Genomic DNA, 72,089 nt, shown 5'->3' on the forward strand with positions numbered 1-72,089 from the left:
AAAAGCACTGATGTTTCCCCTAAAAAGCTCAAGGTAAACTAAAAAAAAAAAATCCACACCTAAGTACTTCATGGTCAAAGTGTTAAGATCCAAAGTGTTAAGATTTTTCTTTTCTTCCAAAAAGAAAAATCTTGAAAGCAGCAGGAGTCTCATTATATACAAAGGAACAATTAATAGCTGACTTTGCATATGAAAAATGAGAGGCTAGAAAGAAGTAGGATGGCATAATCAAAGTCTCAGATGGAAAAACTGTCAACCAAGAAATCTATATCCAGCAAAACTATCCTTCAAACATGAGGATGAAATAAAGACATTCCTAGATAAACAAAGACTGAGAGAATTCATTGTCAACTGAGCTTTCTTGCAAGAAATACTAGAAGAAATCTTCCAGACGCAAAGGAAATGACATCAGATGAAGACTTAAATCCACATGAAGAAACAAAGTGCACTGGAAAAGGTGAATACCTAAGTAAAAATAGATTTATATAAATGTCCACACAATGACTTGTATGTGAATGTTCATAGCAGCAATATCTATAATAGCCCAATGGTGAAAACAACCCAGATGTCCATCAACTGGTGAAAAAATAAACAAAATTGGCATATCCATACAATGGAGTACTATTTAGCAATAAAAAGAATGAACTACTGAGAAGACACGGAGCTGATTTATAAGAGCCTGAAATAGCTCCAGCTGCGAAAAGAAAGCTGATGACTCAAAATTGGAGTCAGGACATCTGGAAAAGAGACTAACAAATGATAGAACCACCAGGTTGCTATAAATCCTATTGAGTGAAAACTGCTTCCTTTGGGGCCAATCTGCAGAAGAAAGAAGTTGTAGCAACATCTAGGCTACACCCTGACCAAGCCACAGAGGTGATGGGAAAGACAGGCTTTATTAGCACCAAACTACTGCATCTTAAATTCAGGGAGAAGTGTAAAGCTATGAGTTGGCAGGCTTGAGATTCATTTGAAGCTCACCAATAGATTTTTAAAAATTTTTATATATCTTAAATTTGGGTAGTAAAATTATATAGTTTTCAAATGCACAATTCTATGAAACATCATCTGTATATTGTATTGTGAACACCACCCATAGTCAAAACTTCTTCCATCACTGTTTATCTGCACACCCCTTAACCCTCTCCTACTTGCCCCCACTCTCCTTTTCCTCTGCTAATCACCATACTGCCCCAGCATTCCCATGTGGCATGTGTCCCATCCCCCAGTGCCTTCTCAGGGACTTGACTCCTACAATAGGCTCCTTCTTGTTCTGCCTCATCCTTTCCCCTCCCTATTGGACCACTGTGGCCAGCATATGCAAATGCCTAAGCACACTTACTTTGAAAAAATACCTTTCGTGACCATATAGCTCCTTTCATCTATCCCCCCACACAGCACCAATTTCTCTGATTCTCTCCTCCTTTTCCTGAAAAGGCAAGCATGTGTCCAGCCTATCACACTGTCTTCACATCTCAGATGTTTTTGTGCAACCTCAAGAGGTCCATAGGGCCTGTGCCCTGCCTGACGGGATGCAATCTAGTTTTCAGTTGGGCAGAAACGCTGGCCTGGATATCCTACTGTGACAGGATAGTAAAATGCCAGGCAAGTGGGATGAGGAAACAGATGAGAAAATGAAACAAGGCCAAACCGTTCATCACAAGACCTCATCTCCTCTAACCAAGGACACTCAAAAGCAAATGGTTTATACCTCTCCTCCCTAACCAACAAATACATAGCTTAAATCCCCCTGGTCTGGGAAATAGAGAACAGAGAGCCAAATAATGCCATATGTGCTGGCTAAACCCAAGGACAGATAAAGTTGGGGGAAGAAATAACAAAACCCCATTAAAAGCCAGACAGACCCAAGATAAAAATAAAACAGTATCACAGACCAAAGTATATTCTGAAAACCCCTTATGAGCTCATTTTAACACATCGGGATATTAAAAATACCTGGAAAGCTCACGAATATTCTGCTGAAATGCTTCCCTAAGATTTTCACACAGAGAAAAAATATGAAAAGCCCTCAGAGCAAAGACTCAGGGTGGGCTTTCTCTAGAGCATGTCCATGTCCCTTCCCAGGTATGAACCTTTTATTTTCTCCTAAACTCTCCATGTCCCCAAGAGACTTGTAGTCAAGGGAGCAGTGGGCAGTGGCAGCTTCACCAGTGCTTACCCCCTGACCCTGTCTCCAAGGCCCCCTTCACTCTGACTTTCGGTGAGCTAACAGCAACCCGCCTCATCTCACTCCTCTCCTATAACTTTTCTAGGGAGCCAAAGCCACGCACTGCCTAAGCTCTCTCCTGTTACTTCTACTCTAAGTCCTTCCTGTGTTCCACTGTCCCCAGCCTTAATAAACATACTTTTAAAATCACCTGGACTATTGTGAAATCTTTCCTACACCAAGTCAGTCCGGCCTGAGGCAGACTCGCTCCAGGCTGTCCCTGTCCCATAACACAACAATGTCCTAATTTCTAATAGAACTCCTGGTCACTTCCTCAAGAACTTGGAATCAAGAAAAAGCATGATTCTTTGTGAACTCCATGTACATTTCTTAAGGTAAGAACAAAGGACCATTTCACTATATGGCTCTGAATGATTACTCTCACTCCTCATCTATTGAGTTGGTGTAATAACATGTGTTCTATTAAATTATGATTTATGTTATTATCTGTAGGAACTATGTAAACAGAAAACTTGGTGATAAATGTAAAAAGATCCTGAAAAGGTAAGCACTCTGTAAAAACAAGACACTACTTGAAAGACATGGGTTTAAGAAATTGGAATGGGTTCTTATTTAAATTGGGGTGATTATTCCCATGTTTTTATTTATGGTTTCCTCTCGTGCTCTAACAGAAGCATCACAATTTTAAATTTAATAGTAGTTCTTACTCTGAATCTAGCTTCCTGGCTACAAAAGCGATTAACTGACATTTCGAACTCAAGTTGGGCAACTCCTGACTGGTCAATGCCTAAGAATCAGAAGGAAATGAGAGAGAAGCGGCAGCATAGAGAGAAGGTTCATTGGTAATCCTTTGCTTCTGTGAGCCTTCCACCTGGAAAAATTACCTGGAAACGATCACATTATTCAGGGCACATTGTCTATAAGTGCCAGAATCAGAGTTGTGGAGAGGGAAGAACAAGTTGTAACGTGGTCTGGTGAGGCTGGCTGCTTCTTGGGGTGGGGGAGGAAAAGCAGAGGGGAGCCTCTTCAGGAGAGACGTCACCAACTCTGGTGACAGGGATTAAGACTTACTCTAGGCCATGAAACCTCATTAGCTCAGGCTTCATTAATCTGGAATTCATGCAATTAGATGAAGTCTGGTTTGATGCTTATCTTTGATTTGCCAATCCTTTCTTTCAGGGCCATGCAAACTCACAGTAAAAACAAAATTTTGAGGGGAGTATTGAAACAGTCAACCCTTCACACTCAATCAGGATATTATGTCTGGAGGCATTTGTGGATGGTGATGGGACTTTAAATTCCCTCTGTACAGTGCAGAGAGGTGGAAATGAAAATGTTGAGAGAACTTCATGCTCTTAATGATTCTCCGTAGGACTGCTTCTCTTTGTTTTTACTGACATCACCAGCAGTTGCTGTTTTTTTTGTTGGGGCTATTTTCTACAAACTACTTTTTTTAAATCAGTTCCCACAGAGACTCTGCAGTCAAGTAGGAAACACTCATGCTACCTCGATATGAGAGCATGGGCAGTGGGCTGGGCTTGCTAGCTGATGGATTCACCCCCGTGTTCTGGCCTCACCGCCCATGGGATTCAAATCTGTGCCTCAGCAAAGTCACCGTGTGGGACGGACCCTCAGCCACTGAGTCCATGACTGCCCAATCTACAAACATCAAGGCTCTCTTGTCATTCAAAGCAGTGATTCTTGACCCCAGTTATATCTTAATTCATTGTGAGATTGAAACTACTGTGTGCCTAAAAATAAAGTACCAACTAGTGCAAATAATGTCACTTAAAAATAAGCAAGAGTGACTGTGGTTGATTTAAGGTTATCTCTGTGACAACATAACTTCTTTTCCCCGAGTTGTGATGAGCTTTTCTGAGTGAGAGAAAAAAGAGTACCATCCAATACAATTGCCATCCCTGGCTGAATAGCTCAGTTGGTTACATCGTTGTCCTATATGCAAAAGTTGCAAGTTCAATCCCCAGTTAGGGCATAAGAATCTACCAATGAATGCAAGACTAAGTGGAACAGCAAATCAATGTTTCTCTCTCTTTCTCTAAAATCATAAATTAAAAAAAATTTAAACAACAAAAAACAAATATAATTGCCAAAGACCCACAGCCTGTTTTACTTAAGACCAAACATTCAATGACAAGTGGCCATTACTGACATATCGGGAGTTGAATATCTCAGTACTATCATCTTCAATGTGCTGGAAAGTTTGCGGGGGTTCATGGGAATGTGAAACTTGTACATGTTATCTACTGTATGTGCCAGAGCAGGAGACAGCTTCAGGAATGCTGCTGAAGAAAGAGTACAGGCTCATTCCCAGGGCTCCAAGAAGTACCATTTATTTGTCCGTGGGCACATAAAATATTAAATTAAAAGCCAGTTTCATCTAGGCCCTAAAATGTTATAACACGTTCCTAAGCATACATACATACATATATATACACACACACACACTCTCCCACCCCACCTGGGTTATTGCCACCCCCAAGCACATCATATCCATTCATTCAACAGATAGTCATTGAGCACATACGAGATGCCAGCACTGTTTGTACCTTGCCCTGGGGACTCAGAGGGAACAGGGACAGATGACCATGCCCTTCCCTGTTCACAGGGAACAGGACAGATGACCGTGCCCTTCCATGCCTCAGGGACTTGCTCAGGATCTTTTCATCTCACTTCCTCAGTATTGCCTTTCCCTGGTCAACCCCTAAGCATCTTTCCTGGCCCAACTCACGTAGCACCTCCTCTGTGGAGCCTTTCCTAACCCTAATCTCCCCATGTTCCCTACAAGAAGGAGACATTTCCTATTCTTTATTCCCATAGCACTTTATCCATATCTCTCTTATACCATCATCACCCTGTGTTGGATGGGGTGTTTAAAGTGTGTCTCCTGGAATAGAAAATGAACACCTCTGAATCAGGGAATGCATTTATTTTTATAACAGGCTTATTTTCTAACAACTTCTCATAGGTACTTAATATTTAGAAATAAAATAGATACTGAATAAATTCTGGCTTGACTGATCTGAATGTATTAGACTTGATTATACTTTATTTTACTGTGCTCTGCATGTAAGACATGAGAATTCTTCAAAAACACATTTCAGAATGTCTTCTCATGACTATATAAGAGGAAGAATTTAGTTTATTTAATTGTCACATTACCTTAGAGAATGTGTGCTCATTGTGAAACCGTGGTACATTCTCAAATGTTATAAAATTAGAAACCAAATAGTTTGGGAGGAAGAAAGTAATTGAACAAAGACTTCATTCACATCCTGAAGCTACAGTCTTTTTCAATTTTGTTTTAATGCTGCTATTACACTGCATGGCTCTAAATTTTGCCAGAATTTAACTGCTGTCTTCACTATCTATGATAAAACACCTATATTTTCAAACAACCTGGACCGTCTCCTTCATAAAAAATGCCTTTGACCTGCTTCTAATCCCTAGCGACCTCAGTTGGGGTGCTGGCTTTGTGGATTCATGTCTCTTTGTGAAGCAACGTCAGTCTGCCAAGGCCCCGACCCTCTCCAGGATGGTTCAAGGCCGAGATACAAATGATGCGTGTGGAAGTTCTCTGTTAACCCTAAAGTTCTCGAGAAGCAGGAGAAGGTTTCTATTATTATTAACTAATGCCTTGAGGAGTTGATGGTGTGGACCAACACTTTTCTGTAAAGGACGAGTTGGTAAATACTTCAGGCTTTGCAGGCTGTGTGGCCTCTGTCACAATTACTCAACTCTGCCACTGTGGCAGGAAAGCAGTCAGAGACAACAAGTGCGTGTGTTTGTGTTCCAACATAACTTTGCTTATAGATACTAAAACTTGCATTTCATAAAATGTTCATGTGTCATGAAACAGTCCTCTTTTTATTTTGCCAGCCATTCAAAAGTGTAGGAAATCTTCATAGCTCCCAAGCTGTACAAAAGCAGGTGGAGGGGCATATTTGGCCCGTGGCCCGTGGACCTCTGGGGTAAACCATAGAAGATTCCTCTATTGAGATGGCTGGTGGCCAGTGGAGCTGACTGAGGCCGTCTGAACAGTATTAGAATGAATATCCAGGAAATATTTAACTGTATCGGTGGTACTAGAAAACCACACTAGTTCTTGGATTTTTTTCCTTTAAATATAATTGTGCTTCTCACATGCCTTGTTTCTTTGATCTGAGTTTATTCTCCAATGGGAGTATTGGTTTCTTCAACTCTGGATGAAGGCCAGGTCAATATGAGTCTGCCCGTACCGGCTCAGGGGAAGAGGTGAATGAACCTGGGGCAGAGAAGTAAAATCAGAACTCCAAGGCCCTGGGAACCACAGCCTCGAATCTTCTTGTTTGGAGTTGACCATCCCACCAGATTATTATTTGATACATATTCTCTCCTTTAGTTATTAAGTGTTGCAGGTTCTCTGCTTCAGAACTGAGGTAATGGACAGCTTTCTGTCTCAGACCCAACTCTTCCAACAAGTCTTCCTGATTTCCTAACTTGAATTGGAAAGTATGAATGTCTCCTTCCTTTGAATTTCTCCAGCACTTTATATCTACCTCAAGACTCTTGATCCATATCTTCCTATTATATTTATCTTCAGATCCACTTGCTGAAAGAGGCAGGGTCTCTGAATCACCCCCCCCAGCTCATATTTCTTATCATGGTGCCTATTCAACGTAGATAGCAAAGACGTAGTCACCAATTGACTAAGACAAAAATCCAATACGCTGACGAATTGATTCATCTACAGCAGGACTGTCCAGTCCAGTAGAATTTTCTGCTGTGACGGAAATAGTTTATATCTGTGATGTCTTCAGCAGTAGCCACTGGAATGTTACTGGTATGACTAAAGAACTGCACTTTTAATTTTATTTAACCTTACTTACTTTAAATTTAAATAGCCACATATGACTAATGACTACCTTATTGGATAGCACAGGTCTATAGGGCAATACTTCATTTCTTTTGTGAGTGGATTATTTATTTGGGCAATGAATTCAAACCATGTGAATTGAAAATATAATGCAAACCAGTTGTTGGGTATTGTGTAGAAAGCCCAGCAGGATGATTAGATATTCCACTTTTCAATCAACAGATATATACCCGCCCCTATGGCATTTACATTCTGGAGAGCTGGGTCTGGTAGAGACAGACAATAAACCATAAACAAGATTAAAAGCTTAAATCTATGTGGGATTAACAGGAAATACGTGCTATGAAAAAGAAGGGAAAAAAGAAAAACAGAAAAAGTAAAGCCAGACAAGCTGAGCTGAGAGTGCCTGGCAGGCCCGGGTAGACTGAATATTAAACAGAGTAGACAAGACAGGCTTCATTACCAAGGTGGGATTGGCGCTCAGACTCGAGGGAGGTGGGAAAGGAGGGGCAAGGAAAGGGAGAAGGTGCTGAACTTGCAGAAGAAGAAAGTGGCAGGTCTGTATCACGAACCAAACTCACTGACATGTTGTCACAAAGAAAATGGGCCTGGTGGGGTACTGAGGAAAGAGGACACTTTTGTTGATTTTGTTAACAAAGCCAGGACAGATGTTTCCAGAACCATCTCTTAAAGTTAGAAATTAAAACTAAGTACTAGGCAGGCTCACTCTACTTTTTACTGCAGTAGGTTTCTGGAAACCACATTGGAAAAACACAACAGTAAAAAAAACAACCTTATTCCTCCCTCTCTTTGTCCAGCCTGTGTTCCCCACTCCTTTCCTCAAGGTCAGTGCCAGACTCTAGGAAAGCAGAGTGCCAACTGGATTTGCTTGGGGGCTGTGGAAACTCCAGAAGCAGAGTCTTAAATTAAAATGGTGATTGCTGGGAAGGGCAAGAAGAGAACCGAGATGCTCTCTGGCCTGAAGCAGGGTGGCAATGAAATGTGAGCTGGGGGAATGAAGACCAGAGTAGGTGTCAGGTGGGCCAGTACAGAGCCCGCCAGACTGAGGGCAGCAGCAGCCACTTTCTCTAAGTGCAGGGGTGGAATTGCGTGGCCTTCTCTAAGCTGGGAGTGACATGAGTGCTGGTGTTCCAAGGCCTAGATGACAGCAAGAGCTGTCAATAATGTGGTGAAATGGTGAAACAAGGCACAACAAGGAAAGCATTTCTGCATGGGCGGGACAGCACCGGGGATGTCAGGCCCTGGAAACAGTAACTCAAGGCTGCTCAGTAAGCCCACTGAGACTAAGGTGAAATCCTTTTCTTCTTTTCTTTTTTTTTAAAGGTGCTACTATTATGATTTATTTCCTTTATGTCTTTTTTAACTCTTTTAAAATTGTTATTTTAATTGTTGTTCAAGTACAGTTTTCTGCCTTTTACTCCCATCCCAGCCCACCCCCAGCCCTCCCCACCTCCCTCCATTTCCACCCCCCTTGTTTCCATCCACATGTCCTCCATACTTGTTCCTGCAAGCCCTTCCCCTTTTCCCCTGAAATTCCCTCCCTCTCCCCTCCAATCACTGTCAGCCCGCTCTCTATTTCAGTGTCTTTGGTTATATATTGCTTGTCCATTTGTTCTGTTGATTAGGTTCCTGTTAAAGGTGAGATCAAATGCAATCAGACATAATGAAAGGATCGTTCAAAGGCCAGGGGCAGAGTCTATGAAATATTCCAGGAGAAGATCCATTATGTGTTTCAAGAATCAACTTGAAATCCTTTGGTGCGCCTAAAATTAAGAATCAATAGGCCCTTTTAACTCGTATCTTTCAAAACATCATTGTCGAGTATACTAGCTCCAGTGTACTTCCAGACAGAGAGAGCCTGCCCTCTCCTAATTCTTCAGGAATGGTTCTGGTGCTCCCAGGGGAACATGATTCAGAATAAACTTGAGAGTCTAAGGCAGGAAATGGTCTGGACCATACCAATGCCATTTGGCAAAACCAAAAGCTCAGCCTGATTAAGGGCCTGCCTAGAATATTCGTCATTGGGCGTGCTGAGATTATTATATTTCAGACTCTGGGCTGTGACTCACTAGTGACCAGCTTGTCCTTAATCCCACCCCTTTGTATTACCTTCTTCAGAAAGTCTTCCCTGACCACTTACTCTGAGGAGTTCCCCCAATACACACACACACACTCTTCACTCTGTTGTATTGTCTTTACTGGACACTTACAATTAACTAAAATCTTATTTCTTTATTTTCTCTCCCTTTCCACCCACCCCACTAAAATATCAGCTCTATGAGTTCAGGGCCTGACTGTCTTATTCATTGTTATATCCTCAGTGTCCAGAACAGTGCTTGCCACTACCTAGGTGCTCAATAAATACTATGGCATTGAATTATAACTGCCCTGAGTAGCAGGGGCCAGCCCATGGCTATAGTTACTGTTGTTCATCCCCAAAGCTGGCGTTCCGTCCTGAGGACCTGGTACCACTCAGCCTGCACCAACTCAGCACAGGCTATGGCCCTGGTTCATAGATCTGGCTTGACCTCCTTAGTTCAGTGTCTCTGTATCTGTCAGCACCTGCTTTGCTGTCTGCCAACCTCAGTCTGGCTTCAGGTAAGCTCATTTGCACCAACTCTCCTTTAGGAAGAATTTTTTCAATCTACTTTAAGATACAGTTTTATGGATTTTAACACACTTCTAGATCCATGTAACCACCACCACAATCAGAAACCACCCCTACCCCGCAAAAAACTCCATCATGCTTTGGAGTTGCACCTTCCCTGCACTCGTCACCCTTGGCAATCAGCGATCTGCTCCGCATCACTTCAGTTCTGTTCATTAGAGACTGCCATCCATATAACTGGGCCCCTGGGTTTGAGGCTGGCTTCTTTTACTCAACATTATTCCATTGAGATTTGTCCCAGTTGTTGTATGGGTCAATAGTTTATTTCTTTATTTTTATTGCCGAGTATCATTTCCTTGTACAATACCATGGTGGTTTAGCCAATCACCTGTTGAAGGACACTTAGGGTGTTTCCACTTTGGAGTGATGATGAATAACAGGTACAAGGAAGCTTCTGGCAGCATGAGTTGGGGATGCATAATGCTGGAGGCCATCTGGGTGCCCATTCCCGACAGAGCATTTGGGGAAAATATGATCAATGAATGCCATGGGCCACAAGGCAGCAGAGATATGTACAGCATTTGCACATGATAAAACACATGTATACAAAACAGTAGTATAAATAACACATATAAAAACAAAAAGTACACATTAAGTATTATTGAGAAGGACAGAAACAATTGAGAGGGAGGACAGAAACAAAATAAAATTTGTTTTAATTTTTTTAGAATCAAAAAAACACAATTAAACACTATGTAAAAAGAGGCTGGAAGATTTTTCTGGGTTGTGGAGAAACTCTTAGCCAACCCGAAGGGGTCTCAGTGGCTGTTAGGTTTGTGCTGGAATACTGGATAATTTGTGCAATACTGTGTTATTTAGTGTAATATTTAGTTAGTTTATTTGGCCTCTTACCACCGAAAGGGGTCGCCAGTGGTCCAAAACCAGGGCCAGGTGCTCCCCGTTATGCTGTTTTCCGAGGCAGGCTTCTCATCAACATCCTTGTCTCATTCATGCCCTGGTTCTGTCTGTCTCTAGCTGGTGCTTCCTGCTTTCATCCTACTCGAGGTCTCTGAGAGCAGGAGAGGCTCTGATTGGTCACACGAACCTGTATCCAGTGTGATGCAGCCCTCTCAGAGAGAGTTCTCCAATCGGGCCACTGCACAAGCCACTAAACCTACAGAAGGCCTTTGGATCCCTGGCCCAGATGAATTATAGGATAAAAGTTAGGGGATTGGAAGATAAAGCATGACCTTTTTTTTGCATAGGAAACAAATTGATGATGTTTTCCTCAGGAGAGTGGAGTGTTGTGAATCTTTCTGGCACTTACTCTCTGACTGTGGTATGGAATGCACCCTGAACGAAGGAGGTATATTGTGAAAATCCAAGGATCATAGGAACTAAAATATAGACCTATAGACTAGTCACCCAAACATAGGCAGGTTGGGGACTGACCAGCTACGTAGCAGGAAGACAAGCACTGGGGTCAGTTCATCTCTAAGGAAAGCCCAGTCACTGCCCCTTCTAAATGCATACTTTAGGCGTGTTACACTACTAGCCCTCTCACAGGACGGTTGTGTCATAATGCATTCGAGTGATTATCATGGCGATGCATACAAAATAAGTGCTCAGTGTATTTTGGTTCCATTTCTTCCCCTCCTACCTGACACATATTCAAGTGTTCACGAAGCTCGCACAGCCTGTATGTGAGTGAGTGGAGGAGCTACAGGCATAGGCTGCTGTTTGCCTATAGCTTTTCCTCCAATATTTTGCATTAAAACAATTGCTTCTGAATGTATTAATTTCCTTCCCCTTTCTAAGAATTGTAGCTCACAGGTCAAAACTGGAGAGCAGAGTATGTGAGTCATTGAGTCAGAATAAGGGAGCATTAGCAGCAGAACTTCTATAATCCTTGTGCAGAAAAATGGACTGGCTCCCAAGTTATCGAAATGACCTTGATGAGTTTGCAGCAACACACCTGTGTCCCAAGCTGCATGCGTTTCCTACCCCGTGCTCCAGGCTGCTGTTCTAGTGCATCTGTTGCATGGAATCCAACCCTGCTTGACAATTTCTTTTCTTGTTTTCACAGTAATGGGAGCTAAAGTCTGGAAGGAATAAGACAGAGACCTTGGCCCTGCACAAGGCTGCCATGTGTGAGGGGGCTGGCGAAGGCCTGGGAAGTCACAGCAGGGGCCCTGTGAAGCCAAAGCTTTCACCAGGTAAAAGTCAGCAGAAAAATATTTCCATATAGTGTATTATAGAATACTCTCATCCACTCTATTTTATTGGACATTAATTGTATGTAAGATACATATACCTTAAAAAATGAATGAATGAATGTATGGACCAAATTAAAAGCAAAGGCTTTCATGTTAAAAGAAAAAGGGAATAAATGAACTACTCAAGAAAAAGATTGATGTGCCGTGTGCTGTTGAGGGGGGAAATAATAAGTCCTGCATTATTTAGACAAAGCGGAAATATAAGGCCAGAGTCTTAAAGTCTCAATCTATTCAAGCTTTCCAAGTTAAAAATTAATTCCCATTAATTTTGACATTGGTTGTTGTTTTCTGCTATTCAAATTTAACATCTGTGTTGGTTTTATACAGGGTCAGGAATTTGGTACAAAAATGAATACCGAAAGCCTATTTTAAAAGAAAAAAAGCAAAAAAAAAAAAGCCTAAAATGTAAAATGGCCAAATAAAATGCTTAAAATGCAACATTTTTATTCAAGCACTTAAAAATAGTAGTTGAAATGAATGGGTGCATTAGGCTATATTTGCTACAGCATAAAGTAAAACTTCACAACGAGAACGTAAAAGTGGTTTTTATTATTTTGGTAATGGTGTCTTCTTATAGGTAATTACTGATACAGAATTTTTAATTTGGTATATCAAATAGGAAAAGCTACATATTAATGCCATGTCCCCAAAATCCATTTCAGGTACAATTATGCATTATAGTCACTATGTACACATTAAAAGCATACATGATAAAATACAAAAATAAGGAAAGGTTAAATAAGAAGTTATCCTTGAATTATGAACATCTAATAAAGTATGCCTTTTTATCACACGTTAGTGTCCTAGATAAAACACACACGAATTAATATACAGGGTTTGGCACAAATAACGCCCCTAGTTATTCCTTCAAAGTCTTTTATTATGAAATCATCAGCATGTGATTCTGTAATATAACAATATCACACTCGAGCACATCATACAACATTTTAGGTGAAATATTCAAATTGCTGTCCATCTCATCTGAGACATTTACGTGCCCTACCAACCACATTCAATGGCATTACTTCTGCTGGACCCTGTATAATGCTATGCAACTATCTGATCTAATATAGATCTAATATGAAAATATTAAGGCTGTAATAACATTTCACAGGTAAAGGCTAAGTTCTGAGACATGAAGGCTTTTAGATAACATACAAAACAAACCTGAGACATCTTTTTGTTTTGGAAAAAAACAATCTTACACAGTCAAAGCTTTAATACATAAATGAAGAATTTAATAAATGATATACTTTATTGCAATCACCTGGCGTAGATGGTCTGACTAGAATGGTGACCAGCAAATGCATTCTTTCCCTGGCAGAAATAATAAAAGGTTTTCTGATTAAACCAGTAATGTGGTTACTATAGCCTCCAAATTTGGTTATTTTTATTTGTTTTTGGTTTTGCTTTTCTTCCTTTAACTAGGCTATAAACATATTAAAGAAGCCAGCTAACCTCCACATGCTCACCTATACACGCACATATTTTTTTCTATACACGCACAGCTTTCTCATTGCCAAAAGCACCAGATTAACTGAGCGCACATACACAAAAACTACATTAAAAACAGATTATAGCACATCTGGATCAGATGGAGTTAATGAGACATCCAGATTGGTAAATGGTTATGTATTTTGCAGTATATCATGCAGAGTTATTATCCAAATATTTTAGGGAAAAATAAGGATGTGAACTATACATGGATATAATAATGACATACCATGGGTACGATAATCCCATATATAATGGGCACAAAAACTTGGGTGCACATTATACACAGCAAAATACGGTACTCTGCTGCCCCACATCTCCCAGAATAAGTAAGCTAAGGCAGCCCTGCGGTGCTGTCTCAACCTTGCTGGAGGGGTGAGGGAAGTAGATAATAATACTTTGGAATTGCCAGTGCCAAAAACAATTTAAATGTATTGGTAAGCCTTATTTCTATAGCTGACTTTATAGTGCCTTTAAAAATACTGGCACAATTTTTCATATTCAAGAGGTACAGCTAGGAGATTTTATAATTATGTGAAATTTTTGCTAAGAAAATATTTCAAATTACAAAATAGATCTAAAATGTTGTGGATTTTTCCACAGTCCACTTGGGATTTAATATCAGCACACAAAACATCTTTTTTCTAAATATTCATATTTTAAATTAATTAACTTGGAATAAGTGGGGACATGTTTAACCATCTTTCTTCCTTTTTACTTTTTCACTCTCTTCTCTTAACAGCCCCTCTGCCTGCCCCCCGCCCCCGACATACACACAGCCACAATACACTCCTTCCTTGATAATTCTGGATAGGATTCAAAAGCTTAATTAAACAAGCTGTAAGCTTTTAGGCCACTGAACAACTTCCTTTGGACGTTTACATGCAATGAACGTTAAACCTTTAAACTTCGCTTGGTACTCTTGCAATCATCCATCATTTTCTTTAAGGTTTCCAGATTATTTCCATAAACTAAACGTATACATTTTTTCAAGCTTTATGTTTTCACAGTTACCAAAGCGACGGCTCGCTGGTCGCCATCTTAAACAGCTGGTTGGTCTGACCAGCTTCAGTGCCCGAACAGCCCCTGACCTTCTTCTGATTCTTACTTTCCAAAACACTGACAGCAATGCTGGGTTTTTAAAAAATCACTTAAAAGAAAAAGCTGGTTCTAATAGGAATTTCCTCTCTTCTTTCCTAATAAAGAGAACATCCAAGTAATTTGTTGCATTGTTCATGATTCACAGGAAACACAGGTGAAATTTCTCTGCCTTTCAATGGTTAATGGTCAGGTTTCCTGTAATCAGCTGGAGCTTGATACTCAGAATGTCTTTAAAATTAAATTAAAACTTAAGCATGCCAAGAGTTGGGAGTTATGACATAAGAGCTAAATCAACTATATATTTATAATTTTAATAAGTATATTGTAAAGTATAAGGAAGACATCCTATAGACCCAGTTTTTAGATTTTTCAGTTGCCATTTGAGTTTTGGATGAGAGACAGACTTTGCTTCAACTCGGTCTCCATGTCAAAAACTGGTAGTTGATTTAATCTAATTCATTTCATGTATTTGAGCCAAAATTAGTTCAACTGGCTGTACTTTTCAATTTGCTATGACATTATAAAAGATATAAATTATTCAACCTTTTCTTGATCAAAACAATACTATTTAATAATAAAATAACTAATACATATTGCTTATGAATAATTATATATGTACATATATTGAATTCTATTTGGTGATTTTTTTAAAAACCTATGCAAAGTATTGAAATTAGTGCATTGCAATTAGGTAATTTAAAGCTTAGCTGGGCTGGTAAATCTTATTTTTTGGGGGGGGCAGTGGTTCCCATAATTGAAATTCTGTATTTTGTCAACCAGTATAGCTTTGAATGTTTTACAATTTAACAGCTGACATTTTAAAATTCATGACAAATCACTGAAATGCGCTATAATCACTAAACCAACTACTACTGATTTCTTTTCCAGCAAATGACATTATGAGTCATCCAAACAGAAGTAAAAGAAAATATATAGGTAGGCAAAAAAAAAAAATAGACTCTTCCACAGAAACCACGGCCTAACTAAGCTGCTGTATTGACAAGGTGAGAAGGAAATTTCTGGTCCAAATCTTTCCCTTCTTGCTCTCAATCCCATGTCTTACCCTGCAATTATTTACCTTTGCATATTCAACAATATTCTGAAACTTTGCTTAATGTGGTTTTCTGTTGATGTTCAGAACATCAGTCTCAGATCCCACCCACAACAGCCTGGTAATGAAAGTACCTCTTCATCAGGTAGCTCTTCATGTGTGCTCATATGTGTTTTATCTCTAAAGAATGCTCCCTTGAGAAATTATTCCCAGCATTCGACGTCTGTATAAAAATTCTTTGGGCCTTTTAACTCTTTGACGTAAAACTCTTTGACTTTGAGCTTCCCCAAGCTCCTGCACAGCCCAGGGCTCATCTGAGACTACTCGGTGGATTAGTGCTCATTTTAGAGGCTGAGAAAGTGGCTCAGAGAAGCTGGAAAATTTCGGTCCCCACCCCACAAAACTTGAATACTTCTAAAATTACAGCTTGCTTCTGTCTTCTCACTGGCAGCCTTCCTCGGCCTGTAAGTCTCGGACAGCCCTGTCCAGGAGCTCCATGGACTCTCTGAGAGTGACATTGATTTTAAATGAGTTGGGTTTAATGGTCAGACCGTAACTAAAATCCATGTCTGCGGGCTCGTCTGGATTGGCCTTGAAAGTGCACTGGTGAGCCAGGATGGAAGCGAAGAGAAACAGCTGCACCTTGGAAAGCTCTTCCCCAATGCAGCGCCGTTTGCCCACGGAAAAAATCATCACACTGCTGGTCAGGTCCTTGTTGATGACGCCGTCCTCGTCCAAGAACCGGGCAGGATCGAAGTCCTCTGGGTTAGGCCATTTCACTGGGTCATGATTCACGGACCACTGGTTAATGAAAACCACTGTGTCCTTGGGAATGTGGTAGCCCAGAAGAGACGTGTTGGCAGTGGTGGCGTGAGGAATGGTGACCGGCACAAAGCTGGAGAAGCGCATGGCTTCGTAAAGAAAGGCCATAACGTAGGGCAGTCTGGGCTGGTCCTCCAGGCAGGGCAGACGGTCTCGGCCCACCACGCGATCCAATTCCGCCTGCACCCGAGCCAGCACGTCGGGGTACCTGTTTAGTTTTTAATGCAGAAGGAGAAAACGAGTGAGGAACATTTATTCTTCTTTCATTTAGAAAGCACATTACAATTTATTTTCATCCCACTTTCTTTATCTGCATCAGTGACTGAATTAACCTTTTCACACCACCCCCAAAATCTAAAACAATTCCTTAATTTCTCACTCAATCATAAGATTGGCCTAATAGTTACATTTCCTTTCATAAATAAGCCTGGCTAATGCTCTCTTTCCCGAGTCAAAAACTGTCAAAGTTTCATCAGCGGGAGAAGTACGATAACAGGCAAGGCCACCCTCTCCATTAGACAAAGCAGGCACCATGCTTAGGGCCTGCAACACTTTTCAGAGGCCTGTGAAAATGTCTTTTTTTTTTAAGTCAGAAGGAAAAAAATGAACTTTTAGATCAAAGAAAATGTTTTATATTATTTTAATGTATTTATCTTGATACCAATGCACTCATACAATATAATATATATTTTTTCTTTTTTATGGAGGCAGGCATCGATCGACCAAGACAAAAGCATCCAGGGCCCACAGAAGTTAAAATGCAAGTCTGAAAGCAGATCCTTTCCCCCCTCATCTCCCTCCTGTTCTCATTTATACAAGGATAATCTGTGTGCTGATAGGTAAAGCAACATATCTTCTAAATGAGAACGCAAATTCCCAGTGTTCATGAGATTATGAACCAATTTTAATACTTATTCACTGTTAGTGATATGAACTAGCACAATTCTTTTGGACAACAAAATCTTACTACCAAGCAAGACCCATGAGAGTAACCCCTCCCCAATCTTTTTAAACCTGGTAACCCATACCTAGCATGTATTTTCAGAAAATAACAGGTACAAAAATATATAACCACAACAGTGGCTGAAATTTTTAAAATGTGAGAGACATTAAAACTCAAGCAATGGCTATATATAATGGTATCTTATTATGGCAAAATATGACATAATCATCAAAAATTACTGAAGTGGACATGTTAGCAATCTATTAATAAAATGAAATAAAGTTTTAAAAAGATTACTAAGATAGAGTTTAAACATGGGGGGAAATGTCCATTACAATAAGTAGAAAGTCGGAAGTAAAAAAAAATGTAAATAATTATTGCAACCTTGAAAAAAGTTAAGCATGTATGTGAGGAAATCACGGGTGATTTAAAAAAACTACTTTGCTAGCACCGCACTTCAGGGATCTGCAAACTTTTGCATAAAGGGCCAAATAGTAAATATTTAGGTTGTGGAACAATGCTCTCCGCCTAGTTACTCACCTCTGCCTTGTGCTGTCGTGTGAAAGCAGCCATAGACAGCACGTAAAAGCATTTTATGTATTTTGATAAAACATACACACCCGTACAGAAATGGTTAGTGTGATGTGCCAACCGATCATCACGTCTTTTCACCAAAAAGAAGAAAAACGTACTCATCGGCTGTATTGAACTGCAAGTGACCCCAGAGTTGTTTTACTTCCTTTCTCTGCCCAATCTCTTTCTCAGGAAAAAGAAAGTCTGTTTCAAAAGATAGCATATTTCTCTGAGGATGCGAAGGACCTACGTGGGATGCCTTCTTTCTGACCTATTACTGACTTCTCTTTCTTGGCTTTCTATGCCCCCCCATAGGTGTTTCTATGGTAATAATACTGAGAAGCGATTTCAAATATACAAAAAATTCAGCGTGTGAAAGTAGCCATACAATAGTAGTACCTAAGGGTTGCAGTCTTGCCGTGGATTCTAATAAGAAGCTGTTTTTGTCTTTCAATATCAGAGGCGCCAGCAGATTCGGCATTTCCCACCGCTAACTTGTGCGCCAAGAAATGTCACAATCAGGATTTCTGGTCAAGATTTGCCACAAGCAACACATCTACCCCGAGGGTAGCTGCCAGACAAAATACAAGCCTCCAGTGAAATGTGAAGTTAAGCTAAACTTGGCCTAATCTTTTAGGCTTTGAGGACGAGTATCTCCTCTGTGAAATTTATTTGTTAAATCGGCAGCAAGCGATACTGGGAACTTGTTTGCGTCCTATACTCACAGAGCTTCATTTAGGTCCACGACCTTAATCGAGATGGGCACTGTGGACCAGCTAACCAAGCGCGCGGGTCCCAGGGGCCAGAGAGGTCCACAGAGGCCCTCGGTTTGTCTGTCTGGATGCTGTCCTGGGCTCCATAAAAGTGACTGCTTCTCCAGTTCTTTCCCCGTAAGACCCTTCTCTTACTCCTAGAGCGACGGCTTTACAATATCCAGCACAGCAGCCCCTCCTAAAACTTCCACGCACGACGTTAACCATGCCCGGGGCCCAGCCCGAGGGCCTCCGGACTGGCCTCTGCGCTCTTCCTTCACTCAGGATTAAGTTCGGAGGAGCCGCTGGCTTTTCGCGCCAGAACTAGGAGGCCTCCAATCGGCGCGGATGACCGGCAGAGCCGATTAGGCTGCTGGGTTTATTTAACGTATTTACTGCATTACCCGTTCTTTCGGAATCATTCCAATGATGCTTCTCCTGTGCCAGGGAAGAGGAGATCTGGACTGATCTGCGGGCACCTAAATCACCTCCCACCCAGGGGTTTCTCACAAACGTGTCCCCATTAGGAGGGACAACCGAAAGATCGGAGAAGCCGAGAGGGCCCGCTCCGGCTGGGTGGGCTGTGCGGGCGCACGTGTCTCCTCCCTAGTCTTGCCTTCCTAAATTGCGGTTTGCGGGCGCACTGCATCATTGAAAGGTGGGTTCCGGGAGCGAAACTGCCACACCTCCCCGCGCCTGCTGGCGACCTCAGCCTTTTGCGGTCCCACCCCACCCTTCACAGGAGGAAAAGAAGGATAACCCACGCCTCCCCGAGGGTTTACCTGATGAAAAGGATGAGCAGCCACTGCAGCGCGGTGGAGAGAGTGTCTTGGCTGGCGCCGAAGATGTCGGTGACAGTAGACGGTACGTAGTCCATTTCCAGCCGCGCGCTGCTGTCGCCCGACTTCTCAGCCGCTTCCTTTTCTACCGAGAGGATGCAGGCGTCCATCACGTCACGGGGGTCGGCTCCCGGACGAAAACTTTCTCGGTGCCTCAGGAACTTGTCCATGATAAAGTTGCTGAAGTTGCGGTTAAGCTGCTTGAATTCTCGGAAGGCGGTGCGTACAGGGTTAGGGAAGCGCTGCAGCCAGGGCAGCACGTCTACGAGGCTGCCCGCGCCCACTGTGCGCCCGAACTGCTCGTTGTGGCTGAGCAGCTCGCGGAACTCGGTGTCCTCGTGGCTGTAGCGACAGCCGAAGCACGCGGCGCATATGACATTGGCCACCGCCACCAGGGTCAGCGGCCGCGGGTCCAGAAAGGCGCCTCCTGCGCTGCCGCGCACCAGCAGCTCCACCAACTCGCGCGCCTCGCCCAGCACGTGGCCCTCAAGGACGCGGCGGCTGCGGAGCCGGTGCGAAAGGAAGGCGCGCATAGCGCTGTGCGCCAAGCGCCGCTGTGCCTTCCAGCGCTCCGAGTACTGGCCGAAAGCCAAGCTGCGCCCGCCGGACACCACGCGGAAAGAAGTGAAGGACGGGCGGTCGGCGAAGGTAGCGCCCTGCTGTACCAAGGCCTGGCGGATGGCGCGCTCGCCGTTCAGCACCACCACTGGGCAGCTGCCCAGGTGGATTTGGAAGACGTCACCATAGCGCTTCGCTAGGCGCGCGAATGAGAGGTGCGGTGCAGGGCCCATTGCTGCGGCGTTTCCGATCAGCGGCCACGCAAAGGGACCCGGGGGCGAGGACCCTGGCTGCTGCCGCCGTTGCCTCAGCAGCCACTGGCCCACGTGGACAGCGGCCAGCACCGAGAAGAGCAGCAGTAGCGTGGTCTGTTGGGTGGACAGCGTGATCGGCAGCAGAGGATCTTCGAGGCTGAGCCCTGTGGCCATGCTGAAAAGAGAAGGGCAAAAGCGTGACACTCAGGTGTGCGGAGAAAGGAGCGGACGCCCCATGCTTCCACCTTCGGCCTCGGGCTACCACCATTTGCTGTTGGGCAGGGAGGTCGTGGGTAGGTTAGGTCAGAGCTGCCTCAATGGAGAAGCATCTGGAGACGTCTTTTCCCATTCCAAACCCACTCTCCAAAGGCAAAGGGAGGGAGCTTGTTTCCGCTTCTCTGTGGCTCACCCTCCCCTTGCCCCAGCAGCCGGGTAACGGTTCCTGCAATTCGGGGACAACACGGCGGGCATCAAGGCGGTGGAGCTCAGTTCCCTCTAAGTGCTTATCACCCCTGCCCCTGCATCCCACCCCACCCCCGATCTGCAAGAACCCAACCGAAGAAGCCGCAGGAAGGTGACGCTGCCGGCAGACTGACCTGCTAAGAGGCACCGTTTCCAGCGGCGAGGGACAGCTGGCTCCGAGAAGAGACAGGGCTTTTGTGCAAGGCAAGAGGTCAACCTGAGTGCTTCAAAAAACGCCGGACGCCCGCCCCGCCTGCCAGTTCTTGGGAGCCTTAGCATGCACTCTGGAGTGAGGCGACGTTGTCTGAGCTAGGGGCGCTTGGCTTGGGGTGAGGATGGAGAAAGGTGACTTCTCTGCGCAGCACCGCTGCACGTGAAACCCCAGCAAAGTCGGGGTTGTTTAACAGCGTAGGGATTTAGGTGGGGGATGGATGAATGGAGTCAATACCTAGCTCTCACACCCCTCTCGCAGTACTGACAGCTGGAGTGGCAGAGGCGTGGTCCATTTGCACACAGCCACTCCAGAGTCAAAACGCGTTTTTAAAGTCTGTGCGGAGGGAGGAGGCAGCTGGACCTGGAGGGGCGGGGTGCACCAGGGGGCGGGGCGCGCGGAGACTGTCCACAAGGCTTGGGCAGCTGCACGCAAGTGGTCACGTGAGACAGCTCCGGTGCGCCTGGACGGCCTTGGCAAAGTAGCTAGTGATTTTACTAATAGAGGCTGTTTGAACTTTTTGTCTACCCGAAAAACGCTCTTAATTACAGTCAACTCCAATCTTGGATGCATGGTTTCCCTGGAAGCGTGCTCTAAACAGAAGTTGCCCATCCCGCTGCGCTCTCTGTGAGAGCGTGCCCCCAAAGTCCCGTCCATCCCTGTGACTTTAACTTAGGTCCACATGAGAACATCGCTCAGGATCCTTCGGTGCCCTCGCCCGGAAAGGAAACCTGTCAGTTTGGAAATGAGGAAAGGTCGGTTTGTGGTGGTGATTTGCCTGACAGCCTCCCTAGTTATTTTATCTTAACGTTCTCGTAAACAAATGGCCCTCACATGAGGTCCTTTTGCGTGCAAAGTTCTCCTAGCGCAGCGATAAAAGAGTCCCTGAAAGACGCCGCTCCCCTGCCCTGGGCCACAACTTGTCCTTGGCACACAAAGGCCAGCACTGGCGTCGCGCAGCTGGCCTTGAGATTCCCGCGAACAAACTCCTCCAGGTGGCGCCGCCCACTGGAAGGCGCAGGGCCCCGCTGGCCGTCATCAGAGGCCCCAAGGGGCTCTGGGCCCAGAGCCAAGCTGGGGCAAACACTGGGGACAGGAGGGTGGGTCGCTCCGATTCCCGGAGAGAGATGGGTAAAGAGGAGGGGGAGGCGACTCACTGCAACTGAGAACTCTATGGGGTTGAAAAGTTCTTTTACTGTCACCTCCCCTTTGCGTGCGGAGCTGTGCCTTGCGTGCATCGCTTCTGCAAAGTAGGCTTCAGTCATATCCCTCGGCGCTTCTCACGGCACCTGACACGCAGGGGCGGCGCCGGGGGTGGTGGCTAAGGGCTGGGTGCTGGCTGCCACCACCCTCCGTAGTGCACGCACAGCCGCGCCCTCCGGCCCAGCGAGGGCAGACCTTCAGGCCACCACCCGCAGGCCAGACCTGGAAGCGCGCGCGGGCTGGAGATCCGGATGTGTCTTTCAAAGGGGAAGCTGGAGGCGTCTGGGTCTGCGCTGGTCTCTGGCGGGCTGCACCCATTCCTACTGGCTGGTACAAAGTATTCGCAAGAGAAAAGGTCTTGACAACAAGGATGGAGAAAGGGGAAGCCCGTGGGAAGCGTGGGATGTGTCTTAGTTAATCAGGTAGGAATTGTACTCTGGCCCTCAGGGTTCATCATGCATAAATAAAAAAGTTGTGCACTTACCATGTGACAACCCTATGCTTTGAACTTTACTTTAGCTGCTAATTTCTGTTTCCCGTTTGCAGAGGAGGGAACTGGGGTTCAGAGAAATTATATGACTTACTCAAGACAGCACAGCTATCAACCAAGAGGTGGAGCCAGGATCTGAACCCACAAAGTCTCATTCCAGATCCATCATAACAAGTTTATGTGGAAGAAAATCCTCAGACAAAAGGCACAAATGCCATTCTGCTCTCCCTGTCTCCATGCCTTAAAAAAAATCAGCTGGGAGACTTTTTAGAATTTTTATTTTTTAAGTACAGCTGACATACAATATTATATTAGTTTCAAATGTACAATATAATGATTAGATATTTGTACCATAGGAAATAATCACCCTGGAAGAACAATTTTTTGATAGTTGTTTTTGCATGCAGAATTGAAGATTGTGATTATCAGACGAAAGAAATATTATGCTCACTGTGCTTCAATTGGTTTTTGCATGAGGGAGGCCTATGGGCTGTGCCTCCGCTGATATTGGGATCTGGTTAAATTTTGAAAAAAAATAAAGGGATGTCTGAAAAAGGGTCTGACTTCTTGAGAGTCTGAAATGAATGATAATGTATCTGACCTGATAAGAAAATGCCTTTTTGTAAAAGTCTTCATTTGGTCATTTTTGAGATGTTCTCTAGAAATAATTTCACACACCATGACAGCATGCTCACATCCATGGCGAAGTTCGTTTTTAAACAACTGGTGAAATCAGCATTACTTTCCCAGAGCTGTGTTCACCTACATATTCTTTGAAATGAGTTTTGTAACAACCTTACAATGTCCAGCTTCAGCAAGACCCTTCCTAATAATTCAAGACTTCTGCATGCATCCATTTCTCACTAGACTTTAATTTGGTGGACAGGAGTTATCTGTGGGCTAATGCCACTTTTGAGTTATCAATATTCCTGAAAGCCTTTACCCCTGTGTCTCCTCCAGCATCAGAGTGGATGGTGGTCACCTTTAAACCATGTAAACTCCTATCTTTAAAAGTATAAAGCAAGGCTGCTCCTAAGGCCTCTTTTTTAATTCCTGGATAATGTCATACAGTTTTTAGATAAGCTCAGTGCATGCCTTCCTGCCACAGCAAATAGTTCAAGCATGTCCCCTAAGCTCTGGTGGTGCCTTGAGCTTAGCTCTAGCTCTAGGACGTGACTTAAAAAGGGAGAGGAACCAACTGAGCAAACACCATCAAGAAGATGAGCCCTTATCAATTATAAGAAACCAAAATGAGTGCCTATGGTAATGCCTTTTTCAGAATCTGCAGGTCTCAGGTTCTCCCAGGCTTTGTGTGGAGACATCTGTTGCAGGGTCCATCTGGTACCTGATGAAGATACAAGGTAAATCTAAAGTGGTCTGTGGGTACCCGTGATCCAGCTCCATAAGATGGGTCTCCTCCCTCTAGTGAGAATTCACACCAAGCTCTTTAATTATCATCACAACTTCTCAACCAAAGTCCATATCTAAGGTATCAGAGATCTCCTTTCGAGCAGCAGCATAGAATATGGGGATGTCACCCACCCAAATTTGAAACTTGAATTGTTTGCTGCAAATAACTTTCAAAAGAAATAGCTAAGCTAGAGAGACTTCAAGGTAGAGGTTTAAAATACTTTGTATTGTATTGATTCCCAAGAACAGACACTCAGCTTAAGCTTATTTAAGCAGGACAGGAAATGCACTGGCTCATGTGCTGGGAATGATAACCTTGGTACCTCACAGGGCTGCTCTCTCTGACCTTAATCTGTGTCAGCCTCTGCTTGGGCTTTGTTCTGCAAACTCCACATGGCAAGAGAGCCGACCATGGGCAGCATCAAATGAACTGGCTCAAGAAAAACAGAACATCTTTCTTCCAAAGTCATTACACAGGTCCCTGGAAGGACTCTGACACGCCAGGCTGCATCAGGCCTCTTCTGTGGCCAAGGGGCAAGGACTATCAGAAAAAGATGGACAGGATGGGGTGGAACATATTAGGAAGCCAAGGCAATGGCTCTGTCCACGCACACTTATCCCACTTCTGTTCATCGTTCTGTTTTGAATTGGAGTATAGCCCAAACCTAGTATTATTTTTATTAGTTTAAATCAGCAAGTGAGATAGATGCATTGCTCCTGGAGTCAATAGCCAAGAAAGCTCAGCTCTTGTGTCATCATGCTAGAAGTTGGGGTTTGTCCTGGGCTTTCTCTCTAAAATAATCTCTGTGTTGATTTTATGGGTAAACATCGCTCTTCCTATCTCCTCCAAACACACATGTGCACGTGCCCTGAGACGACAGCGCGGAAGCATGATCTCTGCCAAGTCCTTGACGTGTGAAGTGCACAGGAATCAGTAATCAGACACGTGGTGGTAGACAGGAAAAACAGGACTAGGAAGACACACCAAGTATCCAAGGTGACTGAGCGTATGACAGAAGGAGGAGCAATAGCATCCTGCACATCACGTGCTGGGGACTGAGAGGATTTGTAAGAGCAAGTACCAAAACCCTGTGCCCCACCTGCTGCTTCCTTCCTGCTAGTAACAGGCTGAGAACCATAGAACTAAAAGTGGATCTTACTTCATCTAATCTAAGAAGCCATCCTTTGTTGGATACACCATTATTTTATGTACTAATTAATATAAAATAGGGGGCTGCCAGCTGCAATTATGCCACTGATGCTATGACACAGTCTGCTTTCAAAGATGTTAAGGTATTGGTTTAAGTGTGTTTTAGAACGAAGCACCACGCATGCGGGAAAAGACCCTGTGCCTTTGCAGTCAGCAATGGTGTCCCAGAGGTTTCACAGATGGGGCAATTGGGGTCAGAAGTGTCACCTCCTAAGCCATCATCCCTTCAATTAATACTGTTTGATATGGACAGTATTACCTGATGTTTTTCCAATCTCATATAAAGTGTAGGTAGCAGCTGCTTTGGAATATTTTGCTAGTTTTATCAACCAAACTAAATGTAAGAAAAAGACAGTCACTTGCTAAATCAGTGCAGTTTAAGACAAGTTTCTTAGAGCTCCTCCCCTTCCAGCTGGATTGCCCCACTAAGCTCTTTCCATGTGGTCTGGTGTTTGTGAAAGCCACAGAGTGACACTGTATTATTCTAATAGCCCGCCAAATGCTTTCATACATATTTAGAAGTGAATGGGCATTAATGCCTGCAACTTACTCTCAAGCATTTCAAGAAAAAAAGGCAGAGAGAGAAGAAGAAATGAAGGAGAGGAAAATGATAAAGCATACATTATAAAATGTTCATAACTGGAGAATTTAGGTAAAACAGAGTTCTTCAAGATATTCTTGCAACTTGTCTGTAGGTTTGAAATCACATCAAGGTGAAAAGTTACTCAAAATAAAAAATAAGAGCATAAGAGAGAAACAGTTTCATAACATTATGCTCTCACATTGTCCTCTCAGCTTTTGTGAAGAGAACCTGAAATTGATAGAGCATTTAATGTCCTTCCTGTGCGTCATTGTTCCCTGAGTTCAGGGCTAAGAAAAAGTTTGTATTCAACTGCAGTGTTTTTCCCCAGCGCGATCTGATAGGCCCTTTACCTTCTTGGCTGCCCTTGCTTCCTGAATGATTTGAATGTATCTCTGCCTTTTATTGTAAGCTGCCTTCCATTCCTTTTGAAAATAGAAGGAATATACTATGTAAAGAGTACCTGCCCTCAGTTATACTGTATTCTTTTAAGGAGATAATTCATTTAAATTTTCCTGTGTTTCCTAAATGTGGTAAATGGTACAGTTTTCCAAGGGCTTCTTTCTGCTTTCTTCAGCCTCCTTCCTTCTCTGCCTTCTTATTTCCCCTGCCTCTTCCACCTTCCTTCTCTCCCATTCTCTCTCGCTTTCGCTTTCCTTAGGTTTATTCCTATCTCTTCCTCACCCTTGGGGACCACCACCCTTTCCGACAGCTGCCACCATTGCTCTAGCCTATCTCTTCCTTTCTCGCTACATCCTACTGCTGACCTCTCCTCTCTCACAGGAGAGGAAAGGGCCAGATGAAGAAGGAAAGAGAAGTGGGAGCAAAGAAAGTTAAGACAAGGGGTCAGGGAGATAGAACAGCTGGGAAAAGAAAAAGGAACAAAATATCAAAGATGGGCTAAAGGGTAGCGTAGGTGATCGTTTGGTCTAGTCTTGCAGGCGATCCATGAGCACCTCCTACTCCATATTTGTGGGGTGAAGGTCTTACTAACTCCGAACAGTGATGATTTCATAGGAAGGAAAGGTCTGTGGCTGCTTCCACACATTTCTTCCCAAAGTTCCAACTATCCGGTTCCTGAAATTAGCCTTTCTAACAGGGCATCCAGGAGCCTGCTGCCCACGGCTTTGGTCAACAGAGAAAAACTTTACTGTCCTAATTCTTTGTTCAAGCACAGAAAATCTTTAAACAGATGAAGGATATTGTTTTTCATTTTTATTTTCTAAAAATAAATATTTACCAGGTTACCAAGAAAATGCCTAAAGCAACGGTATGTAAAGTAAAGAAGAAAAGATAGAATGTACATTTGGGTTCAGCTAAGTCACGGTATCTAGCCATAGGCATGTTGACTGGTACAGCTTCCAGATTTGGAATGGATTCTTGGTAGAGAAGCCAGATTTCAGTCTTCTTTTTCTCCACGAACCTCTTAGTTTCTAGGGTTAAATCTGTATTCCCTCACAGGTTCTTTTCTCTTTGCAGAAAGGGACAAAAATTCAGGTCCAAAACTGCAATGACAGCCAGAGCTTGAGAAAATAACTGGTAATGTAGTAACTTAAGCAGCTATTTCTCCCCTACATGTTCCCAGAAGAGAGCAGGAGGGCGGGATAATTACACACTGCCTTTCTGACCATCAGCCCTCAACAGGATTTTTCCATTCTGTGATGGAAGCGTTCATGTCTCAGCTGTGGCCTGTCCCATGGTTGGACTGCTCTGGTTCGAAAGCAATAGATGTTAGGAAGTTCCTCTCAACCTCAAGAAAAAGTCCGGAGTGAGTCTTCTGCTGAACTCAGAGCTACCCTTTGAAGAGATACAGACCAAGGCCAATTTCTCTTTCACACAATGGCCCCTCACAAGTTTGAAGATGGCTACTCTGCTGTCGCCGAGCCACCTGTCCTTCAGCTAAGAAGTGCCCCAGTTCCCTTCTTCATTCTTGGCATAGCTTGCTTTCTAGAACTTTATCCAGGTTGTCTGTGCCTTCCAGACAATGTCGTTTTTAAATATAGCTAAGTAAGTACCTAAAACTAAACATAATATCCCAAAGGTGATATCTTGTCTAGCCCAGAAGGGCATGGTTACTTCCCGTCAGCCACAGTGTGCTTCTTTTAATGCAAACTAAGCTTTTAGACTATTTTAAAACATTTGCGTTCACCCTTTGTACCCATTCTGTTAGAGGTAGACCAACTAAAGTCTTCATCTTTAATATAAGACTTGATACCATTCCGGGTCTTTAAATGTACATTGGCCATTGACTTTGTAAAATATGAAATTTTACATTAATTCTTTTTAAGTGTTTTCAGTTACAGTTGACTATTCTTATTAAATGCACCTTGGGGCCTCTCAGACAATGTCCAAGCCCATAGAGGCCAAATTGAAACTCTCACTGGCCCTGCCTGAGGGCCAGGGGCCAGAGGCCAGAATAGGAGCTGGAGAATGATATGGAGAAAGCATGTCTAGTATCAGGTGACCACTGGCCCACTCTGGCTGACTTCTAAGCCAAAAATCTTTGGACTGTGGTTTATACTACACAGCCACGCTATTCTATATAGATTATTTTTATGTTTTGGTGACATGTAAAATTTTAAAACACACACATATAGTATGTGAATAGACTTTTATTGCAAAAGGTTCAATCAGTATATAATAATATGCAGACAAATGGGGAAACCCAGGCTCCCAAGCCTTCTCAGACATAATGATGGGACCCCTGTGACTTCTATTTATGTACATGCATGTGTTTGTACATCTGTGTGCATTTTTAATAGAAATTCAATCATATTAGAATTATTGTTTAGTGACTTTTTTCAACTTAACAATTATCTTGGTGACGACACAGAAGGGACAGACCTACTTCATGCTTTTAAACTATAGTGTGGTATGATCATAAAGATTTATTTCATCATTCCTCTTAGATGGTCATTTGCATTGTTTCCCACTTATTATAGACTCCACTCCAACAACTTCACTTTTCTGTGCAATTCTGTGTGCATTTGCAAGTGTTTCCCCAGTACAGGTACTTGAACCAAGGGAATCTGCACTTTACAAGGTGTTCACACCACCTGATTATCTTCCAAAAAGGTGTGCCAGTTTACACCCTCGTGAACCTGGGGTTTTGTGCCACATAGTAGGTGCTGCAATACTTTGTCTTCTATGAAGAACTGTTGCTTTAATTTAGATTTGCAAATATAGAATGAAAACAAAACAAAAATACTACTTGTCTTGCAAACCTATTCCTCACTTTAAGGAATAGGTACGCTTGTTTGAGTTCAGAGCAGCTCCTGTTCTTGACAGATGAGGGAAATCCCCAGATTAAAGCCTGTAAGACTATAGAAAGGGTACATTCCAGCTCTTCACATCCCTGTGGAAGACGCCCCAGAGGCCGGTGGGGGTGGGGGATGGGTAGAGGAGGGAGAGCAACCTCAGCTTCTCTGGATATCCCCTCTTGGATGACAACGGTCTTTCAGGCCCCTGGGCACAGGCCCAAATGCCTTCCAGGTTCATCTAATCCTCCAGAGGAGATTAAAATCAATGAAGCCAGCATACCACAATTATTAGGATTCTGGCTTCTGGGGCCAGGCACTCTTGGCTGCAAGGCCCAGCTCTTATTTAAAAGCGGTGACCTTGGCCATGTGAGCTAACTCTTCCGAGCCCAAGTTTTCTGATTCACACAAGAAGAATAATATCCTAACCTCAGAGGGTAGTTGTGAGAATTAAATGAGATATTGTGAGGGACTCAGCGTAGTTGATGGTAAAGAGCGAGCTCTTAATAAAAGTTAGCCATTGCTATGACTCCTACTGCTACTAAACTGTTATTCCTGTCCAGTAAAATCAGAGTCACGCAAGGACTGGGACCTCACAGGAATAAGGACTTGGCCTGCCTGGGTCACTGTGATAGTTCTTAGGGCGACATGTCCTTACCCACCTGCAAGCTCCTGAAAGCCTCAGGTGAGCTCCTCCTTGTCTTTTCCTGCGGCACTTTGAGTGGTTAATGTGAATCTGGCCCTACCACTCATAACTGAGTGACTTGCTGCAGATTACTTCTCCGGGTCCAGCTTATGCCTAGGTAAAATGGAGATGACACCAGTGAGGTAGGATGTGTGGCAGAACAGCTGCCATTGATAAAAGCTACAGGAAGTGTCAAGAAGGAAGACCATCCCCCACCAGCTTTATGCCTTAGAACTAGCAGAGACCAGCTCCATCTGACGTGGAGACTAGTTTTACCCACCAGTCACCCTTAGCCTCATTATACGCTCATTGTAATACATTAGCGTGCTAACCTACACACCCGAACCACCTTGATCGGAAACAGAAAACCCATATGAGGACACAAAATGGCCCACAGAGCTCTTCTGAGAAGTCTCCACCCCTTTCTGGGAAAGATCCTGCAAATCCCTCCCCCTCATTGAATGCCCTAGCCCCCGATTAAATAAACCTCAATAAAGAAAACAAATTCCACTAAGCGGGGGGCGGGGAGGGGGGGGCGGTGTGCGGGGTCAGGGCGCTGCTGTGCCTGTGGAGTTACCCATTCTGTCTTTGCTTTGCTAGCCAACTCGCTTTCATTTTAAACTCTCTGCTGACTCATCTTTGAATTCTTTCCTGCATGAAGCCAAGAACCCATAGTGGGTGTCGGACCCTTGGGTCTCCAGACCGCGGTAACACCTGAGTCACTACTCCCTACTTCGCAGAGCTGTGGTGAGGACCAAATGAGCTAATACATATAGTAGTGCCACCTGACAGGGGCTGAGACCGTATCAGCTCTCATCCTTATCCCGTCGAAGGCCATTCGGTGGTGTTGCCTTTAGAAGGCTGACCACAGAGCCATCTGCTCTTGGTAGAAGGGCTCAGCACCAACAGCCAATTTGCAATTTCCTCCAAGTCCCAGAAGGTAGCCAGCAGTACTTGTTCCTCATCTCATTTCACCCCACCCAGATACACTCACTCAAGACCCCTTAGTACAGAGGCAGTTCTTCAGGCAGAAGGATGCCATGTTCCCAAAAGGTCCTGGATGAAGCCATGCTAGGATGCTCCAAGCTAGGCTTTGGGCCAGTCCCTCCGTGGCTTTCTTGAGTGCTTTCCAGCCCTGCGGTAATGAGGCAGCGAGACGACACTCATGCATTGCCTTGCCAACGGGAGGCAAGAGAACACTGCTCTACACAGTGCAAATGTGAGAGAACACAAGAGAGTGCTGTCGTGGGACCTCCCAGTGAGCTGTACACATGAGGCAATGCTGCCCAGCTTCCCAGAAGATACCGCCTCCTTTTCTTACAGGACAGGTCTGGGTGAAAGTGCATCGCGGCCCCAGACCTGGGGCACATGGCACATCTAGCAGCTCCTCCCCCGAAGCAGAGGCCACCTTGGTGTCCTGTACTGGAAGACAGGGCGGGGAGGCTCCCAGCTCTCCCTTCTTCCATGCCAGGCGGAAATTGTCCAGAATACTCCCCCATCCACAAGGAAAAGTTAAATTTAATAGTCTGTACTTTGGTGATGACTAATCTTCACTTTTCCCTATCTCACTGTGCTGACTCAGTCCCTGGTGGCCCATTCATTTGAATGGTTTGAATGTAGAAGGAAGGAGGGGCTTGTCAGTCTCTGCGCTTTGAAATCGTGGCACTCTGGCCCGGTGTGGCTGGAGTCTCTTATCACCCGCTGTGCCTTCGGGCATCTTGCTCTCTGCCCACTACTTCAGGGACTTCCTGATGAGAATGTGACTGAGCCCTGAGCCCCAAGTGCCATGGGGTAAGATGGAAATCTACTTCCGCCTGCACTAGCAGGTGCACTCTTTCTGCTCTTTTACTGCAGCGCTCTGAGCATATAATACCTGAGGCTCCTTCAAGCAACTGGAGAGACGAAAATCTAATTACGCATATCATTTAACAAGGAATAGATCTTTTAGAGTGCCTCATGCAGAGCTCTTAGTGCAGCTAAATGGGAGGACAATCCTCCTCTCTGATGCTAGCATCGGGAGGCCGAGGCCTGTAACATGTTTAATGCCACTGAGCAAATGGGACAGAGAAAGGGGAGGGATGAATATTCCTCCACGTGCCAGGCACTGTATTCTACGTTTTATATACGGTGTTTTATTTATTCCACCCTATCATCCTAAAAGATGAGTATTTTAGCCTATATTAAATGCACACAAAGGAATTAAGATTCAGAAATGGTGAACTATTTGCCAAAAGTCTTACAAGTTGCAAGTGAGGGTGTCGGGATTTGAATTCTGGACTCTGAAGCCCATCCACACCACTCTGGTAAACAATCATCAACTTACTGGCTGTTGTTATGAGTCTTACAGAATCCACTCTCTTCTAACTCTACACTGAGTATCTAGGCTTCTCTGGCACTATTGTTTCTGTTAAGGATCCGGATGACTCCCCGGCTCCTGGCAACCAGGAAAGCTGACTCCCTCCAGGGACCAGGAACTCACAGGTGAAGTCATCTTGGTTCCAAGCAGGATGTGATTGAAATGCTCTCCTTCCCCTCCCAGCGGAGAGTAGCCCTGGTATCTGCCTAGCACGATTCAAGGCCTGTGATTTACAATGCAATCTTGGGAGAGTTTAGAAAATTTCCCTTCAAAACAGTGGCTGCAACATGCAGAAAACTGGAATGAAGCCTCCACGTGGGCTTCAGGACTAGATCTACGACACTCGAATCCATTACACTGAAACGACTATAAAATTTACACTCTTCCAAACCCCCAGAAATAATTGTGTTTTTTTCTTTTTAGAAGTGAGCAAAGCAATGATTTCATAGGCCCTCATGCCAAAATCTTAGCTCAATGCTTCTCAATTGTTTTGTTTCTAGGACCTCTTTGTGCTCTTAAAATTATCATAGAACCCAAAGAGCTTTGCTCAGTCTAACTATGTCTACCAATATTTACAATTTCAGAAATGAAAATGGAACAAATTTAAAATATTTATTCATTAAAAATAACCTAATACAGGTTAACATAAATAACATTTTATGAAAATAACTACATTTTCCAAAACCATAAACAGTGTGGTATTGTTTTACATTTTCAAAAATTTCTTTAATTTCTGACTTAACAGAAAACAGCTGAATATGCATATCTGACTCTGCACGCAATCTGCAGTGATATCAGATACCACATAGTCCCCGAGAGACCCCAGTAAACTTGTGAAATTTAGGCAAACTAAAGGCAAAAAGTAGTTTCTAACCCTTGTTTTAACCTTCTGGGCCCCCTAAACGGGTCTCAGGGATCACCCTTCTGTGTAAGCTTTGAAATACACTTTGAGAACCGCTGTCTAAGCTTAAAACTGTGATTTATCTTGTGGAGTGTCTCTCCATTCAAGAAAAATCTGAAGGGCTGTGGCCTTCGTGTAAGAAGTTGGTGGCAGTGGAGGCAGACCTCGGAGGGAGTGATTTTAGAAGGAAAGTTCCTGGCACAAGTGCGGACACATTCAAACGTCACTGCAACCCAGCCACCTGGCTGGGATGGGGTACCTTCACCCTCAACCCCAGCCGAGGGGAAGAGACCAACAGATTGGTACCCAGCGCCCCTCCGCCTGGAGTGCAGGCAGTGTCTGAGTCAGGCGCCAGCTGGGAAAACCTGGCTCAGTGGAAAAGGCGTTGGGGGTGCGGGGGCGCTGCTCCTGGGTGGGGCCAGGAGACCACCTGAGCCACAGCCAAAAATTGCAGCGACAATTTGGATGGCTGCTTTGTCAACAATAACCATGGTAACAATAATAATAATATACTGCCACTGTTGGGACACATACCATTTATTGAGCACTTTGAGCCAGGCAATGTGCCAAGCGCTTGATATAAAATCGTTTTATTAATCCTTCACAACCAACCATTTGAGGTTAACTATTACCATGATTTGTTTTTGTTTGTGTTATTTTAACAAATAAAACAAGGCAGGAGCAGTTGGAGTTATCAACCTAGGTCGCACAACCCCTGTGGCAGCTGAAGCAAAATTTGAATTTGGGTCTACTGCTTCCCATGGGAGAAAACATGGGGACCTGGTGGTAAAAATGGGGAGCGTTTTGCTCACCAACCAGTGTTCCAGAGGCCTCAGAGCTGAATCCATACTGGGGCTGTCACTGGAGGTGACAGTCCTCAGGGCATGGCTCCTTGCTTCCAGGTTCCTCCCTGCCCAAATGTGCCCTGTGAGCTGTCTTACTCTTGTTGCCACCAGCCGGGAAGTGTGGGGATTGGCACTGCCAACTCCAACCCTTCTCTGAAGGTCTGCAATCACCCCCCCCCAAAGCTCTGACTTGGGGTCCTTTGGAGCCTGGCCCACGCCTCCCCAGGCACCCCCAGGGACTATCTGGCACAAGGCCACGTCCACATCCCACCCCTTCTGAGCTCAGCCTCCCAGAGGTGCGAATCTCTCATAAACCGGCTTTATCTTCCATTCCCTGAAAAAACAAACAGAGATTGTGTGAGAACTCTCTTCCAAGGAATCCTCCCTTCTCCCTAACCAGAGGCTCTAAGGAGTTGAGCTTTGCACAAGCTTTTAATTTGCGTGCAGACAAGCACGAAGGGCTCAACCGGATATACCTGTTATTTCCCAATGACCTGTGAGCCCAGCGGTGATGTTAAGCCTTGGGTTATGGCTCAGCTTGCACGCAAGGCTCCGAGGACTCCTGACGGTAATTGAGAGGTGGTGGTGGAGAGGACAGAACAACAACTCTGAAGTGACAGCACATAATTTAATTCCTCCTAAGCTTTCCAAGCATGCAGACTGTTCCCTTTTTGTCAGCATATAACCTAAGTGATTTGTTCTACTCAGGCAAGAAATGTCTAATTTAAACCATATTGCAGCTAAGCCTTTGGTGCAGAAAGAGTTCCCTGCAGCTTGGCTTGTGCGTGATTAGGCTGGATGGCAGCCGAGGCAACACGGACTCTTTGCAGCCCCTGGATTTCTTCCTCAGGTCGTGGTCAGAGAAACGGGCATTCTTGCACTTCAGTTACTACCCTCAGTCCTCTGCCTCGTGCTTCACCCCTTGTGAATGGGTTTAATTTTAGTGAGAATGTTTATAGGATCCTGCTGGCTCCACGTCTCTAACGTCCTGGGTTTCAGTTCTGTCTCAGCCACTCACGGCTGCGGAACGACAGGCAAACCTCTTCCACTCCAACCACTGGGTTTTATTCTCTGAACAATAGCTGAGACAGGTGCAGGTGGTCATGTTTAAGTGGCAAGTGATTTGGTTTAGGAAGAAAGAAATCTGTGCTCCAACCCTTTTTTGCCCCTAACTAGCTATGGATTTGAGAATCTCCTCATCGGTGAAATAAGTTGAATGAGATGGTCATTAAAGTTCCTTCAGCTCTAAAAGGCTGTAAATGTCCTTAGTCATTCCACTTTGACAACATAATATGATAGCTATGACTAATGTAACTATTATTATTCTTATATAACTATAACTATAACTATAACTATAACTATAACTATAACTAACTATTATTATTATTATTACTATTATGATTCCCTGCTGTAATTCCAAAGATTTCACTGGCCAGGCAAATTCTTGTTCAAAAATACTCTTATTTGCCTGATTCATGTGAAACGAGGAGGATTCTAGCCACTACCACCACCCCCACCACCCCACCAGTCAAATCGGTTTCTGTATGGGCCCCTCTTTATCTTGTGAAATGTATACATTCTAATTTAAAGCAAATTCCTTGATTTTTACTAGGCAGAGATTTTGCAGAAAACTGATTTCCATTTTCAGATGAATGAGGATTTGCGAAGTTAGCCTGCTGAAGAGAAGTTTAGATGAAGTGCTTTTAAACACAGTGGTAGAGAGATAAGGAAGAGCCATGCTCTCGGAAAGGATTTGATGTAGAGGTTCTCTGTCCATCTCATTCTTCACTGAATTATCAAATTTTCCCCACAGCTACGCCAGACAGCTGGATGTCTCTCAACGCCACCTGCGTGTCAAAGCCGTCACTCAGTCAAAAATTCCCCTCCCTTTCTGTGCTGTCAAAAATCTCTTCTTCTTGCCTCCCCATTATGAAGCGAACTGTTTTTTCCTCTGGATCTTTTGAGCCCTTGGCGTTATTTGATTCCATTGGCTTCATTCTATCTGATTTTATTTCTTGTTTATCTGCAACATATCTCTGCTCAGCTAGACCCTCAGGACCTGGAAAGTGGGGACTGGGTCATCCGTACAGCCCAGTCTCCCTGCCCTCCTCCTTTCCTCCCTCCCCCAGCACCTGGTGTACATTCAGGGTTCACAGAGGAATTAAACTGCTGAACCCTGTGGATTGCATCACAATGGGATAAAAATGCTCCTTGGTTTTGAAGTTCACGGCGGGGCTGAGCAGCCGTGATCCTCATCCTCCAAGGCTGTCTTGTTAGGCTGGTGATCCGAGGGAGGCTGTGGGCTTGGGGTGCCGCTGTTCTGGGGCACCAGGAGCACGTACTGTGGGGCCCTGGGGAAAGACGGCTTTTCGGTGGTAGACAAAGGTTGGTCTAACCTCTCTTGCTAAGAGGAGCCAAAAGCTCTCTTCTCCTCAGCCAGGCTTAGAACTAGCCAGGTGACCCTGCCATCAGCATTTTTTATAAACAGCAACCAACTCAGATTGGTTGGGAGGTTTTCTGAAACTGTTTTAAAACTACTACTCAGTTTACTTGTCCCAGGTTCTTCCTTCCAGCCTATGACGCCTCCCTTATGAACATTTCCCTTTGTCCTGTTCTATCTCCAAGGTGGACCCTCGAGGCACCAAAGCTTTCGTTGCCTTTGGTGTAAACTCATGTTGGGAGCCATCAAACCCTGTATGGGCTTGTCTTTTTCTTGCTAAATGGAAATTCGAATTCAAATCAAATTCTTTGGTTTTTACTTGGTACAGATTTTGCAGAAAACTGATTCTCGTTTTAAAATGAGTATGGATTTGAAAAGTTTAGATAAAATGCTTTAAAACACAGTGTGGAAAAACAAGGAAGGGCCGCTATGGTATTGGAAAGGCAATTTTAGACTCAGCAGTTTTTACAATGAAAATGAGCAAACAAGACATTTTGCCATGAAAACTAGAAGAAAGAAAGAAAAACCGGGTTCTACAATTCATCCTTGATTGCTGCCCTCCTAAGGAAGATGCTGCAATTTTTGAACATGTTCTTTAGAAAAGGATCACATTAATCAAAAAGCCGATCCCCTTGGTAAAAATATTGTAACTATTAGAAGAACTATTTGCTGAGGTAACTGTGTTCTTGGAGATGCTTTTTTCCTTAAAGTATATGAATTGTCTCATCAAAGATATTTGAGGAAGAGGAATCTGTGTGGTTGTCACATGTAGTCATCAACAGAATAAAAGAAAGGAGTTTCATTACTCCCAGGGTCACTAAGAGCCAGAGGAGAATGAGTGGTCATTCATGGTGACCAGCAGAGACTATATTGGAAATTCAGTCGCTGGTAGTCAGGTGTTCTTTTTATTTAACAGTGGGGATAAGAATGACAAATGCTATGCTCACAAAACATTCTCAGAGAGTGAAGAAAAGGGCTAGAGAAGACTGAGATGCACTAAATAAATGCTTGAGACACAAAGCAGATACAACCTGTTTGCTACCAAAAATGCAGATGGGGGAGTAGCATTCCTCAGATGGAGGAGAAGTGGAGAAAATCTCAGGTCCCAGAAGGGTGAGGCAGCTAAAATATGACCTTTCCCCCTCTCGGCCAAGCAAGAAGGGTGGGGAGGGTGTTATTTCTCAATGACATTTAGAAGTGATAATGAACAGAGCAGAGCTGACTTTCAGAGATAAGAAGGGGAATGTAAAAGCATGGCACTCCTGAGCTGATAGTTGGGAGAAGCTGGGGACAAAAGGAGAACTTTCGGCTGGAGTCGAGGGACGCTGTGTTCAGTCAGATCAATAGACAGGAGGGAGAAATAAAAGTGAAACCAGAACCACTTTGGGAAAAGGGCAGTGGGGTGGAGGGGAGAGAGGTGTTTTCCTTTCTGAATTTGAGAAGGGGCATTTCTTTCAGGGAAAGGAAAGGAAAGCTGCCAGAAATGCCAAGAACATATGTGATATCTGACCTTATAATCAATCTCTTGCAATGATTTCTACAACGATTGTGATATCACGTGCGTAAGTGTCCCTTTGCCTCTGCTCTGAAAATGCTACTAGATCCATATCTGTTTTATCAACTCTATGTGAAATCGGTTTGGTTTGCAGATTTCTGGTTTTGCAGATTTTTTGGTTTGCAGTAATGGTAGGCTGCAGGGGCATACGGGACACAGGAGGGGCAAGACGTTCCCAACTCCCCAGGGAACTCCCCAGGGTCCCAAGGCACTTCTTGGAGTTTGAAATCTTTCCACAGAGACCTTGAGCACAGTGATGTGGGAGAAAGTCTTTATGTTAGAGAAACAATAGCCCCAACACAGCCTCAATACCCCGTGCTGAATCCACTGGAATAATTAGCCTAGAAAATTCATGAGTCAAGATATCCACACAAAGGACCCCATGAAATCTGAAAGGGAGGGAGAGATAAAGCCAGAAATGAAAGCCCGTAGACTAAGTGTGCATAGATGCAAAACTGCTCATCACCGTGACTATTTGGGGGTGGAATAATCTATACATGTATGAACACATGGTATGTTTCTACACATTTAGTCCAAATGTGTGTTAAGTTTTTTGAAAACAGCTCCAGACCAAGCCCCACCTCCATCTCAGTTGCATCCTGACGGCACTGGTTCCGTGGACAGCAAATGTTCTGAGAGAAGGATCTTCAATGCACGAAGGATCTCCCAGTTTATCACCGCACACATGAGGTGAACAATCCCCTACAGTGCTGAGATGAGTAATGTCCTTTTAAGTTGGAATTGTAAGGCACCTCAGAGCAGGCGTCTTCGATTTCAGACATTATTCACAGCCAATGGTGGAGGAAAAGCAGGATGGTATGATTTATGACCTAGAAAGAGCAGCAACAGCTTCAGATTTCCACTCACCCTCTGTGTCATATGATACGTTTCAGAAACTCACTTAAAATGAAGGAAATAAGCTGTTCCTAATTGTATTTAAGTAAGGTAATGGCTCATTTATGAATCTAAGAAGATTAGAGAATCTTTAGTGTGTTTGTTTGGCATCTGTGCCAAAATTTTTTTCAGAAGCACAAACCTGGTTTTCCCTTTTCCTTGAAAAAAATAAAAGCAAATAAAGCCAAATATTTCAATAAGAAGTAAAAGGGCTTCATGGGCAGTTATACCGCTCAGGGGTCTTCACAGGAGACTCACATCTTGCTTTGAGTGTTGAAGTTTTGCACTTTATGGTATGTTCCTTGGGGGTGGATCCTTTTCTTTAAATGCATATATCATTGTATTATTGAAGTTTCATATGACTCAATATTAAAAAAAATAACAATGAGACCATTTTCCAGTTAGTTTGAGTGTCCTTAAAATTCAGTTTAGGTTAGCACAAAAAGATCTTTTAAAAAATGGCATTCCAAGCATGTTGCTTTAACCCTTTAAGGTGTTCCCAACGAACTCACAGCAGAATCCCACCCCTCACTGAGGCCTACCGTATCTGGTGCACGGAGAAAGGACCCCTAGCTTTCTCCACGCACCGCGAGTCCGCCGCACCGGTCTCCTCCTCGCAGCGCCTCGGACGTCACAGATTCTGGCCCCGATGCTCCTTTTGGCCTGAAAAGTTTGTCCCAGATCTTTGCACACCCACTTCACCATCTGTGTCCTCTCAGCACCGTTCCCTGACCTTGCTCTCTGGGCCAGTGTCCCATCCCCATTCCACTGCCGTGAGTCCTGTCACCTCTCTCTGTTCTGGCTCGTATCCACTGCAATCTGCTCGTTTCTCGATTATATCTGCTTCTGTCACTAGATTTTAAGTCTCTCGAGAACAGAAATCTTGTCTGTCGTTTTCCCCATTGTCTTCCCTCAGAGCCTGACACAGAGAAAGTTTTAAAAATATGAACAAATGACACAACATTGATCTTTGGTTTTCTTTCTGAGCTGTCTTTCACTTTTTCCTTTTTTTAAAAAAGATTCTATTTGTTCATTGTTTAGAACAAAAGGGAAAGGAGGGAGAAATGGGGGAGAGAAACAGCAATAGCTTGCCTCTCACATGCCCCCAACCAGGGACTGGGCCACAAACCCAGGTACATGCCCTGACCAGGAATCCAACTGACTACCTTTCAGTTTGTAGGATGACACCCAACTCACAGATCCACACCAGTCAGGGTTGGCCTGTCTTTTTCCAGTTTGGGGATTGATTTTATGTGCCAATTACTGAGAAGGAGAAGAGGGGTGAGGGAATGAAGGGATGGGCTTAGAGGGCAGAGGACTGAGCCCTGGGATACTCCAGTATTCAGAGTTCGGTAGGAGGGGAGGAACCAAAGAACATGTGTGGGTAGGAGATGCCTGGAAGCTACAAGGGAACCAGCAGAGTGTATTATCTCAGAAGAAAGATGGGGGAGTGTTTCAAAAGTTATAGACAACACCACTGCCCCTGAGAATCAGTTAAGATGAGGCCCGCGATGTGTCCATTAGATTTGAAACATGAAAGGAATCAGCGGTCTAGACAAGAATGGTTGCAGTCAGTGATGGGGAGTCATTGGGAGTGAGTGGAGAGATGGTCTACAAGGGTTGGAGGCAGAGTGTAAACAACTTGCTCAAGAAGTTTTGTAGAAAAGAGAACCCGAGAGAAATAGAGTGGAGGCTGGAGGAAATATGGGGCTCAAGAGAGGGTTTTGGTTTATTTTGTTGTTTTTGATTTGTTTGTTATTTTAAGGTGGGAGACACTAACGTTTTTTGTGTTATTGGGCATGATCCAAAAGAGAGAAAGAATGGGATGATGATGTAGGAGAGAAAGGGGGTATTGAAGAAGAGAAGTCCTTGCATAGTTGGGTAAACATGGTTCAAGTAAGGTGTTGAACATTACTAGCGGTGTGTAGTCTTTGCCACAGTGAAGGAGAAAAGCAGACAAAACACGTTGCAGTATGTAGTTCATGTGGGCCATGTGTGTGTATTGCTTTGGGGGTGGGCAGATAGGAGCGCTGCCTCTCTGGCTTTTTTTTTAAGGTGTGAAATCAGGACATCAGCAGGGCCTGCAGGAAGAGGGGAAGGGATGAGGCAGGGTTAAGGAGAAATAAAGAGATTGAAAAGAATCATTTTGAAAAGGAGGAAAGCAAACTGCAGAGATGTATGGTAGAATTGCAGTGCCAAACATTCCATTTGAGTTTTATCATCATCAATCTGAATTGAGAGAGATGGGTTTGGTGATTTTCCCAACACTTGCGGTGGGAATGTAAATTGTTACCACTTTTCTAGAGGGCTGTATCCTTCAACCCAGCAATCCCATTCTAGGAATTCATCATAAAGATGGGTGGACAAGTTTGAGAAGTTGTGTATACAGAGATGTTCAACAGAATATTTATAATCTATTGCAAATTGATTGCAATATAATTGATTGCAAATTGGAAAGTACCTAAATTTTCAACAATAAGGGATTGGATAAATAAATTGAGCTATCCATACAATGAGATGTTTCACAGTTATTAAAGCCCATAAAGCTACATTTGTTGATAAGGATAGATGGCGTGGCGATTTATCAAGTGGAAAAAATGCAGTATTCACAGCAGTACATAGAGTGAAACCCCATTTGTTGAACTCTTATGCAGTTGCTACAGGGTTTTCAGCTCATCCTGAGGGTGTTCGGGAGCTGGGATAGCCCTGGAGAGTTGTTCAGAATCAAACTAAGGGCCCGAGGAGGGCGTGAAACCTTGAATGAGGCAGATCCCTTCAGTGAAGGGCAATCCCCAGTGAGGGACTCAGCACCCAATACTTTCCACAGCTGGTGGAATGAGGCAAGGGGTGGCACGCCACCCCCTTCTGTTCATTACAGACCTGCAGTTCCCAGTCTACAGTTACGGAGAGGGCCATAATGCTTGTGTATTCTCTTTCAGAAGCTGATGAGACAATGGATATGAAATTGCTTTGTAAACCAAAGGACTGTCCATGGCAATGTGTTGTTATTGTTATGTTCTCTGCTCCTATCCCACCTTTCTTCACCTTCCTCAGGCCTGAACAATCACTTTCTCTTTCTCCCTACATTTATTCCTGGGTCATCGACACAGGGAAGAAACAAGAAAAAAAAGCAGGATACAATTCCAAACAAGATATGGTCTGGTGCTTTTCTGTGCAACCTATGCACTCTCCTCAGGGGGTCTTGTCAGGAGCTGGGACCCTCTGCCTCACTGACATCTGGGCTCCCCGCTCCAGGCGGGCACTGAGTGGGCTGGATGGTCAGTGTCTGGAGAATGACCCCCTGAAGGACTCAATCCCTGTCTTCTTGCCCAACTGAGATGTGGATTATCTCGGGAACTAGAGAGGGAAGAAAGGAAAGACACCTTTGGCAACGAAATTTCACTGCAGCAAGAGAAGTTGTGAGAGAAAAGCCAAAGCCCAAATGAAAATATGAAGAACATTTTAGCAAGGCCACAAAGACCTTTGTTATGGAAAGTCAGACCAGAGGAAAGAAGAGAAAGCGGAGAACTTTTCTAAGAAGAATTTTTATTTCCTGTGAAGCTAGTCAACGTCTCTTTAATGAATGTGTGTGGTCACACAAGTTGAAGGGCTGAGCAAATTGCCTTCCTGCCCCCAGATGGTTTTAAATGGGAGCAGATAGGAGGAGGGGTTAAGGCTCCCCACCCACCCCGCAGGCCTCTCGGCCCCACCGTTGGCTTCTCCTCCACCACTGGCTCTGCTCTCCGGGCCCCAGGCATGCCTGCTGACTGACTGACAGGCACTCGGGTGAGAGGTTTGTATCTCCCTGAGCGGGGAAGCCGGCCCCATCACCCCTATGGCTCTAAACCCCTCAGAAATGCTAAAACAACAGACAGGACAGGGAAGTGGAGGGTGTCTTGCAAACAACAGACCCCAAGTGAGCAGAGGGAACAAAACAGGCAAATCCAGTCACAGCAGAGAAGAAAATGATCTCTCCTCCAAGAAACACTCACAAGAAATACAGAACAGAGGCAGCCCTGCTCTGTGCTCCCAGCCCCCGAGTGAAATACTGGTGTCATGGGACTTGAGAGTGCTAATCATTTTTACTTATGCCTTGAATCAAGGTAATGAGTACTAAATATGTTCATCCTGACTGTAGTTTAAGTGTCTAGTTAGGTAAACCCAGACAAGCAATCCTAAACTAATATTGAAAATCATGGGAACAGCCCTGGCTGGTGTGGCTCAGTGGGTTGGGCTTCATCCTACAAACCGAAAGGTCACTGGTTCTATTCCTGGTCAGATCACATGCCCGGGTTGCAAGAACCAGCCACGTCTGCGGCATACCAGGGGCAACTGATCAATGTTTAGAGATGGCTCTTCCCCTCTCTCTAGAAATAAGGTCTTAATAAATATCATGGGAACATGGGAGCATATTCACAATACATCCTTAACCTAAAATAGTTTAATAGTGACATCGTTAACATAAATAAAACAGTATTGAGTAGGAGCTCAATTCTGAAAAACGAAATAAAGAACTCTCAGTCCGTCAAATGAAAAAACTAGAGTGCCAGATACCAAATGTTAAATGTTTCTTGTGGTGGTAGGGTTATTTTCTTCTTTGTACTTTTCTGTTTTCTGATTTTTTCTACAATGATCAGATGTTTCTACTGTAATCTGAGAACTAGAATTCAAGAGCTGTTTGGTCAGATGAGCTGGTTCCAGATTGTGAACACTTCTCCACTCCACAAATGCCCGTTCCTATGCATGTGTGGTACGAAAACACGGGGTGTGTTTACGTGTGCACAGACGCAGTGCGTCTCTGTGTGTACACACATGTTCCAGTGCCCTGGGCTGTTTCTTCCAGCTCAGCCAGGATCCTTCTCAACTCCGGTGAGCTCTCAAATTCTGTGAAACCTCAGACCACATTTCTGGAGGGACAGTTTACTAGTACAGTAGCCCCAGACTTCTACCGAGGTTTCCTGCAGGTGGCTGCTCCCAGTTCACCTCCAACGGGGCCACAAGGACTGTGCCTTTGGTCTCCACTGTCCCTCTCTGGGGATGGGGGTGTGGGGCAGAGGAGCACCCTGGTCTGCTGACCTGCAGCTCTGTTTACGTGCCCTTTGGCAGAAGGACTCACAGGCGGTGGCACATACTGTAGGCCTTAGAGAGGACAGCTCCAGGAACAGAGGAACAGTTCCCCTGAAACTGATGAGCTCCAGGGATGTGAGAAAGGAGACACTCTGAGGAGCACCCGGGCGGCTGTTGGCACCCAGCCGGATCCTCCAGTGTCATGTTTCCATCCTCACTTTCACAGGCCTGGATTTCATCTGACATTAACCGCTTCCTTCCCTCCCTGGGCAGTGCTGCCTCTTCTCTCTCAGCATTTTAAATGGCAGTTTAACGGAACAGCGTACTAGGCAAAGGCTTGTCTTCTCCTATGGCCTCTTTTTTTTTTTTTTTTTGGAGTCCTGGTGGCACTTCTCCCATTCAATTGTCACTGTCTTTGTAAAACCTCATAAGTTCATAACTGCTAGGGTGTTGTCTCTGGGGGCTCAACTCTAACCATCCCCCATACCTGTAAATGATTAAGAAGTGTTTGGTTAATAAGTAACATTTGGCTCTGATTAATAACAGATTTTAAAGCTAGACAACAGCTCATGACAATTTAGTGACACTGGGTCACCTTAGCTTTTTGAGCAATAACTTGGAGGAGAGACTGAATGCTGCCAGATGTCACCACGCTGAATAAACAAGTAACTGTGGAGAGAACCCTGGAAGATTTGTGTGTGCGTACAAGTAGGCACACACACACACACACACACACACAAACACACACTTGACAAGAGATTCAAATGTCACCTGTATTGTCACCACCTGAGACCCCGTTGGTTCATCACATGGCTTGTGACTCTACACAGCTCTTCACACCCCTAGAGCAAGTACATTTTTTAAAAATATATTTATTTATTTATTTTTAGAGAGAGGGGAAGTGAAGGAGAGTGGGAAACATCAATGTGTGGTTGCCTCCTGCATGCTCCCTACTGGGGACCTGGCCTGCAACCCAGGCATGTGCCTTGACTGGGAATCGAACCAGCAACACTTTGCTTCACAGGCTCATTCTCAATCCACTGTGCTACACCAGCCAGGGCAACATTTTCTAAACTAAAACTCAGGGTGCATTGGTTGGCTATGAGTCAGAAATTAAGAATGTTCTGGAAAAGTTGGGGGGGATTGGTTCCTCAATACTGAGGCATCAGGCAGCATTCCCGGTAGACCATATTTGATCGGCCACGTTCACTATCGCACCCGATGCTAAGCACTTCCAGGGCCTGGGGTGACAAAGAAGAAAACTTGTTTCCTGTCAGGCTCCACTCTTGGGTGAGAGTGTCCTGGACAGGAGCTGCTTTCTGGCCTGTGCACATTGGTTACCAGTTTGACCTTGCTCGGCAATGGCAGATTGCTCCCCATTCAAGCCCTTCCTGGCACAGACATCTCCTGTACTTTCCCCCCAGCTCATATCCTACTAAGGACTGGAGTTCTTGCACTGAGTTCTGTCTGTCAGACAAGGGAGGTGGTTTGGCTTGTTTTCTTCAGACCCTACTCTTGAGTTCAGCCCACCGGGAATCCTCTCCAGGCTTTGCTGTTCACATAAGACCTTCTGAGGTTCAGGCCAAACTCTCCTCCTCATCCCTCAAAGTGGATCTTTCCTGGCTCATATGTTGGAGGTGAGAAGGGCACCAGGTGTTATACCAGTGGAGTCAGACTGAACCGTGGTACTTGAGTTCTAACTAATAAAGAATTCAGAGCCAAGACTCAAATGATAAGAGAACATTTATTTAGAAAGTTACAGAGATAGGAAAAGTGAGCCAGCTGGGAGTGGGATTAGAAAATAAGTTACAGAAGCAAAAGAAGGTCCCTTGGAGCTTAGAAGAAAGAGAAAAGGTAAAGGCAATGCACCACAGGAGATGAAGAGGGGACCAGAAAGTCACAAGTGTGCTCCCGAGAGGGAGAATGTGCTGGGTCCTGTGTTCTAAGGGCTTTTAAGGGTAGACATTTTAGGGGAGGTCCCAAGGGAGGATCTCAACAGAATATTTATCAGCTTTCCAGGTGTTCCCTTTCAGGGTCATGGTCTCCATTGATTGGTTGGCACCAAAGCAGGGCAGTCGGTGCAGATGGTTCTGACATTAGCCATGTCAGCCCTGGCGTTGCTTGTTTGGTTTTGCTGCTTTTCTGGACCTGGAGCTAAAACAGAACTGGGGCTTCAGATGTATTTGATGTGGGTCATAACCTCACTGTCCTGGGGGCTTAATACTTAAGGGCTATTCTCTGGCCCCCCTTTTCTTCCCCACTCTGAAGGAGTCTTAGCCACATGACTAGCAACATGCCAGGGAAGGACATATCAGGGGAGGGTCTGAATGACATGGCCAGAGATATGAAAAGTCAGAGGTTCCAAACCACATGACCACGTATGCTAGGGAAGGAAAGGTTATCCTGGGGGTGAGGCCCTTGTTTTCCCAGTTTTGCCCCTTGTTAGGCATCCGGGGCCTTCTGTACCTGGCCCAGCGTCCTTGCTCTGCTCGAGTCTGTTCAACTGCCTACCGCACACAGACTGGCTGTTTATAGAGAACCTCTTCTTCATCAGCTGTTTTCAGTGTGATGGTGGCTTTCCAACCATCTTTCAAGTTTCTCCTCATCATGCCCTCCCTATCATAAATGAAGATCCATAAATGTCTTTATGTGTATTAAATATATCACATACAGAGAGGGACTTCTGTCTTCAATGAAAGAGAAAGGGGAATGGCGACAATATATCTCATCCATTTTACCTACCATTGCTGACCCTACAAAGGACTGCCGGGTAAAGTCCTAGCCCATAGTCTCTTCCTCTTTTTTTTAACTAATTTTTATTGATTATGCTATTACAGTGTTCCCAATTCCCCCCCCCTTACCCCCTCTCTGGCCTGCGTCCCCCAACCCTCCAGCATCCCCCCCTTTTAGTTCATGTCCATGGGTTTTACATATAAGTTCATTGAGTTCTCTGTTTCCTATACCATTTTTATCTCTCCCCATCTACCTTATGCCTCCTACTAACCATGCTTCTTCTTCCCTGTACATTTCCCCCCTATTCCTCCCTTCCCACTCCCCACTGAAATCCCTCCATGTGATGTCCATTTCTCTGATTCTGTTCCTGTGCTGATTGTTTGCTTAGTTTTTGTTTTTGTTGTTTTTCTTTCCTTTTAGGTTCATTTGTTGATAGTTGTGAGTTTGTTGTCATTTTACTGTTCATAGTTTTGATCTTCTTTTTCTTAGGTAAGTCTTTTTAGCATTTTATATAATAAGGGTGATGATGAACTCCTTTAACTTGACCTTATCTGGAACGCACTTTATCTGCCCTTCCATTCTAAATGAAAGCTTTGCTGGATAGAGTAATCTTGGATTAGGTCCTTACCTAATGGTAGGTCCTTACCTCTTATGCCTTCAAATACTTCTTTCTAGCCCCTTCTTGCCTGCAAGGTTTCTTTCGAGAAATCAGCTGTTAGTCCCTTGAGCACAGCTTTGTAGGTAACTGTCTCCTTTCCTCTTGTTTTTTTAAGGATTCTCTTCTTATATTTAATCTTGGGTAACTTAATGATGATGTGCCTTGGCGTGTTCCTCTTTGGGTCTGACTTCTTTGGGACTTTTCTCTTTGCATTTCAAAGTCTCTGCAGAATGACTGATGAAGTACATGGCTTTCTTCTTCTGAAGACAAAAAGAAACTCCTCTTTAGCAAAATCAGAGAGACCACAAATTACTGCCCAAATTCTCCATCTTACACCTGTGGAGCTCTGGCCAGCAGCTCAAAAGGCTGCTAATTGGCTTCCAGGGGCGTAGTCCTAGGGAGGAGGAAATGCCTGCGTGCCTTCTTTTTTCTCACTCTGCTGTCTTCTTCATAGGTCAGCACACCTTTTCTTCCCTTTACACGTGCTTCCTCTTCCTTCTCTTAGGAAAGAATGTGACATTTGATGAGCATGTTGGCCTTGCCTATTTATCTGTGATCGGGGAACAGAACCATAACCAATAAAGATGACAAATTTTACTTTTTAATTTAGTTCTTCATGTAAGTGTGTCAGGCTGACACCTTTTTGTTTAACCAGATGCTTTGTCAGGAATTATAATTTAACTATTTGAAGGGCTGGGTGTAAAGGATTAACAAAACCCCTCCCCTTTTGGCATAACCATTTGATTTTTGATTAACTTTGTAGTGCTGTTCCTCCAGAAACCTGATAAAAACAGCCATAAGTGGTGAACTCTATCTGGTCTGGGACAACTGTAAATACAGGTTAGTAGCCCTCTCTTTGGGTTTTGCTTACTACAGTGACTTCTGTAACTGGCATAAACTTATGGGGAGTATATGGAATTTTCAAAAGATATGAGCTGCTGTGGAAGTATGAGGCTTTCAGCCCAGAGTGACTTCTACACCCTCCCGAAGTCCGTCTGGTTTCTTCATATCTGAGTCATCACCTGGGAGCCAAAGACAATAACCTCTGACCTCAGCGTGAATGGCTTTGTGCTCTGCTGAAGACCACAGAAGAGGACCATCAGATGTGCCCAGTTGGCATGATTTGCACCCTGGCCTGGGCCTCCTTCTGAGTCCAGTGGTGCCCTCAAGAGCAGTCTCGTGAGTCTCCATGTTAGTAAAGCCTTGGAAAGACTTTCTGGTGGTTTGAACAAGAACATTTGCCTGTGAAGCTCGCTGCACAAGTTGATAGTCTAGTCATATTTTTTTCATTACCCACTTCTCTTTACAATTAAAAAAGAATTTGTATATAAAAATTGGTTCCACTTGAGGACATTGTAGTCAGGGGAAGAAGCAAGTAGAAAAGGACAAATACTGATGATTCCACTCTGTGAGGTGCCCAGAGTACTTACATCTATAGACAGGATGTGGAGGGGTGGCTGCCAGGGGCTGGAGGGAGGGGAGAATGGGGAACCGTTTAATGGGTACAGAGTTTTGGCTTTACAAAGTCAAAAGGGTTCTGTAGATTGGTTGTACAACAATGTAAATGTACTTAAAACTACTGAACTGTACATCTAAAATGGTTAACATGGCAAATTATATGTTATGTGTATTTTATTCCAACTAAAATTTTTTTTGATTGGCAGATTTCTTTAACAATAACACTTAAATCATATTTGCAATGACTGGGCTAAGGCTAAATGTTTCCAAATATGAAATACAGGAAGGTATTTGTGTCACTTTTCCAATTCTATCTTCCAATTATGGTTAAAAATCACCTATATTTCACTGATTATTGTTTGGCCAATCGACAGTTGCAGCCACGAGTCACCCAGGCGCCTCTTAAGTGGGTTTCCATGCCCCTTACCAACATGATAGCACCGCCTAGGGGTCAACTGTGGAACCACAAGCCACTCAGAGGAGAAGGAGGAAGACCCCTCTGGCACATGTCTCCCACTCCTTTATGGGAAAGAGCACCTAGAAAAGTAGGCAGTTCTAAGATCCATCCACTTCCCACCATTCTTCCAATCAGTATAGTTTCCAAGATCTTACTGCTATAAAGAAAGATCTCCCCATATGTGTACCGCCTGAGGTTAAAATAGTCGTTTTAGGGATCGAATACTAATAACTTGTTAATAAAAGCTTCAACTCTTAATCATTTGATACTGTTTTTGAACAATGTAACATTTCCAGTGCAAATAAAGCTAAAAATCTTACATAAACTCTTGTGGCCACTTAATTTGGGAGAGTAACCCAATGATTTTGTGTTTGGTAGATTTGCTACCTACCAACTGCATTATGGAATCACAGGGTCAAGAACAGTAGAACTTAAACAACTTTAGAGACTAGCTGGTTTAGAGACCATCTTGAGACCAGTGGTTCTCAGTTATTACAGGGTCAAAGACCCCATTGTTATTCTGATAAAAATTGGAGGTATTGTCTTATACAAGGCTATTTTGAATACAGTTTTAAAGAGTTGTATATCCCCAACGAATGCCCACCTCGAGTTCATCATAGATTGGGAATTCCTGCTCTTGTCTTACTCCATAATTAGGTAGTGAGGTTTGTGAGAAGCAGCCTGGCAGAGCTGGATGCTGGAGGGAGTTGTGGTCCCACACACAGCGTGATGCTGTATCAGGACCGGCCCTGGTAAAGCCCATTCCCCCAGTGCACATGTTGTCTGGGGAGGAGCAGAGAGAGTAAGAGAGCAAAGAACTGTCCACTACAGGTCCTCGCTCTGAGAGGGGAACCCACTCAGAATCAACAGCTATGAAAAACAAGAGTCACCCCATTGGCTGGAGAGGAAGAACATGCATAGCTGGCAAGCTAGGGACAGACAAAAAAAGCATGGACTATTACCCATGGGTTAAATGAATATGATGTGCTGGAGAGTTTGGCAGCAGCCTGGATTGTGACCTGGGAACACAGGGAAATAACAGTCAAAATTGCAGAAGGGCAGTAATAAGAGGTGAAGACCAAGAGCTGAAGCACTGAAGAGCTCCACAAAGAACTCTGGGTTATTTGTGAGACCTCTTCCCACATTTCTAGAAAAAAAAATCACTAGAATTAAATCATTAGGATTAATTTTAGAATTAATTTTAGGATTATTTGTGAGACCTCTTCCCGGACTTCAAGGGAAAAAAATCACTAGGATTAAATCACTAGGATTAAAAGAAGACTGGATTTTCTGCCCTGGCCAGATGGCTCAGTTGGTTGGAACATCATCCCATACATCTAAAGGTTGTGGGTTCAGTTGTCAGTCAGGAAGTTTGTGGGAGGTAACCAATCAACATTTCTCTCTATTTTCCCTTCCCCTCTCTCTAAAATCAACAAACATATCCTTGAGTAAGGAAATAAGTAAGTAAGTAAGTAAATAAATAAATAAAGACTGGATTTCCAATATGGTATATAGAAGCATCACTCTTTGGGTTCTTGCTACAAACAGGACACTTTGACTTATCGAGAAACAAAGAGTAGGAAGAGCCGATTATGATATGTTTTGGCTTGAATTCTCCACTGAAACATGTCAGTGGTCAAAGTGGCACTCTAGGTAAACTTCCAACAGCTGCTAGCCCAGGAACATCAGCGGTCATGAACTTTGAGGTAAGTCATCATAAGTCTTTCTGAACCTCCGTTTTCTTGTTAAGTACAAAAGTTCCTTCTAAATAAAAAAACTAATTCTACAACTACTCATCAGATTTAAATGAGTCATTTCTGACTTGTTGGCATAAACATTGTCCTCTTCAAATATTCCCTTGAGGCATAAATTTTTTGGAAAACCGGGGTAAGGAGGATTCAAGAAGCTGGAAGAAAACCTGTAAAAGACTCAAAAACATTTCCTACAGTTAAGGAAGAAAATGAAAAGGACGACAATTAGAACTGGAGTTACACTTCAAGTTGGACTGATTTCAAGAGCATACACCACCAGAATTGGGGCTCATGACTAGAAGTTTAGAGGTGGGGCTGACTTCAAGGCTGACTATTTCAGAGCCTCCAGTTCCACTTCCCCACGATGCCCAGCTCTGTGTTCAGGCTGGGGATGAGGTGGCTATTGCAAGGAAATTGCTAAGCTTGACATTGGCATATGACCATGCCTAGAAAAGAGATTCTCCCTTTCTACAGCTCTCTCTTAAGTGTGGGGAATTTTCCAGAAGCCTCAGCAAACTTCCCCTTCAATCTCATAAAACCAAATTGGTTTATATGCCTATTCCTGAACCTGTCACTGGCAGAGATGATGAGATTATGCTTAGTCAATTTAGGTTTACTCATAAGGTACAGGGCCTACCATGGGGGAGGGACGAATACCTGAAAAAAATCAAGATTTGTTGGAATGAGGAAGTAAATATGGCTGCCCAGCAAACAATCATTAGGGTGCCTATCACATGCTGTATTTCAAAAGTCTTAGCCACATTTTCTTCAAATTTTTCTTTTGAAATACAATAGAGTGTGTGACCATGTTCCCCATTTTATAGATGTGCTAATTAAAGTCAAGGTCACACAGTTGGTTTAGAGCTCAGGGCAAAGGCTTTACTACGCAGAATCCAGAGCTTCTCTATGAACTTACCGGTAGGTTTAAGTTTTTGATTTATCCTTTTACCCAGAAAGCCTATTTCTGGAGCTTATTATAAGTAAATAATGATTGGGAAAACAGGAATAAAAAGAGGCAAGTATGCTTATCCAAGTATACATATACACACGTGTACAAGGTCCATCCAGAAAAACTTCAACCATTGTTAATATAATAAGAACAGTTTTCACAACATCGATGTAATCTGGCAGTCAAAGAGAATGGACTGGAATGTGCATGGGTGAACAACAACTTCACTGTACTATGGTGACTTCATTGCCCAAGTACAGTGTGGGGGAAGTAGAAGCTGTTGAGTGAGCACATGTACTGTATGGCCATCACATTCAAAATGACTGAGTGAGTAGAGCAATGAATCTGTATCAAATTTTGCATTACGCCAGAACATTCCTCTGTGAAAACTCTTCAGATGATTCATAAGGGTGCAGCTATGGGCAACTGGTGATTGGCAGCTTCATCACAACAACACATCTGCTCATGCTTCATATCTTGGACAGAGTTTTTGGCAAAATATCAAATCATCCAGGTGACTCAGTCCCCCTACAGCCCAGATTTGTTGCCCTGAGACTACTGGCTTTTCCCAAAACTAAAAGCACCTTGGGAAGGGAAGAAATTTCAGACTATTGATGAGATTCAGGAAAATATGACAAGGCAGCTGGTAGTAATTGGGAGAACTGTGCTTATACTGAGGAGCCTACTTTGAAGAAGACTGAAGGCATCATTGTTCTATGTACAGTGTTTCTTGTATTTTCTTCAATAAATGTCTCTAGTTTTGTCTCCAAAATGTCTCCAGTTATAGTATATGACTGGATACTTTCTGTACAGTCTTTATATGTATATGTATGTGACATATATGTCACATGTGCATTACATATATGTAATGTGTGGGGTGTGTTACATATATAATATATTATATATACAAAAAAGAGATATTATATTTTTTAATGTGGAAACAACCTGAGAACCAACACCATGCAGTTGGTTAAGTCAATGATAGTATGTACATGAAATGGAAAATCATGCAGCTATTACCATTATATTACAGAAGAAAAGGCAGTGGCCTGGAAAAATCTTCACAGTATATTGTTACACAGAACCAGGCTAGGCTATAAAACTGTTGTGAAAGAAAAGCAGATCTAGATAGATGAAGAGACATGTCCAAGAACAATTTCTTGGTGCTAACCTTTGTATAGTGGAGTGATAGATTATTTTAATTTCCTACTCTGTGCTTCTCTCTATTTTCCAAATTTCTTTGGTGAGAATATGTAAAAAGGATGTCTTTGCTAAGAACATTATAATCAGGAAAAATGTCTGTTATCTGTAAAAATATTTTTTATTTTTATTTATTCACTTTTAAAATATTTTCTTTCTTAATTTTTTAGAGAGAGTAAAGGGAGGGGGAAGGGAGAGGAAGAGAGGGAGAGAAAGATTAATGTGAGAGAGCAACATCCATTCATTGCCTCTCCTACGAAACCTGACCAGTTAGCAAACCCACAACCCAGGCATGTGCCCTGACCAGGAATCAAACCAGTGGCCTTATGGTTTGCAGAATTATGCCCAGCAAACTAAGCCATGCTGGCCAGAGCATAAACATATTTTTTAATTAAATAATTTTTTCACTAGGACACTAATTTTCAGACATAGCTGCCAAGTCGTAAGGGTTCCATGAAGGATTTCTGGTAGAGGGCAGAAAGACTCTTACACACTCTGCTTTTTCTGGAATCATTCCTGGGTTTTTTGACCACCAGAGTCTTGTGGAGTTCTCCCTCATTTATCCTAGTAGTCAAGGATGGGAAGTACTTTTTCTTTTGCTGACCTTCTGGCCCCTGGTGATTCTGTCTCTCATATACAAGGAAAGTTCCCAGGAAACGGCGTAACCAGAAAAGATCCACATTCTCAGCCTCAAGGCAAAACCTAAAAGAAAAAAAAACCCTGAAGGACTTTATGGACCAAAGTTATTCAGGGCAGATGCGAAAATGATGTGGCCCATCTACCCCACATTCTTCAAATAGGTGACTGGTGGAGGCCAGCAGGTCCCGAACACATCCAAGGGTACCCCAATGTCTGCTCTGCTTTGAAGGCAGACGGCCCCCCATAATTGGAAACAGCTTTATTTACATGCCAGATGTCCATGCTTCCCTTTCAATTACTTTCAGAAATATCATAAGAGACCACTAGCGAAATGCCGTTTTCTTAAAAAAAAAAATCTGTTCATCCTTATGAGCTCAGTCTGATACAAAGATTGCAATCTGCTTATTGTTAGTTTTTTTGCTGTTGTTGTTTTTGTTTTTTGCAAGATAAGGATGTATTTGACTTGAACCTTTCCCATCAGAAATATTATATGTAATTTGGTTTTAATTACAAAGAGCAGTCTTACAAAAATTTTTACAAAAGCTCTCCTCTCTCTCTCCACATCGGTACACCTGTGCACTTCCTAAGGGTAATATATTCAATAAATACACTTGTAATCAAAAGTTCTTGTTACTCGAGTATTCATATCATGAAGCAATAGTTCCTCTGAACCCTGCACCAGTTATACCACTGAGGAAAACAATGTCGAGTTCAGAAAACCATGTTTGGAAAGGCACACTGACCTGTTAGAGAAGCCCCAGAGAGTGTGTCACAACCAGCTGGGACTTCAGACTCTTTTAGGGAGGGTCTGTGTCATGTCCTCTCTTGTACCACTGGTCTGGGCACAAGGCCTGCATAGAATACCCTCAAAAATATTTTCGAATGAGTGAATGAGTAAATGAATCCATATTTTATGTGTAATTGTTGATGCAAGCACATGTGTTTTCAATGGAAAATAAAAGAAAGGACAGGATAGCTCATTTCTGATACCTGAAGGGTTACCCCAGAGAAGAGGGCAGAGATTTACTCTCCTTCTTTGAACCAGGAGAGCTACTTGGTGAAAACTACAGGAAGACAGCTTTGACCCAGGATCTTTATTGTGCAAATGCGTGTTGAAAAACTGTAGGATGTTTGGGTACATTCCTGGCACTCAATTTGAATTCGAGTTATTAGAGGGATATATGTACAAAAAGAGATTTGTGTTAGAGGACAGATTAATAATTTGTTCAAGAAAACTTCGAGCATGGTACCAGAAAATTTTGTGCATGGCCTCCAACTTGCTGAGTAACAACAAAAAAAGGCAATTCTTCCCTTCTGAAGCTTATAGTCTATTCAGGAATGCAGACAAGCGAGCTGGTAATCCTGGTACACACAGGGTGAGAAGGGCTGTGGTAGGGAAAGTTCAGGAACCTACAATGGTGGGTGCTCAGGATCCCAGGAGGCTTGCATCAGGCAATAAGAGGGAAGTGGGGAGGTTGACTCAACACATATCAAAGCCTGAGGCATGAACCACTTGAACCCTGAGTCTTTAAAGCAACTACGCTTCCCACTTCCAGTCTACTCGGGGCCTGGGAAATTTTCTGTTTTAGCCCTGCCAAGCAGCATTCATGGCTGGGTGTTGCTTCCCAAGTCCTCAGTCTCACTGCTGAGGCTTATCTAGAGGCTCCGTGCCTATCTCATTTCCACTACTGGCCCATCTCTAAGGAGTCAGACCTTTAGTAGACACCGAGTTCTCCAAACTGAGAGTGCGCTTGGCATATCTGATCTTCTCAGCCGAGGTGCACACCACAGAAAGGCTGGATGTTCTATGCCTGGTCCTAGAGCCAAGTCAGTGAAGCTACACTCAGCCTGACCAGACGACATGTGATAAGTAGCAAGATGACGAAATGTTCTGGAATTAGATAGTGACAACGCTTACATAGCCTTGTCAATGTTCTAAAACAAACACTGAAGTATAAACCTTCAAATGATGACTTTTGTGGATGTGAACTTAAAAAATAACAAATTTTTAAACAGCAACCACAGATGGCTGCTGGAAGAGGTGGAGCTTAAATATCTCTGCTTAAACTTGCTGCTTTTCTTGCAGTTACTGGAAGGGAAAGGAATGGTCTTTGGACGTGATGTTTTTGCCATCTTTGGAAATTCCTGACAACCTGCTGAGACATGAAAAAAAAAACTTGATTAGTGCTGACTCTATACACAGTCTATTAATTAATACCTCAATAATTACACATTGCCAGTCTTGAGATTTATAATTATAAGCATGCTTTTGTATTTATCATCACAGGCAGCACCGAGCAGTGCAAGAAGAACATCTGGGGAGGACTGAAGCTTGGTCCTGATTTTGTTGTTAACCACATCCTTGGGGACCTTGAGTGGGTGGGGCTGGGGAGGTGAAGAACCTCTGAGTCTGAATTCTCACCTCCAGCACAAGCAGCTAGACTCAGTGGGCTCTGTTTGTCCCTGTGATTCAGGCAATCTCTAACTTTCACACCCATCAGAACAACCCTGTAAGGTCAACAGGCAGGGATTTCTTTGTCCATATTTTACCCATGCAGAAATGAAGGACCAGGGCTTTGAAAGTCCTGGTCCTTTGAAAGTCCAGAAGTGAGTTTACCTGGGTTGTAGTCCAATATTCCTTCTTGTGTAGCAGAAATACAAAGACTTCCTCCCAGAAATTTATCATCTAAGGTTATTCAACTGACCAATATTTGAGGTAAGACTGTAGACTCTTGAGAGAGGTAAACAATGGAGGCAGGAACATCAGGAAGGGAGGCCGTGGAGGAGGTTAAGTCAAGAAAGTCTGTTTGCTGAGGACTTTGCATTCCCCGAGCAGAAGAAAAGTGGGAGTTCCAGAAAACCCTGAGTTTCCAACTTGTTAATCAGTATACAACTGTCTTTTTGTAGGAAATTGTCCAGCTCTTTGGAAATTTCACATGGTATAAATAGGCCTTGGGATTCTAGATATTAACTTAGCAAAACACCAAAACATTCAGAACACCTAGATTTGGGAAGTCTGCTGGCATTATTATTATAAAGACTTTCAGCAAAATTGTATAATATGGAATTACATTGCTAAAAGCCACTCAATTTTCTGGTCTTTCAGACTTCTTCATAACAAGTAAAGTCAAAGCAGAGTGGAAGGAGGGTGAAAAAAACAGTCTATCCTGAATAATTTAAAAAAAAGGTCTGCCACTGCATCTAACTGGCTATGTGTCCTTAGACAACTCACTTCACCTCTCAGATCTCTAACTAAAACCAAGGAGTTTGCGGAAATCCTCTGTAAAGTCCAGCTCGGCTCTAAAATACTATGATCAGATTCCATACACTTGACCACATACTTCTCCCTAAATCTTGGGGATTTTTGTCTCCTCCAGCCTGTATAAATGGAACCTGCCTCATCATCCTCACTCCTCTTTGCCAGAGGAGCAGAACGCTGAGTCACAATCTGGTGCCATCTCCAAGAGCTGGCTACAGCAGGTGACACTTAGTGACTCTACTCTGACTATCTAACCAGCTAGAGAAAGCTACCTCAGAAAACATGCTGAGCCTTACCTTGGCCAGAAAGATAACATACTAGAGCAGTTAAGAGCATAGGTTCTAAAGTCAGACAGGCATGTGCCAAATCTTGAATCTGCCACATACTAGTAGTGACCTTGAGCAAGCAAGTACACCGTTCCTAATAACTGCTGAGCATTCAATAAGGCTAACTGTGTAAGCCTCTGTAGGATCATTGCAAGATCATAAATGCCACATAGGTTGGATTTCTCTCCCACACCTTCAGCAAAATTGTCACCCAAAGGTAAAAAGCCCGCCAGTCACGGAAGGAAAGGAAGTGATCTCTCTCCAAGAGGAAGAAGATTTAATTAACCATTTAACTGAGTAGCTTAAGTTCTTATGAAAAAGTAGAGTGAGAGAAGCGGCCAACAAAGAGAAGGGATAGATGAGCTTTTAAGAAACAAAGAAGAGAGAGAAACAGAGTAAGTGGTGACTCAGACGGCTAATGCCGACAATTTCTAATTTATGATAAAAGGCATTCCTAAGCAAATTCTGACCATTTTATCAGGGAGAAGGAATGACTTCGCTAACTCATGTTCCCACTTAAAGACTTGCACATGCATTTTCTCTGCATGTGGAGCTTGTTTAAAAATTAGGCACTATAGGTTTTTAATGTATAGATATATTCTGGACATGCATATTTCATGAGGATATAATCTTCTCATCTCTCTCACGTGCCATTGATGTTCTTACCAGAGAGCAGATACCACACCTGGTGGTTTGGCAGCAGTTGCCAGTGGCCTCACGTGAACCTGTCAACCTCTGAGGGATGACAGAGCAGCTCAGAGTCCAAGGCTAGTCCCTGCAGGCCTGCCTGCATTTTGATGCATCAAAACCTCAGCAAGGTGCTAAAACATGAGCGCTGAATCGAGATGCCCTTGGCTCAACTCTTGATTCCATACTTTCCTAATCATGTGACCTACGGCAATTATTTTTCTAAGACTCAGTTTCTACATCTATAAAATGGAGCTAATGATAGTACTTGCCTCAAAGGGTGGGGGATTGAATGAGATAGTGCATGGAAAAAACTCATTCCAAAACACACCCACAGACAATGTTTAATACATATTTAATGAGTATGTTCTTTTTCTGGGAACCCTGAGATGTGAGGATCTTATGATTTGTCCCAAGTTCAAAGATATGAGTTAATGTAGATATAACATAAGAGCATGGGGGCAGATGGATTTGAAAGGATATATGCCCTCACCCCTACCCTACATCCATTCAATATTTGTTTTCTACTGTAATGCCCTGAATCCCAGAAAAAAACTTTTGGTAACAATCAGAAACATGATAAAACTATCTAAAGTATATTCATTAAGCCATGCAAAGTGTAAAATCATAAGTAGTAATTCTATATGTTTGGCCTCAACCTAAAAATACAAGTTTCCTATAAGAAAAACCATAAAAGCTATAAAACTTTCAATGCTGTCTCTGAAAGAATTACTAATGTGATTTTTTTCCAATTTTTTTCTTATTGTGGGAAAATACATGCAAACTGAAATTTACCATCTTAATAACTTAAGGGCACCATTTAGTGGTATTAAGTACATTCATATTGTTGCACAACCATCACCATCATCTCCAGAACTCCTTTCGTTTTGTGAAACTGAAATTCTGTACCTTTTAACAATAACTCCCTGGTCCTCCCTCCCCCACAGCCCTTGGCAACCAACATGCTGTCTCTATGATTTTGACTACTGTAAGTACTGTATTTTGCTGTGTATAATGTGTACCTTTTTACCCTTCCTGTTTTTGGGAAAATAAGAATGCACATTATACATGGGTAGTACTAATTCCATATCTATATAAATGTTTTTAATTCTTTTATGTATGCATAAGCATTAAAAGTGTAACTCTAGAAAGCAATATCAATATCCATATGCAAAATAATACCCTGGAATATAATAATCAGTTTTGTTTCTAAATATAAGTAAATAAATACTTGAATTAAAATAAAAGATGTTTATCTTGAATGTTTGGGCCAAAAACATGGGTGCTCATTAAACATGGAACGCATTATACATGGCAAAATAGGGTACTTAGTAGAAATGGAATCATACAGTATTTGTGTTTTGTGATTGGTTTATTTCATTTAAAACAATGTCCTCTTATCCACATTGTAGCATGTGTCAGAATCCCCTTACTTTTTAAGGCTGAATGATATTAATTATATGTACAGATCACATTTTGCTTATTCATTCATCCTTCAGCGGAGACTTAGGTTGCTTCCAGTGCTGCTGTGAACATGGGTAGACAAGTATCTGTTTGAGACCCTGCTTTCAGTTCTTTTGAGTTTATACCCAGAAGGGGAATTGCTGGATCTTATGGTAATTCTCTTTTTAACTTGAGGACTCATCACACTGTTTTTCTACAGTGGCCAATTTCATTGTTTTCACCCTGCCCATCTCCATCATGTTTCTCACAATCTGCCTATAAAACTTAGAGTCTCCATTTATTAGACCAAGCAGTGTGCTAAGTGCTCTTTGGACCCTGTCTCATTTTATTATCCCCATAGCCTTGTGGTGGGTATGTTAGGGGCACACCTATTTTATAGATGAGGGGACAGACCAGGTCAGAGCAACAGGTTTTCTGTGGGGCCACTGTTCTCAACACAGATGTTGCCACCTCTGACCTGGATTGTCAAAGCTCAAGGACCCAGTGCCCTTGGTGTGGGTAGAAGTTAAAGGTGGGATGCTATGAAGAGACCTAACGAACACCTAGGGCTGAAGTCTGTGTGCAGAGCCAGGGCTCAGACCAAAGCCAAGCAGTTTTATTGTTAACATTGGTGGGAGGATTAGAGTGTTGATGCAAATCTCTTTGCTATTACATCCCACCCCACCCCTAACTACACAGGCACTTCCTGTAACCATTGAAGCTTTAAAACTATCAAAGACAAATCTGAAAGAATGGTGCACTGCTTAGAGTGAGTCCTTTCTATTTTCCCTCGGCTGAGGACATGCTTATTGACTTTAGAGAGAGGGGAAGGGAGGGAGAGAAACATCCATCAGTTGCCTCCCAAATACCAGGAACTCACATGCATCCCAACTATGGATCAAACACACAACCTAGGCATGTGTCCCAACAGGTAATAGAACCCATGACCTTTTGGTTGAAAGGACGATGCTCCAACCAAATGAGCCATGTCAGCCAGAGTGAACTGAGCCTTCTTAAGCAGCTTATGCTGCGTGGAGTCAGGTGTTGTCTGGGCCAAATCGTTCCCCCCACCTCAACAGCACAGTAGGCCTGGCCTCAGTATACAAGGTTTTTCCACATTTCCCTAAGATTCAAAGTGCTTCTATGTAAACACCCTCATGATCTAACCAATTCACCTGAGAAGTAGGCAGCTTGCAGCTAGTATTATTTTCAAATTACAGACTGAGAAACTGAGATATACAGAAAGAAATAAAGCTGCTCTGCAATTTGGAAAACCATCTGTGGTGCTATAAAAACGTCTCGGAAGACTCAACCACATAAATCATTATTTTTATTGCCCTTTCCCTAGATGAGACGCGGCTTAGTTCGAGAGAGTTGTTTATAGTTTGGCAGGTTATTAAGTAAAAGAACCTCATTTCAATTCTCCCTTCTGGTGAATGGTAAGCCGAAAGGGAATTTAGTTAAGGGGAAGAGAAAATGAAAAGAATGGGAAGAAAATGTTAGACCTAAAGATTTTGTTCAGAAGCCTTTTGGATAATCAATAGATTTAATTTACTCGTTGGGCTGAGGGTCGGATGGAGTGGGCTGCCTGCCTCCCCACTCCGTGTGAGGCTACTTCCCATAATACCCTTTCAACAGCAAGCCCCTGACTGAGATGAGGTCAGCTGGGTGAGGTAACACATGGCCACGGTGTCACATCGGACAGGGCCCAGGAGCAGGGGAGAGAGAACCAGCTTGTTCCTTTCATCTTTCTCGATGTTCTCGCCCACTCCCTGTTGTTCTCATCCATTTTTCATTTCATCCGCTCTCCTCTTTCTTCCCTTTCATTTTCTCATTGTGGGACAGTGAGAGGTCACAGCCTTGCTGCCAGGGGTTGTGACAAGCTCAGAAGTCACGGCAGCCCTGAAGCAGTGGGTGGGTGGACCCCCCAGCCAGCAGCCTTGGATGAGTGTCTGATCTTCAGCTGGAGCGAGTCTGGGACCGTGCAGGGGGTCCCCAGCCGTCAAGTAGACCCCTCACTTTTAATTTTGTTTATGATGTCTTTTGTCAAAGGTCATTTAAAATGTGAAGGTGGGTAGTCTCATCTGTCCATCTTTTCTTTGAAGTTTCCAGATTTGTGTTTTATTTAGAAGGGCCTTTTTGATGCTAAGATTCTGTATTTAAACAGATACATCATATTTCTCTAAGCAGAAATTTGGGCAAGCTGACACATTGGAAATAGGGCTGCCTCATTACACTTGAGTACGTGGATATTGTGCACATCCTTGGACTCTCAGATTTATCCTCCCCAGAACAGTGACCAGAGTTATCTTCCCTCCTGGCTCTATCTTCCCTCCTGGCCCCACCCCGCCACGTCCACCCCAGCCATTTCATCCTAGGAGGGGGCAGCTTCGGTTGCTACAACCAGAAACCCACTCGGACTAATTTAAGCAAACGGGGTTGCTTGTGCATTTGTAAGGGAAGATCATGAAACCCAATTTTGAGAATTACCCTGCAGCACTGAAGAGCCTGAGTTCCTCCTTTCTCTCGGTTTTCCTTGTTCCTGATCATCTGTGCCATCTTCTCCCCCTCCTCTAGCTTCCTTCCTTTGCACATGACTTAAGATCGCTGCCTGCCTCCCGGAATTCTGCCACAGGATCTCTTAACTGCAGCACCCACAGACAACTACCTGGCTCAGGCTCGAGCTGTCCCAGCGCCCGCCAAGGTCTAACCTGGGCCAGATACCCACTCCTGGTTTAGGTACTGATGGCCAGGGGTTGCCCACAGCAACAGTGAGCAAGGAAAGGTCCTCAGAGAAGAGGATGGGGCAGGTAGGCAATGACTGGTGTAACTGGTCCAGTTCCCAAACCCACATTGCTCTGTGACTTCTGTTCCCTTTCAAGTTTGCCCTTGACATCTCTAACTGGATTTTGTTTTCATTCATGGTAGGATTTACACCACACCCAGGACCATTTCCAGATGGACTATGGTCCTATTCACTACAGGAAGCTCTGACCTACAACTGCATTCCCATGGAAGCTGGGGAGAGGGAAAGAACTGGGCTGTGGATGGAGCAGGATGAGTAATCCAAGCAGTCCTAGCAACAGGCACCTCAGGAGATGGGGTACCATTTAGTGTGGCCACTTGCCAGCTTGCAGGCCACCAAAGGGGATAGGGACAGGAAAGTATAAAAGGCTGTTGGAATCCATTACTGTTTTTTTCTGCCTGTGGCGTATTATACCTGTCACGTGGCTGATGGACTATGGTAGTGGGTAAGAAAAAAAAAAGTTGAATCTAAGAGTTGCTTCTGGAATTCTCTTCATAGAGTCAATATAGTCTAAAGAACTTAAATCCTAAGAAAAGAAACTAGACAGAAAATACTTTTAAAAAAGAGAAAGAAAAAAATCTTTTCCATTTCCTGCAGCCAGACTAAGGATTTGGAGGGAAATGGAAGGGGAGGAAATGTTCCTTCTCTGTAAAAGAAGAAACTATCTTCCCAGTGACAGGGGACCTTCTGAGAGCCCACTGAACTCTATAATAATGTTGTTGTATTACTATGATTTATAACTTACAAATAATCTAACCAACATGCTACTTTTTAGCATACCAAAAAAGACTCACTAAAATACTCTTTGGGGGGGGGGGGAATAAAGGCCACATGTTGAGATCAAATAAATACAAAAATTTTGTTCAAACATCTCTCTTCTCTACCTTGTCCTTCTTTAACCAATCATCTTCCTCCAGATATTCCTCCCGAATAAAACAGGCCTCATCAGCATGAGGGCAAAGCACACATGTGTAGTGATTCCCCATGTGGAAGCTGTTATATAAATCACCACGACGGGAGGGGTGGGGTTGAAAACATCTTCCCACACCAGCTTGAAGCACTGACCCAGACTGCTGTTGCTAACACAGGGATTGACTCTTCAGATATTAATCATCTTCTTCTAACACATGATTCTTTTGGGAAAATCTATGAAAATGGTAACTACCTGCAACGGCTTGGATTTAGATTTTTGCCCCAACGCTCAAGTGTGGTAGATACGCAGAAACATAGTAAGGTTTAAGGTTATGTTGCTGTCTCCTGAGCCCCTGTAGCTGGAAAGACCGCAGTTCTGTCCTTTGGGCTGCCTCGCTGGCGGAAGGCACAGGCTGTGGCGTGGAAGTTCTAAGTCGCATCCGCCCAGACATGAGCACAGCTGTGTGCACATCAGAGTGGCTGGCGACCAGCTTAACAGTACAGGGAACTGAGTTTATCTGACATGAAACACAAACACAAACTACTTGTACTTTTTATTTGTACTTTATAGTGGCCCCCAAATCATCAAGATTCCCTACTGTGAGGTGTGCCTATTCCAGCTCTATGGAATGACTATGTGTTCAAGATGGGGACACTGATGTCCCAAACATTAAAGACATCCCAGGTGGACCACCCTGGTTTTGCTTACCAGACTCAGCTGGAGAAATGGACTCCCTAGCTCCTTTCTCAACTAGGAGTTGAGAAACTCCTACCCTACTAGGAGCACTGGGCAAGATCAAGGACAGCCCCTTGTCCCTGGAACTGGTGTTACTCTAAAGCAGAGGCTAGCAAGCTGTGTCTGCAAAGGGCCAGATACTAAATATTTTTTACATTTGCAGGCCTTTCCGTCTCTGTTACTCAACTCGGTTATTTGCAAGAAGTCATCAGATTATATGCACATACGAGTAAGCGTGGTCAGATGTTGCCAGTCCCTGCACAAATTATATGAACTGCAGAGTTCTGTGCCTGAACACTGGCCCAGAAAACAAGGGCAGGCCAGCCTCGCACAGTTTTGTTGTGTCTCTCTAACAACCTGTGTCAATGTTGGTCTTCAGGAAGGTCTTGGGCCCAGCATGAAAAGGGCCACTGGTCCTATGATGGGAACTCCCAGAGCCCCCCAGAGCCCTCACACGCAACACTGGCAGAACAGCAGGCCACGGGCTCCTAGGTTTTCTGGCTAGAAACGTGGGAGTCAGGCGTACCCCGCCAGGCTGGGGCTGGCAGCAGCAGTGAGTGGTGGGTAATCACCACGGATGCTTAGCTTGGGGCCAGTACCAGGGGAAAGAGTGCTGGGAGGCCCTCAGTCACTTTGAAACAGCAGGTCTCGGTGTCGCCACATGTGTGTTGTGGTCCTCTCTTAAAGAGAAGCCAGAGGAGCCCCTTCCTGCCAGCTGGGATCGTTTCCGAGTTCCCAGAAAATGATCTTGGCAGCATGGCAGGCAGGCAGATGTCCTCTTCCGTGCCTCTTCTTCAACCTGCCGGCACCTGCCTCCGTTTCCGCCTCTGCTCTTCCCACCACTTAACCTCCAGGAGGCCTCTGACCTGTCCCGCCCAGAGACTCCACCCAGAACCCATTCCTGGGCTGCCTCCATCCCTGCTGTGTGGGCTGGAGAGCAGCCCCTGTTTGGAACCCCTCTCCAGGGGCTAGTTAAAAAAAAAAAAGCAACAAACTAGTCAATATGTAGGCCAGTTTGGCATATATGATTTCAAAGAATGTCCTTGAAGCTTCCATGTTTCAAAACATTTTCAGCAAGTTTTTATTGAATATTTGTAACTATTGCTACAGGGAAGACCCCGAAACTAAGGCTGGGGTTCTAAGGAGCTCGGACAGAGGCCTCCTGAATGTGTTTCCTTTTTCAAACAGTTTGAAGGAACAGAAGCCAGGTGAGTTGCACAGAAACGATGCCCAGAAATGCAATAAATACAGCGAACCTCTGTAGCATTAGAGCGGAGACAAAAGAGGCTGGAACGCACTCTCTGTGTTCGTTATTTACATTCACAGCACTGTTTGTGTGGAACCAGGTACAGGAGTACACTGACCTTCCTCCATCCTTCCTGTGGCCGGCTGCCCTTCTGATGGCGGTAAACGGAATCGCCTGCAGCAGGGTGCTGGGAAAGCGCCCAGTATTAGCACGAACTGGAAAGTACATAAGCCTCCTTGAGCCCGTGGATTCACCAGGATATGAATATGTAAGATGCATTAATTCATCGGTAAGCTCTAAGACATTGCAGATGTTGGGCGTGGGGGGCGCGGGCGGGCACCACTGACGCAAATGTTAGGGTGTTTGGGACACTTTGCCAAACTCTTGGGGCCTGTCTGCTTTGTGGCAGACGTGGCAGGGCCTCCAGCAGGGCTGGGCGGAGGCCAGGGCAGGAGGCAGTGGCCTGGGGTTGGGGAAAACAAGACAAAACACCACAGGGGCCTCGGAGTTCAGTCTGCAGAGCTCTGTACGCACAGGAATGTATCCACAGGAATGTATCCGAGATACGTGTGTCTGCGTTAAGAGCCCTCTCCAGCCGGAGACGTGGAGTCGCAGAGAAGCAGGGTGATGTCAGCAGAGAGGGCCCGGGAATGCCAGTGTGCTTAGAAAGTTCAACAGGTTCTCAAGAGGCTGAGGACCTCAAGATTTCAGGGAGCGGAGCTGAAAGAAATGCAGTTCTCTGCAGCGCTGCGTGCCGGTGCTTGTTCCAGGACCAACATCGTATGAGACGTCCTCGAGGTCTTCCAAAGGGTGCAGCTGGGAAGCCTTCTTTTGAAGACGGGCCTTTAAACCAAGACTGTCTTTTGGGTTCCAAGGGAACGTAGGTTTAGAAGTGAACTTTTTCAGAAATGCAACCTTTACTATAAGAGGATGTTCATATTCTTTTAGCATAATATCATCAAGAACTTAGCCGTCAGGATTACCGGGACTGCGGGTGGTTTCAGAATATGCCCTTAAAGTTGCCATTAATCTGACACCCCCAAAACATTCGGAAGGTAGTGTGGATTCATCAGGAGGGACACACGACTGCAGTATTCCTGAGTTCTTGCATATTCAAAACCATTTTTCTACAGCCTTGGTACTTGGAGAATAGCTTGGCTGAATCTGAAGTTCTTGCTTTGTATTTTCTTAAGTTCTTTAAAAATGCTGCTGCATTCTTGTCTAGCTTTATATGTTGTTCTTGAGAAATCGAACGCCAGTCTAAGCCTTTCCTTCTTTCACACTATTTCATTTTTTCATCAGGAGGCCCTATGGGTTTTTTTTTTCCCTCTCTCTTTAAAGCAAGCAGTTTTCCTAGAATATGTCTCTGAGCTGATTGTTCCAGGTCAGTTTTACCAAGAGACCCCTTCACTGTGTAGATTCAGTTTGGGGTTTATTTCTGGAAAGTTATCTTGGGTTATAATTTTAAATATTAGTTCTGACCCATTGTTTTGATATCCTTGTTCGGGAACCCCAACTGGACATGCTTTGCGTGTCTTCCATTTCAATTACTTTCCTCTGACCCTTTTTACTTCTTTCTTTATGTTTTCTTTTACTCTTTTGGCTGTTTTCCTGCTTTTCTCTAATGCAGGGGTGTCAAACTCATTTTCACTGGGGGCCACAGCAGCCTTGTGGTTGCCTTCAAAGGGCTAAATGTAACTTTAGGACTGTGGAAATGTAACTGCTGCTTAACTGGGGCAAGGAGCTCGGTCGGTGCTGCCACCAGGTAGAAACAAGGTGCCAGGCCAGATAAAACAAGGCGGAGGGCTGGGTTTGGCCCACGGGCCTTGTGTTTGCCACCTTTGCTTTAATGTCTTTGATTAAATCTCAATTTAAATGTATTCTTCCTGGGGCTTTGTAATGTAGTTTTTGCTTCTGGTACGATTTTTGTCTTTTTCTTTTCTATTTCATAAGTTCAAGTATGATTTCATTTCTCCTTTTCTTCTTTTGGTCCATTTGTATTGTTAGGTTTTATATTTCCAATTCAAAGTGTTTTTTAATACATCTCTAAATTTTATTTAAAGATAATTAATTTTTACTGGAGTATTTTGCTATACTTTTCCTAAGCTTCAGGGGTTGGGTTTTGGGAGTTTTTTTCTTTTTTGGTGGGGGGAGAGGATATTTTCTTCAGCCAAATTACTTTGATTTACATTTTTTTAAACAACAATTTTGTTTGGATTCGACCTCTTGTTTCTATTCCCATTCATTTTGTGAAGGAGTCTCTACTCAAAGGACAGCATTTCTACCAGTTCTGCCTTTTTCGGTGCACATTCTTTTATGCAAAATGTGGGTGACTATGCTTCTCCAGTCTCCACTTCTCACCTCTCTCATTCCCATCTCCTTTCCTGTAGCTGGTGTTGTACACTGTCAAGTTCCAGGTCACGTTCGGTATTTTTTAACTTAGTTGGGCTTTTACTGGGGTTTGGATTGTTAGAATTTAGTTTATTTTTCGACCCAATAATAATTTGAAGCTTATAGTATTCTCTGATTCTTAGTAATGCCGAAAGCACATTATTTTCTATTTTCTCACCTTATTTATTCTATAGGTTTTGGTTTCGAGGGGGGCGATTTTTTAAAAAGTTGTATGGGGTGATTCAAAGTCCAGCAGCCACTCTTGTTGTCCATACCTGGGAGTCAGTAAACAAGAAATAAAAGTCTTCTGTGTTTACACACATACCTGTGTGTTTACACACATGTGTATTCCCAGTGCTCTTAGTTCCTCCGTGTGAATGTGTTTCTATTTGATGTCATTTCTCTTCAGTCTTAGGAACTTTTTCTCTTTGTTTCAACATTTCTTTGAGCATACACCATAGGCAATGAAGTCTCTTAGTTTTAGTTTGTAGGAAGCACTTGTTATTTTGCCTTTATTCCTGGAAGGTATTTTTTTTCTACGGAAAGAATTCTGAGTTGAGAGTTTTTCTTTTCGCACTTTGAACATGTCAGCCCCGTTTTCAGCGTGTCCTGCTTCTGCTGAGAAGTCCGGAGTGACTCTTATCTCTGTTAGTCTCCGCTTACTGTGCCTTTTATCCTCTGGTTGCTTTTAAATTTGTTTGTCCTTACCAACCAATGATTTGATTATGATACTCCTAGATGTGGTTTTCTTCATCTGGTTTTTAAAAAAATTCCTTGATTCGTATTCACTGAACTTCTTGAATTTCCGTGTTATACTTTTTAATCAGATTGGGGGGAAATCTATTATTTCTTCAGGCTTTTTAAAATTCTCAATCTCTCACTGTTCTCCTGGGACTCTATTTATATGTTGGGCACTTAATAATGTTTCACAGATGACAGAGACTCTGTTTTCATTTGCTTCAGCTTTTTTCTCTCTAAGATTTTATTTGGACGTTTTCTATCGCTGTGTCTTTAACTTCACCGACCTTTTCCTTTGTAGTGTCCACTCTGCTGGTCCTGTCTTAGCTCTTGAATTTGCATCCTGGCCCTGGTCTTTGCCTATGCTCATTCACCTCTATGAAACATTCCTCCCTAACCCTAACCCTAACGGTCACCACTTGGTTATCTCCTTATCCTCCTCAGGGCTGGAATTGCTTGTCCTTTTCTAGAGGAACCTTTGCCTGGTCCAACAGACTAAGTCAAATATTATTGACCTACATTCACCTTGGCACAATGTATCTCTCTGTAGTGCATATAACTAAATGTTGCATCAGTCTCCATGATTATTTCGTTCAAGCGTGACACCTCTGCTGAATGTTAAGCTCAATGGAATAAAAAATGGTGTCTGCTTTTGCTTACTGTTGTCTCCAGCATCGAGCTTAGTGAAAGTGTTTATAAATATTTATTAAGCACGCGAATAAATAAATAAAAATGCTCTTCCGTGGTTCACTTTTATACCCATGCTGAGCGTTATCCACACTTTCTAGCAAATGATCCAGCAGAGGAAGATGCTGGCAGGACTGCTTAGGCAGCAAGAAAATCAAATAGCACAGAAACAAAGTAAAGTCATTCTTTAAATTAGACTTTTAGGAGAATTATTTGCTTTTTGCTTGAAAATGAAACCAGGATGTAAAAATTGATACTTTGGTCCCAGGAAGATAAACTAGAAACCATCATCAAAAAATGTCTGCTTGTGGGACTGGTGCTTCATTTTGTCCTTTGTACCTGTGAGCTGCAAGAAGCCATCAGAATGGTTCAGCTATCAAGGGGATCACAAGCCTCGTTTTTAATGCATTACTTCTAGCATTAGAAGTGTTTTTTAAGGGATTCCCTTCTCCATGGTCAAGCATAGGGCTGGGCTCGGCTCCATTTTTCTTGGCGGAACAGGGTCAGCATTTCTAAGGCCAGGATATGGTTTGAGATCGCATCAAAGAGGTTTATTTGGGGAAGCGAAGGTGGCTATTAAAACCTGGTATGAAACAATGACTGGGGGTCAGGAATAAGTTAATGTCAACAATACTACAGAGACAGTGATATCTTCGGAAGGTAGAAATCCAGTCATGGTCTGGGGATAAATAAAAACAAACAAACAAACAAACAAACAAACAAAAGAACCCAAAGGTAAGTGCAAGGGTAATCCAGAAATTAGATGGAGAACACAAGGTGCGTGTCAGAGACGAAAAGGCATCGTGGGGAAGTAAGGCTAAGATGTGTTCGTCTGGGATCTAAGACACAATATTCTTGGGTAGGTGGGTTTTGTTGGCTGTTAAACTGGACAGATTTGTAGCATTTCTGTGTGTATAATTGCTTCTCATGTCATTTTGTTTCTCTGATTTTGGGTGATTTTTGTCATCTCAGACACATAGAAGCAGAAAGACAGAAGTTGGTAGATAACTTATTTGTAAAGAAGCAAAGTCCTGGGAGAAATGACTCTTTGTTTCACAAAGACCTTCATTTCTTACTAAAACAGAGATTTTAGTCTAGGATTTGGTCCTTAAAAAAGAAAGTTTGAACTCTATCTCTTTCTTTTTTTTACTAAATTTTGCCAACTGACTTACCTGTTTAGAACTAGAAACTTTCCACAGGTTAAATGAGTATTTTTAAGAATTCCATTTAACCCTGGCTGTATCGAGTGCCAGCCTGTGAACCCAGAGGGTTGCTGGTTCACCTCCCAGGCAGGGCACATGCCTGGTTTGTGGGCCCAGTCCTCAGTGGGGGTCTTCGGAGAGGCAACCACACATTGATGTTTCTTTCTCTCTCTTTCTTCCTTCCTACCTGCTCCCTAAAAATAAATAAATAAAATCCTAAAAACAAAAGAATTTCATGTAGCCCTAGCTGGTTCAGTCAGTTCAGTCAGTTGGGAGTCGTACTGCAAAGTGAAGCCTGTCAGTTCAATTCTCAGTCAGGGCACCTGCCAGGGTTGCAGGCCCGGTGGCAAACCATTGATGTTTTCTCACACGTGGATGTTTCTGTCCCTCTGTTTCTTCCTCCCTTCCCTCTCTCTAAAAATAAATGAATAAATACTTTATTCAATAAAGGCATGCCATTTGGCCCTTAGGCTCTCCAGTTCTCAGTAGAAAAACAAAGTGCTCAATAATTCATTTCAATATTCAAATGTAGCTGAGAAGCGTTTGCTCGTTAAACCCCATAGATGTCAGGTGAAATTTCCAGAGCGAGTGGGAACCACGAGTTGATCAGAAGTCTGTGAGCACATTCTTTTTAAGGCTCACAGAACCCTGAGGTTAACCTTGCTTTAAGAAGAAGAACCAGTTGAGACCCTAGAAGTTTTGAAGATGAGACCCCTCCTGAGAAGGACAGGGAAGCTGGGCCCAAGCCACATGTGGTGCTTCACCTATTTCCCACGCGCCTAGTGGCCCTCCCCAAAGACCTCCATTGGGTGGGCGGAGGCCCATTGCCAGAGAACACAGTCTAATGTTTTCTGTTCCTGCTGCAGGAAGTCCCTGTCCCTGCCACCCCCACACCCTCTGCCTGGAAACAGCTTTTAGAGGGGAGGAGGGAGGCAAGGCTGTGAAAGGCAAATATTTGAGGTGGCACTGGAAGCATGTCTCCCCCGGACATTGAAAAGACACTCCAGTATCACTCACTTAAGTGTTGATGCCTCTTCAGAATTTGAGCAGCCACGGAGAAAATCTACCCTGGGAAGACAAATTCTCAACGCTGAACTCACTCTGAGCTTTCATTACCTCTGACGTCATCTCTCCCCACGCCCCTCTCTTCCTGACTTGGCCGCACCCACGCTGGCCTCCTTGCTGATTCTCAAACAGCCAAACAGGCTCCTAACTCACGGCCTTTGCCCATCAGAGTCTTGGCTCGCAAATCTCTACGGCTTGTTCCTTCCCATCATCCAGGGCTCTGCTCAAATGTCATCCTGGCAGACAGGTCTTCCCTTGTGTGTGCCCTCATCCTTCTGTGTTTTCCTTTATAGCACTTTATACCACCTGAAAGGTTGAACAGCTGTATGTTTGTTTGTGGCATGGCACGCTTGACTAGACTATAAGATCCACGAGACACGAGACTTTGTACTAAACCCTCCGCACATGGTGGGTGCTTCATAAATATTTGAAGAAGAAAGGAAAGGAGGGGGAGAGGGAGAGGGAGGGGGTTGGGAGAGAGGGGGGAGGAAGAAAGGGTGAGATAAAGGCTCAATGGGGGGTTAGGTGGGGTCTCGGAGAGTAAACATGGGAGGCACCAAAAGAAACTTTCCTGCTCTATCTTTTCTCTGTGCCTTGGGTAACTTACTCTGGATGGTAAAGAAATATCCACGCTAAATGAACTCTTGGTATTATTCTCTCTCATTCCCCAAATCCATGTTAGACTATGCCACGTGACTGTTCCTTTGTTCTGACCTGTTAACCGTAACTATTCCCCAGCACCTTGAGGGTAGGAACTCTGCCCTGATCCTCAGGCTGACGGCTAGAGACCCTTCTGCCTTGCATTTCAGGGGTCTGTCCTCCTCCTT

The 72,089-nt window shown here is 43.7% G+C and overlaps 1 protein-coding gene across 2 annotated transcripts; it reads right to left on the minus strand.

Moving 5' to 3' along the window:
• Window positions 1-12,494: 12,494 nt before the first annotated feature.
• On the minus strand, window positions 12,495-21,339 carry LOC119063849 (cytochrome P450 1B1). 2 transcript variants are annotated; one of them, XM_037165411.2, is made up of 3 exons: window positions 20,950-21,339; window positions 19,485-20,528; window positions 12,495-16,642 (listed from the first exon to the last, which is right to left on the minus strand). In XM_037165411.2, exons 2-3 carry the CDS (start codon window positions 20,525-20,527, stop codon window positions 16,054-16,056), a joined length of 1,632 nt encoding a protein of 543 aa, XP_037021306.2. In that variant the 5' UTR covers window position 20,528; window positions 20,950-21,339; the 3' UTR covers window positions 12,495-16,053. The 2 variants fall into 2 exon arrangements, with proteins under 2 accessions (XP_037021306.2, XP_037021307.2); XM_037165412.2 differs by having other exon boundaries at window positions 21,264-21,331.
• Window positions 21,340-72,089: the final 50,750 nt, after the last annotated feature.

Source organism: Artibeus jamaicensis, unplaced genomic scaffold, assembly GCF_021234435.1.
Source record: "Artibeus jamaicensis isolate MK-2021 breed Jamaican fruit bat unplaced genomic scaffold, CSHL_Jam_final contig_465, whole genome shotgun sequence".
In the NCBI taxonomy this organism is placed as follows: Eukaryota; Metazoa; Chordata; class Mammalia; order Chiroptera; family Phyllostomidae; genus Artibeus; species Artibeus jamaicensis.

Coding starts and splice junctions, on each gene's coding strand:
- LOC119063849 (XM_037165411.2), bottom strand. CDS start 20,527: ATGGCCACAGGGCTCAGCCTCGAAGATCCTCTGCTGCCGATCACGCTG. Junction 16,643..19,484: donor CTGCTCATCCTTTTCATCAG/GTAAACCCTCGG, acceptor AAAACTAAACAG/GTACCCCGACGTGCTGGCTC.